This window comes from Silene latifolia, chromosome Y (assembly GCF_048544455.1).
Source record: "Silene latifolia isolate original U9 population chromosome Y, ASM4854445v1, whole genome shotgun sequence".
Lineage (NCBI taxonomy): Eukaryota > Viridiplantae > Streptophyta > Magnoliopsida > Caryophyllales > Caryophyllaceae > Silene > Silene latifolia.
Window position 1 is genome coordinate 298,850,705 of NC_133538.1, and position 72,089 is coordinate 298,922,793.

Below are 72,089 nucleotides of genomic sequence, written 5' to 3' on the forward strand. Positions count from 1 at the left end.
GGGCATGACACAGAAAACTGTTATAAGTTGAATAATGATATTCAGGACATGATCAAAGACGGACACTTGCCTATCCCTCCCGCAAGTAAGCCTAACAACACAAAGAATCCTCTTGGAATTCTGATGCTCTCAGATGAGGAATCCACCTTGGATTGTTCACACCTTATCTCTCCAGTCGAAGATGAGATCAACATGGTTGACCATGGAGAAATCTACTCTACCATCGCACCTACTATTGCAGATTTTGTCGCATGGGCAAAGTGTGTGAGTAGACAAGTTGTTGAACTAGAGGTTGTCGTGTCGTCCCTACGCAATTCCAATGTCTCAGCTCAAGAACAGGAAGCCACGCAGATGGTCATTACTCTATTCCACGAATCTATAATGCAAGAAGTCATCATGGTAGTTGACAATTTGGTTCAACAGATCATCGATCTAAAGGCCAAAATTCTGCGCTTGAGAGAGCTCCATGCTATTAATGACGTTTGGAAAAACGACGATGAAGATGTTTACCTCAAAGAACACCCTATAGTCAAAACCTTAGAAGATATTGACCTAGACCATCTTACTCGATCAGGTCGCCTATATCAAAATGTCACCCCGGGACAGAGAACTAATTCAGCTACCAATGGGAATGTCGCATCTCCAACAGATAGTAATGAGGATTCCGCCACTGAGCACCTAATGAAATAACTACAGAAGACAAAGGCTAATCTTTCAGTCTGGTAGCTAGTGGCTAGTTCATTTCCACATCGCCAACCTTTACTAGAAGCACTAGTTTTATACCCGTACAAAAAATGTACGGGTCGTAATAGGAGATGCAATCATTAGATACATGTGCATATAATTGAGCGTGATTAACTTTTCATTGTCGCGACAATATAAATAGTCAAATTTGGAGATTCAAATATTTGATAAATATTAGATTTGAATATAAGATAATATGCATCCGTATTTTATTAGAATTATATTTCAGGTATTTGACATGTTAGACCCGTTGAATGTATGTAAATTGCAACATTTTATGTAAATTGTGACATTTTAACTTATATTTTAACATAAGTAGTTAAAATAGGAATAGGAGGAATTGGGTTGGGGAGAGAGGGTAATTAAATAGAGTAGAAAACATGGGGGACCCACATGTTAAAACTCAACAACCAATGAGAACTCTTTAAAAAAACTCAGCTTTTATACGTAGATTGGCTAAACTCAACGTGGCACAAGACTCTATAGTCTTCCAAGACTCAACCAAGCTAAATAACCCAGTTACTTTCTCAGATGAGGACTTGCCATCTTTTGGCGTCACTCACAATCTAGCATTGTACATCACTGTCAGATATCTTAAGAAGAATGTACCCATGACAATAGTGGATGACGGCCTGAACCCGCGTGTCAGTCGATCGACTGACCTTGTTGGTCGATCGACTGACCTTGTAAGGTTATCCCTCGTTTTAATTGTCTTTAATCTTGTATTTAACAAATCGAATGCATGCGACCAATTAGATACCTATTTTGTGACCGACCCATTAGACCGAAAGGTAGGGTAGGTTATTTGACCGTCAATTAATTCGACTAAACTGTGCTAAGATCGAAAGATAGGTATAGTTTAGACCATTAGTCACTTTTCAGGACGAAAGTTAGTATTAGTGACATTAGGGACCTATAGCGAGATCGAGAGATGCTATTTGTTAGGAGTGGACCGAGAGGACCTCTTATTTCCCGCCTTACCGTGTTTAATTCAGATCGACTTAGTTTTTTGCCCGAAGCTATAATGACCCGGTCATCCTAGTACCTTTCTTTTATCTGTTTAAATCATATCTTTAGTTTATTTTCCTCTTATTGTTATTAGTTATAGACCAATTCAAATCAACCCCCATAATAGTTACCTCGGACTGATCATAAAACAACTAGAATTTACAACCGCCTCCTTGTGGTTCGACCCTGTTACCACTAGCCTAGGTTAGTCTTAATAGGAGATTATAAATTTTATCTTTGGTACTCACAGCGACGGGTATCAATGACCATTTCAACCCTACAGCGCTCATCACAGGTGCAGATCCAGCCAATCAACAGAAAGGGTGGAGGAAGTCGATCAAATGGTCCAATAATCAAGTATGGCCTTTAAGCTCACAACTAAAGAAGGAGAGATGTTTAAAAGAGAACCATAAGACGACCACTTGGAGTCTAAGTGAGAGTCAGAGTCGGAACCTGAGTCTAAGTCTAGAGAAGTTGTTAAAGAGTCTCCTCTTGTTATCACTTCCCATTCCATCATTTCTCCTAGCATAGCACCGTCTAGTGACAGTAACCTGGGAAATGTCCCACCAACTGTCCCTCTGCCGTCACTGACTATTGTTCAGATGACCTCTTTGTTTCAACTATTTTCAAACATTAATATGACTAAATATGATTCTGCTTACTCCTTGTGTTATTTTGATTGTAATTCTGTTTATGATGATACTGAGGATGATCCTTACCCTGACTCAATCGAACTACCTCCCTATATAATTAAAGAAATACTAGAAGAAGGAGAAGGGGCACCAGTTATAGAAAACACTGAACCTATGATCGTAGGGACAGACTTAGAACCCCAAGAACTTAGGATATGGACGACCCTCGACCCAATTGAAAGGGCTCGCTTCATCAACATTATTCACGAGTTCAAAGACGTCTTCGCTTGGTCCTACAAGGATATGCTAGGGATAGACAAGGACATTACAGAACACCGAATCCCAATCGAACCAGGTTTCAAACCTGTAAAGCAGAAGCTTCGCCGAATGAGAACAAAATGGGCTCTCAAAATTAAGGAAGAGGTAGACAAACAATTTAATGCCGTATTCATCAAAGTTTCCAATTACTCAGACTGGGTGGCTAACATAGTTCCCGTACTTAAAACGAACGGGCAAATATGGGTTTGTGTTGATTTCAGGGATCTGAACAGGGCCAGTCCGAAAGACGACTTCCCACTGCCACACATCGATATATTAGTAGATAATACAGCAGATCACGCGCTCCTTTCTTTCAGGGATGGGTTTGCAGGATATAAACAGATCAAAATGGCTGAAGAGGATATGCATAAAACAACGTTCATCACACAATGGGGTACCTATTGCTACACCGTTTTGCCATTCGGGTTAATCAATGTTGGAGCAACATATAAATGCACCACAACTACCCTGTTGCATGATATGAAGCACAAATATGTAGAGGTATATGTAGATGACATAATCTTTAAATCTAAGGATAGGCAAGGTGACATCGCCAACCTTTCCAAGTTCTTTCTCAGATTGCGCAACTACAACATGAGACTTAATCCTCAAAAGTGCGCATTCGGGGTAACACCTGACAATCTATTGGGATATGTAGTCAGTCAAAGAGGGATAAAGATTGATCCAACCAAGATCAAGGCTCTAATCGAGATGCCACAGTCGCAGACAGAAAAGGAAGTGCGAGGTTTCTTAGGCAAGGTGCAATATATAAGTCGCTTTATTTCAAAGCTCACTATGAGCTGCGAATCCATATTCCATAAGCTTAAGAAGACAGAACACACTATGTGGGACGATGATTCGCAAAAGGCATTTGACAGAATCAAGGAGATCTTGGCCAAGCCTCCTATTTTGATGTCACCGCAAAAAGACAAGCCTTTATCTCTGTACCTCACAGTCACGGAAACAGCCATGAGGGATATGCTCGCGTAGACCTTCGGGAAAGAAGAAAGAGTTATCAACTACCTTATCAAGAAGTTCTTAGAATATGAGACTAAATATACACCTCTTGAAAAGACATGCCTCGCTCTTGTGTGGGCAACCAATAAGCTACGTCATTATATGCTTTGATATTCTGTCAGGTGTACTCGAAGATGGACCCTATCAAGTACATTTTTGAAAAACCCGTCCTAAAAGGGCATTTAGCAAGATGGAATTTGATGCTCTCAGAGTTCGATCTCAAATATGTACCTTTGAAGGTCATTAAAGGACGAGTGGTAGCCGAATTCTTCGCAAACAATCCAATCCATGGTATCCAAGTAATAGATACATGGTCGTTTCTAGATGAAGACATTCTACACGCCAATGTGGAATCATGGGATCTCTATTTTGATGGGGCTTTCAATCTCGGAGGGTACGGTATAGGAGTGTTGCTCATTTCTTCTGAAGGTGAGCATACACCAATTTCTATTAAAATCGACTTCGAGTTGACTAATAACGCGGTAGAATATGAAGCCTGCCTTATTGGTTTACAAATAGCGGTCAGTTTAGGCATCAAGAGACTTCGAGTTCATGGCGACGTCCTTAATAATCAATCAAATAACTTGATATTGTAAAATACGGAGTAAAAGCCTTGCACCATATCAAGCCAGGATGGATCAAGTGGCTTAATTCTTCGACCAAGTCGTCTATTTGCATCTACCTTGAGAAGAAAATCAGTTTGCAGACGCTTTTGCGAAACTTGCATCCTTAATCAACATGCCCGATAATATGATGGAAATGCCATTGTACATCGAGCAACGATCCGAACCAGCTTATGTCCACTTTCTTACCGATGAAAATGAAAGTCAAGAGGAGCGTTGTTACCAAGCCATTTTGAATTACAAGCTCAACGGCGAATAACCGCCAGATATGGACAAGAGGGGACAACGAGCAATACGTTTACTAACATCTCAATATGTCCTGAATCAAGGGGAGTTATACAAGAGAACGCCACAAGGCGTCATTTTTCTTTGCCTTGATCATTCAAAAGCAAAGAAATTTATCGAAGAGGTCCGTGATGGAGAATGCGGTCCTCATATGAGTGGACTAATGATGGCAAAGAAAATCATGCGTCTAGGCTATCACTGGACGACGATGGAAACAGATTGCATCAAATACGTAAGACATTGCCATAATTGCCAGATCTTCGGGAATGTGCAACACGTCCCATCATCTCTATTATATATGATGACATCTCCTTGGCCATTTTAAACTTGGGGAATCGACATCATCGAGAAGATCACCCCAACTGGAACGGGAGGTCATTATTTCATTTTTGTGGCCATCGATTACTTCACAAAATGGGTAGAAGCAGCGTCCTGCACTGCTCTAATATCCAAGCAAGTGGCTAAGTTCATACAAACAAGTATCATCTGTCGATATGGGTGCCCACATGAGATAATCAGTGACAATGGGTCCTATTTCAAAGCTGAAACTGAACAGTTACTGGCCAAGTATAAAATTAAGCATCATCACTCTTCACCCTATCGACCTTAGACTAACGGTGCGGAGGAAGCAGCCAACAAAAATGTCGTCATGATCCTCAAGAAAATGATCGACAACAATCGTGACTGGCCTAACAAGATACCCTTTGCATTATAGGAATATTGTACCTCGGTCAGGACATTCACTGGGGCTACTCCTTTCTACTTAACATATGGTATCGAGGCCGTACAACCAGTAGAACTATAAATCCCGTCTATGCGCATCCTACTCGAAAGTCAAATCCCGGAAGCAGAATGGAATAGGGATAAATATGAAAAACTCGTCCTCTTGGACGAACGAAGATTACGTGCCTTGCATAATGTCCAGACATATCAAGCGCGAATTAGAAGAGCCTTCAACAAGAAAGTTAAACCCCGAAACATCAAAGAGGGAGACCTAGTGCTTAAATCAGTCTGAGCTCTTCTGCTAGTTAACCCAAGGGGGAAATTCAAGCCTAATTGGGTCGGGACTTACCTAGTCAAATTTATACTTTCAGGAGGTGCGGTAAGAATTACATACCTAGATGAGAATGAGTTTTGAAATCCGACTAAACTAGACCAACTTAAGAGATATTACCCTTAGAATAGGCTTTAAAAACGCGCCACACATGATCCTCTTGCCGCTTCTGCGACACATTTTACACGGCCCTGGTCGGCCTCAAAATGCGTGTCACCTCGCTCTTGCGTTTTGACATTTTTGCTTCGTTCTCAGTATTATCGAATAGCTTAATTGCATTTTTTAGGAGTAAGTAAAGCACCATGCTTATTCTCTACGTTCATTTAACGCTCTTGCTTCGAACGTTTATTCCTTTACATTTTCTATTTCGAACTACGTTCTGGGTTTGATTTCATTTTCAATGAATACGTAGGCAATCCTTCACAGGATACAACCCAATTTATTTTTAATCCAAGAAATGTAAATAGAAGGACATTTGCTTTAGCACTTGAAATTCGAAAGGATAAATAGTTCCTAACTAAATAACCAGTTTATTCATTTATTATAATAAAACGCCAAATAATACATCAAATAATAAATGCTGAAATAAATGCTAGGCTAAGATTATAAAGTCCCCGCCGTTTATTACAAACAACGATAGTAATAAATACTAATAAGACTTAGGCTGTTTTTAGTCTTCCATTTTCCCCTTGCCTTTGTCATTTTTGTTATATTTCTCGTCTCGACCTCGAGGGGGACGCTCTTGCGCTATCTCAAACCTAATCACTAACGGTCTTTCTCGAGGCCTAGTCTATCCATTCCGATCCACGACCATCCTCTTAACAGGAGCATTATTTGGCTTCTTCTTCGGGCGGACAACTCGGAATCCAGCCTCTTCTTCCTCTTCGGTCAAGAATTTTTGGTTCTCATTCAGTACCTCGCGGATCTTGTAGTCGATCGGCTCATGCTTCCTTAGCTTCTCACACTCTTCCAAGGTGCCAGTCTTCGTCCACTACAATTAAGAATACGACACCCACAACGAACCAATTAGAACGGGTATATACCACATGTTTCATTGGGCCCAACAAAGCGCCCATTCGCGATAAGCCTCGAAGGAATGCGCCATTGCTACTTGTGGTACGGTATCAAGCTTCATAATTTTCTGCTTCATGCCCACTTGCCTCATCAACCTCCCCGGTTATATGCTAACCATGAACTCCAAGCCCGGAACACGAATAGATCGAGTAGGGTCAAGGGATGATACTCCTATCAATTCTCTAAGATGCCACCAAGGGACGATCCATCTAAACAAGGGACGACCGCCTTCGCTCTTCAGCTTGTTCTCCCAATAGTTGCACACTCGAGTGAAGTCCACCATTTATAGACTTGTCCTCATCACGATCGATCGTGATCGATATTCAAGCATGTCAATTGGGGGCTCGATCAATCGCAGTCTCTCCATCAACCAGATCTACAAAAGGGAAAAGCATTATTACCTATCCGACCTATGTGACCACGGCAAAAAAAAACTTGTAACACCCCAACAGTATAAGAGGGAAGATGTCCCACACCGGGAAAATATGAGCTTGTTATAAGGGCTTCCACTCATCATTTAGTGACAAGGCCTCGTGCTTTTGGGCTCAAGTGAGGACAAATAATGGCCCAAATGTACACATCCCATCTTATTGGGTTTATGTTACGACGGTGGTAGGTAGGGTAGTTATAAATGGTATCAGAGCAACCCTGCCACCGTGTGGTGAGCCTGTGGTCAGGAGTACCCGGGTCACCCACCTAGCCAGGGAGGATTCTGGGCTTGGCTACAGTTAGCCTCCGGGTACAACGAGGACGTTTTTTTATTTAAGTGGGGGAGTTTGTAACACCCCAAGAGTATAAGCGGGAAGTTGTCCCACATCAGGAAAATATGGAGCTTGTGATATGTTTATAAGGGCTTCCATCCACCACTTAGTAACAAGGCCTTTTGATTTTGGGCTTAAGTGAGGACAAATAATGGCTCAAATGTACACATCCCATCTTATTGGGTTCGTGTTACGACGGTGGTGGGTCGGGTTGTTATAAAATGAAAAAAGATGAAAAAAAAAAACGAAAAAAAAGAGAAGAAAAGCTGGGTCGTTTTTTACCTGTAAGATGATAGGACTTCCTAGATAGGGAAGCTCACGGTTCGTATTTCGGTTATCTAACCCTAAGATTGCCTCTCCTAATACCAAGCAAGCTGGGCTCTTACGCAGTTCCATTTGCTCGTTAATACTCAAGAATTGCGGGTCACCTCTCATTTCCGTATCAAGATGGCCTTTTAAAACAAAGCAGTGAAGAAGGGAAAATCCAAAGGCTCTATGCCTCGCCGCATAAAAAATGGTAGGGTCTTCCTTATCTATGAAACAGTCTACAAGATCGAATATTCTTACACTCTTACAGGTCATAAGTCGATCCACCTCAGATTTGGTCAATCCTAAGAGGTCCCTAAATTTATTCTTATATCCTTGGGAGCTAGATGGTAAGGCCAGAATATTTTCTACATCCCACCCTCCAACAGCTGCAAATTCCTTGTGAAAAGGACAGATTTCGCCTCCAGAAAAGGCAAATACATGAAAATCGGGGTCCCAATATTCAAGACAAGCATCAAGGAACGGACTTACCGCTTTTTCTTGCTTGAAACTAATGATCGATCCAAAGTTAAAAACACCCATGTCATGCTTCTCCACGTTTGAAAACTCGTTCGTCCATTCTTTGAGTCGGGATTCATAGGCATCCATTTTTTTAAATATATTTTGTTAGAGAGATTTTATGTATTTAATGAGCTACGGACTAATTATAGGGAGAATTGTGAGAATAGAAGCTAACCCCAAGGCCTCTATTTATACTATTCGGCCTTTCCTAATTCTGCTCAGGAAGAGCCAAGCCCAAGAGACGATGCAACAACTACTGCGCCCTTTGGAAGTGTCGCAGCTCATGCTGCGTATCTTCCCCAGCTTTGCTTTCTGCTAATTTCCGCGGAGGATCTTTCATATTCCCGGTTTAGTTAATATTTCCTATTCATATAGGAATTTATTTGGTAAATTCGGAAATTTTTTTTCCTTGACCAAATTTCTACTCCTTTTTCGCCGCGGAATCCTATTCCAACACGCATTTGCTTTTCGAGGTGTCATTGTCATTTCACATTTCGTGACACAAACACACTCACTCATTTCATTTCGTTTTTATTTTTATTTTTGGGGAATCTTTTCACTTCCTCCTCTCGCCAAGTTTTCATTCATTTTTTATTTCATTTTTTACACTTACACATTTCATTTTATTTTCTTTTTTAGAGGGAAGCACTCCCGTCGTCCGTCGAGTCATTTTTGCCCATTGTAGGGCATTTGTTTTTCATTTTTTACTACTATTTCTACATTTTCGACTTGGTTAATTTGCATTTTATGCCGTTTAGGCCAATTTTTAATTTGCTACATGTGTTTTTCTTACAATTTCTACGTGAATTTCATCAGCATAACGGCATAAACCGTCAATATGCCAAACCTGTTTACAAGCTAACCTGCAGGTACGATAGAGTTTACACCCAGCAGCAGCAAAAGGCTTGCAGGCCATCATATATACACAGCAAAATATAAAAATATGTACACCAAAATTTGAGCTCTTGCCCAAAAGCAAAGTGCAAATGTACAAAGTCTAGCTCTGACGATCAACCAAACGACCCCTTAATTCTGCCACTATCGCCTCAAGAATGGTGATATCAGCATCCCGAATCTCAAGCTACCTCGACAGGCAGGCCGTCTCCTCTGGCAACTGCTCATGCTCGCATTCCAGCTTACGCTCCGTCTGAAAGAAAGAGAGTTGGTAAATAACAGAATATAGAAAGGCAAGTACCTCAAGACGCTCATATATATCAGGAAAGGAAGAAAGGAACATTCATATTTGCCATCCAGGGCCACCTAAAAGTGCCTCAGCAACCATCGCTCACAGTCGGACCATCCTCCACAACTCTACGTGCCTCGATGGTGCCACCTGCATTTTTCATTTTCAAACAAGGTTTATTATCGTGTTCTTACACGATCATCAAAAAAGGTAAGACAGCCTAAACTAGGGGCTTACCCACCTCACGACATGCTGCCACTCATCAAGTCCAGCCTCTTTTACCGCCTCGGAGAAGGACAGAATCTCCATAGACAAGTAGATACCCAGTATCCGCATCTCCCAAAAACCACCCGATGATTATCGGACTATAACGTGTTTTTGATATGCGTGCTTGGATTGGCTATACATGATACAGTTTAATGCATAAATCGGATATGAAAAATTATTTCAAAAATGGTTTTCTAAGTTCATTTGCATTAAAATAACACTATTTAGAGTTAAAGCTGTCTTCGGACCCAAAACCGACTCAGAAACCTGAAACTCGAGTCAATCTGAGTCAACCCAAGTCTCGAATTTCGAAAGTAATGCCATAAGTGGTTTTATCTTGCCATTTCATTAAAATGACAATAATTAGAGTCAAAACCGACACCGAGCCAAAAACCGACTCGAAATTCAAATCCTGACTCACATGGGTCAAACCCTAGTCAAGCACACAAAATACCTACCTCAAGTAACACCCAAAATCATCTTATTAGGTGCCCATATTGTTACACGACATCCTATTTGATTACCACCAAATCAAACCAACCAAACAATGGATAGGGGAAAGGCCATGTCCAAATTGAAAAGGACAGGGCACCCTATTGCGTAGCAGGGTAGCTCGCGCCTCAATGGGCGTCCTCCTTAGCCTCCAAGCAAACTCAACCGACCTACCACCCCACATTTCTCTATAAATACCAACCTTCACACACCATAATACTTACGCGAGCGTTCACCCCCTAACATCCCCCTTAAACTTCTATAGCCGACTTCTTAAGTAAAAAAACTAGACACGTGTTTTCGACCTACCGATCGAAAACACAAGCCTTACACATTTTGTTTGGTACCGTCGTCGTGCATTCAACCGACCCATTCGACCAACTCAATATTACTCAACATGTTTTTCAACAACATATTTTCAACTCATTTTTAAAACAAAATCCTTTATTAAGGCACTCTTTTAAATTTCTTTGATCGCGAGTAGTCACAACGAGAAAACCGTCTCTAAAGTCGTCTACCTCGCAAACATCAATACACGTAAGAATGAGGTTGTAACCAACTCACTTATTTCACGTTTTTACTGTTTTTATGAGTTTATAAGCATGAACAATGCATAACACAATTCAAATATAGGTTAGATGAGCCAAAACCGAATTTTGGCCTGAGACAGAAGCTCTTTGCTATGCAAAGAGGCTGGCGCCTCTTCTGGCTTCTCGGGTCATACTCAAACGTGTTTGAGTTCATCTTCCTTCAACACTTTCTTTTATTTTTACTTCTTTTCCATTACGCTTTTTACCATTTTAATTCATTTTTATGACAAATATTTTGACCATTACAAAAATCATCCTTGGTTCCTTATACTATGACGGTTTATTCCGTGACTCGATGATATTATTGGTTAATTACAAATTAATGGGTATTTTAACGCCCTTTTCTTTTAATTAACATTTTTCCTTACTTATTCACACTTGCAAACATATTAGTCATAATTCATAATCATCCTCGATTATTTATACCATATCGGTTTAATCCGAGTACGATGACAAACTTGACTAATTACAAATAAATGAACTTAACATAATTAGTTCAAACCAAACATTTTACTTTCACTTTTATTTCATTTTATTTTTATCCTTATCTTGACCATATCATATGTCACCCTTGGTTAGAATAAATACCATGTCGATTTAATTCGAGTACGGTGATAAAACGGTTAAGCACACACATTTTACAGTTTTATTTGTAAACTATGCTTTTCAAACTTGCAAATCTGACAACGAATATTACGAAGATAATAGTAATTATTCCGAGTCATGCAAATCATTTAATCACAAATACGTATTTAAACAACCTTTTTAACAACCAGGAGACGCCCCTTGGGTCGTCGTCTGACTCGCGCCCCAATAGGCCGTCTTTTTTATATTTCAAAATCTGGGCAGGCCTTGTTCCATCGCCTATTGGCTCGCACCCCAATGGGAGTGCCTGGCACTGTTCTGATTCGTTTTTGTCACTTGTCTAGGACGATCCCGATTACGCTTAACTCGAATCTACATGGATCAAATTGACGAGTTAACACTTGTGGAGTTTTTGTCCTCAACAATAGTGCGTGATTATGTTATTAAATCTCATTAAGGAATATGCATGGGATATTTATTGGCAATACTTGTCAGATGATCAACGTATATCGGTAACGGTTGGCCAACTAGGGTTTGACGTTACTGTCGTGAGACGACGGTGTTCAGCTGATTCCTTTCAGTCACACCTAAAGGAATGAGCCCCAACACGAAAGCTAATTAATTGTATGAGATACAGTTTAATTAGTCCCTTGGTAAATTGACTAACAAGTTAGTCGATTAAATTGATTTATAGAGATATCGAGTTGTGAACTCGAGGCGCGGAAATTATTATTTAATTATGCGATAATTGAATAATAAATTATTTGAGACGAGAATTAATGATTAAACAGTTAATTGTTAAATTTGTACAAATTGACTAAAGTGATTAGTATTGGTACATAAAATATATGTGTAGCTGTACACGTATATTTACGTAGTGTTTTAGACGAATTTAATTGGGAAACATTTAAACATAAATCGATGTTTAAATAAAATTTACGAGTATTTGTGCGACAAATATAAGAACCAATATGGACCCGTAAATGGGTCATGGAAATCGTGTTAATAGGATTGTGTGTTGCTTTAGACACAATCATTTCCTTACACTTTTTACTTTCCAATTCTTACTTTTGTTCTACCCCAAGTTGAGAGCTATTGGGTGTTAGAAATCTATATCTCTATACTCAACATATTCATAATGTTATAATTTTAATTTAGTCATAAAATTAAAAGATGATCTTATGCATGCAAACTATAAGTAAAATAAGGAAGAAATCTTCATTCTTACATTGATATTTCGGATCAAAGGGCACAAGAGAGTTCTCCTACTCTCTTGTTCTTGAGCTCTCCTTAATTGGATGAACAAGGATTCAAGAAGAGAATCCCTCCCAAGGTTTTATACCCAAGATAACAAGTTAATAAAATTAATATTATTATTACTAGAACAATATTAATTTTGTGTAGTGTATATTAGGTAAAAATGAGGAGAAAAACACATGGTTTTCTCCTCTCAAAAACCGGGTGGAATGGGAAAGGAAAGAGGGCCAATGAATGCACAAGGTGGTCTTCACAAGAGCAAGTAGGGTTGCATGGCTAGGTCTAGAAGGAAATGATTATGTTTACCACTAACATAATCAACACAATATGTTCGTAATACTCCCCTTAATTTCGGTTTACATGGATAAAATGGACTCCATTTTATCTTTGTCAAATTGTCAATTTGCCATATGTCACATGTCACATGTCACATGTCACATAAAATTGTTATGTATTTTTAACATATTAAAAATCAACGCATTAATAAATATACGTCATATACAAAAATCGACTTAGTAATTCATAATTACTTGTACCAAAATATTTTACCAATTATAAATCGCAACATCTTGTATTTATAATTAATTTATTCATTCAAATGCAATTTTTTCCTTAAACAATAATTTCATCTAAGTAATTAAAACAATTCGATTAATTAGACCGTATCTCATTAAATCAAATTTCAATGAGACGCGTAAATATTACTTCCAAAATCGTCCGTCAATTTTAAGTAATTTAATTAACCCGTATCGTCATACGATCAATTAAATGATCAATTAAGAGTGTTACCCTTTAGGTATGACCTAAGGGGATCAACTGATCACCACCGTCGCACGACAGTAATGTCAAACTCTAGTCAGCCAATCATTACCGATATGTGTAGACCAGTTGACAGTAAAATATTACTTCCCAATTGTATTCTTTAAAATGAGACTTAAACATGTGATCATCATGATCAACATTTGTGATCGCATTATTGTCGGAGGACACATATTCCAACAATCTCCCACTTGTTCTCGACAAGTGTGCGTCACCAATTCTCTTGTCCTATTAATATCTCCCACTCAATGCAAGGTGTCTTTCAGGTCATACTTGCAAGTGATCATATCGAGAGTGGTTTCCTCGATCTGGAGAATAACTGATTGACCGGATTTATCTACCATAGATATCTTCCGAGCGTGGCCACGCATTTCCAGTTCATTACTCCTCGAGTGGCCTTGAGATATTGTTATAACCCTGACTAGGGGTGGACAATTCCTATCGCACTCATTCCCTTCGACTAGCCACAGCCATCATAACCCAAAATATGCCCATTTGACCCCATTTACGAAGGTCGTAGTAGTAACACAAATCAAAGCTAATCTAAAACGGTGCCATCTTAGGTGAACAGTCATTAGTCAAAAGAATCGACTCATTAGTCAAAAGAATCGACTCATTAGAATACTATAGTAGCTCTCGCCACGACCAGGCTATATAAATTTGCCAGAACTCTATAAGGGGTCATAAGGCCCAACAAAGTGTTCCTAACAGTCTGCCTATGTGATCGACTAGTCATTCTCATATGACTCTATGACACTTGAACTTGCCATCAATCGCATCACATTCTAGTCACTTCGAGACGTCACCTCATGTAAGTAACTATGGGTGAATACAATGCTAATCCGTGTTCACTTTAACGGGGTTCAACTATCTCTACAACCCGTTTGGATATAACAAAGTATAAGGTGAGTTAATAATAACTCAAACGACAAATGTCAACATCACATTCAGGTGGTCAATACGTATTACAACCTTGTGATGCATATCGTAAGTGTATTAACACTAGTTAATTGCAATAGAAGTTTAACATACCATGTGTCCATGTGTTCAAAACTTCTTAATCGCATTTTCCTTTACATTCATGTTATCTCTCATAGCATGAACCTTACCAAGTACACACATAGGTTCCCAACTTGGGTTTGGGTTCTTTATCTTGAAAGAACTTTCTGGCTGTTTATCACATAACCAACGAATTTGTGGTGAATGATATAACTTGTACTGATCAAGTACTCCACCCACACACAATGTACTAGGTATATGTTTTGTAGAGTCTTGCAACAATTGTCAAGATGATTAGCCTAGTAATTCTCACAAATCCTAGCATTTTAGAAAATATTTGTTTTAAGTAATTTCTTATTCAACTAAGTACTTTTCCAAACTTCTTATTTCTCTTTTTAGCTTGAAAGGCATAGGATTTTCATAAATCTTTACGTGTTGTTCGAATTTTAATATGTAAAATCTCTTGACACATAATAGAGTATTCTGTCAAACACTGAAATCGCTCATCGGATTCTCCTCGAGAATTCATGACGTTTCTTGTATGGCTTGCCAATGAATCATCATGCTCTTATGCATATGATTCATTATTGGACATGTGCATGATTATTCTAATGGCAGAAACATTAGTAACTAATAATCATGAGATCAACCATTCTTAGGTTCAATGAACGACCATGACTGCTAATGGCAATTCCATTTTCATTTACATGAATAACCTACATTTCTCGTTGATTCGATGTGTATATCTCAATACTTATCCAAAATCTCTTGATGTAATGGGATTCATCATAGTCCATTTTCATCCAGAATTGAAAAACTCAAATACTTCTTTGTGAAAGAAAGTATTAGCTCGTAATTCTCAATGACTAGTGAGTTGTAAATTTTTACAAGATGATTGCTCCCACTAAATTCCATGTCTTCACATGATCATTTCCAAACTCCCACTTAATTCCACATGTTTCGAAATTGACTACTCAATCAAAACATTTCAAGAATTGAAATATATATTGCTTCGCAAAGTTATTAAGATAAAACTATATATGTTCCCATCATATCCTTTCAAAATACCTATTTTGAAAAGGTTTCAATCTCAACCTTATGGAAAGAGATTTTAATCTCCAACTCATTGATTTTATAATGATGCGTGGCAATGTCATTATTTAAATATGAATAATATCTAATACACGTCCTTCAAAATACTCCTTTCGGAAGGAGGTTTAAACATTTCATTTTCATATTGAGGTTAAGTAATGACATTAGCGTGGTTAATACTTAGCAATTGAAGATATCGGTATATCAATCCTTGCAACTTTGATTCATTTAGGCTCTTAAGTAAATATCAATGTTAAAACTATTGGTCAAAGTTTATCATAAACTAGTCAAAAACTCTTGTTAAGACTTTATATTAGTCATTCTTATTCCAAAACTTTCTTTTGGTCTCCTCGTGTAGTTATCTTGAGAACATATTCTTTTGATTATTTCACTTGGTCTCTATTGTCATGTAGATCTATTCGAGACCATAGATCTCATCTATTCGTGTATACCATATAAATAGGTATACCTTCATTCAAATCATTCTCCCTTATGTAGATCTCATTTACACAAGTACACAAATTTATCTTGGTGTTCAGTCTGTCCTCATTTTTCTCCCACTCTATCTTTAGAATGAATACACTAGAGATTTAAAGATAGCTTATGAGACACAAATAATGATTTTTGAAGTATAAGGAGTACTATCTCATAGGCTGACTAATTGTTTTAGATTTTTGTAAGTGTACTTGGTGATTAACATTCCTTTTAAGAGAGTTCGTTAACTCAATATAGCTTTATAAATGATCGTACAGAAGCCTTAAGCTTGTGGACATATAATGAATCCCATCATTATAGTTGTCTATTGGATCACTTTAAGTGAATGATCATATGTTTCTATGAGCAAGCGGATAAAGACGTATTTTAGAACAAGGGTAAAAACGATAAAACGGGTGACTTGGGTTGCAAACCAAGCCACCATTATCCAAAATACAACAATTATCCAAAATACATTTCCATGTCGAACACGGAAATCAAAAGGTTCTAAAATCCGAAACATAATTAAAATAAAACAATAAAAAGCGAAGCTTCATGGAAGCTATTCCTAGCTTCTCGATGGTTTCTTAAGCTTGCTTTTCTTTTCCTTTGTCCTTGCTTGGTGGAGGCCCTATTTACAATAAAAAGGGGATACATTATCACAACTTTGTATCACAATACCATAGTTGAAATAGAAACATAAAAGAAAGGATAGTCATTTACCTACTGGAGTGATCTTTCCAGCCTTAATATCACCAAGGTATTTGGAACAATTTCTTTTCCAATGTCCAACACCATTACAATAATGGCATTTGTCAAGAGGACCCTTCTTGATCTTGGAGGTGCTAGCTTCATAAGTCTTAGCTTTGGTGAAAGTGGGAGCTTGCTTCTTACTCTTCTTCCCATTCCTTTTGAACTTCCCCTTGCTTTTGGTGCTTATGTTAAGCACATCCTTAGGTGGGTTAACATTTAACCCCATGTCTCTTTCGGCTTGCACAAGTAGCTTGTGCAACTCTTCAAGAGACACGTCCTTGTCTTGCATGTTAAAATTCACCCGGAATTGAACATACGCTTTGACCTTGGATAAGGAGTGTAGAATCCTATCTACAACAAGTTCTTTGGGGATTTCAACTTTTTGAATCTTCAAGGTCTCGACTAGCTCCATTAATTTGAGCACATGAGGGCTAACCTTTTGGCCCTCTTTGAAGTCGAGATCAAAGAATGCCGCGGCCGCCTCATATTGGACGATCCGCGGCGTTTGTGAAAACATTGTCACAAGCTTGGAGTAGATTTCATTAGCGGTGCCCATTTTAAAGGCTCTCCTTTGGAGATCCGCCTCCATCGCAAAGATCAACACATTTTTCATTGCGGCGGACTCCTTATGGTAAGCCTCATATGCTTCCCTAGTGGCGGCGGTCGACCTAGTGTTAGGTTCGGGTGGAGAGGCCTCTGTGAGGTAACGAAGCTTGTCGTCACCTTAGGTGGCTAATTTGAGTTGGGCATCTCAATCGGAGAAATTTGACCTATTCTTTTCAAATTTACATCGATCCATGAAGAATCGGAGCCATGAAGTATTAGTGAGAGGCGTGGCGTTGGTGTTTGGATTTGCCATTTGTTATGAGAAATAAGAGTGGTCTACAAAACAAAATATAGAAGGAATAAAATCATATGTCATTTTCAAAATAATACTAGTAAAAATAATTTAAACAAGTTTTATGGCATTTATCTAGTGACCTCTACCCAACTTAGATAAATGATTCCAAGACCTAAATTCATATCAACTTAGGCACGGGATAGCCGATGAAACCCTTATTAATATAACTCGGTGGATTAACTTTTAATCGATTCTACTTTTAGAACTCTTGGACGATAAAATTACTCTAATGTTTATCTATAGCCCGGAACACATGCGACTACGGACACGAATACATCCGTTGAGGTCAATCCAAATATCGAATAAATGTGTCCATGATGCAAATTCACATTAACTTGGGCACGGGATGGCCGATGAAACCCTCATCAACACGAATTCGGTGGATAGACATTTATCACCCACTTCCCCTACGTAACAAGGTTTGTACCCCGGGATAGCCGAGTGCACTTCCTCGCGAAATAGGTTTTCATGGTTTCTACTTTTGGTAAGGCTATGTCTTAATTGTTTATTTTTAGCGAGAGGTCATGTCAATTTATTATCTATCACGTTTTATGTGAACTAAAGAGGTGAACTACGATAATTCTAATTGACACGGTCGATATACTCGATTAAATGGTAATGCATGTTTTAGTTATGGCGATTTAGCGATGCATGCAACATATAAATAAAATGCAAAACATAAAAAAATCCTAATATGGCCTTCCTAAAATAGAAAATCTAATTAACTATTACATATTCGGAAACCAACTCCATTGGTCCCTTGAACTTCGGTTCTTGGCATGCATCTCGAGGTAACACCGTCTTTATGTATCGCCTTCTTGAATGACACCGTCTTCAAGGAACTCCGGAATAATTAAATTACATAACAAATTACATAACTTCCTATTATACATGTGTAATTAAAATAAAATAAATCTATTAAATTACAAAACGGTGAAACGAGATCACAATAAATTACAACCGAATTGATATTCCCATACATTTCGGGTAATACCAATTAAAAAACTAAGGCCATACTAAGTAAAATTACATAAAATAAAATTACATAAAATAAAATTATGACAATCATAATAAAAATGCAGCATTATAATATGTATGAACATGCCCAATTTTATGCTAAATCGCCTTTAAGTAGCCAATATCGTATATTAAACGGTTTTTACGGATTTGCGTGATTCAACCTTTTAAAATCACAATAAAATACATAAATTCATATTTATGCACAAGTTAATTACCCTAACCTTCTTAGGACTCAAAATTAGTCTCCACTAACTATTTGACCATAATTAACTCATATTTCTTAAAATTGTTCATTAATGGACCCAAAATTACAATAAAATGCTATAAACTTCAAATAAATCACAAAAATTCCAAATAAATTCAAAATTTGAAATTTAAACTTATGAACATTCTGGAAAAATACCATGACACTCATAATGTTCAAAAACTTAGGTTAAAATTTCGTAAAATTATCGGAAAAACTATGTTGCGGTTTATCGGATTTATCAATAATAATCATAAAAACATGAGAAAAATTATATTCATCAACTTTTCAATTTTAGATCTGAAAAAGATAATAAAATGCAACATGTGACGTTTTTCCTTAGTCATGGAGTATGTTTTAGCAATTATTCACTAATTAAGCCACTATTTATGTTATTTTTCATCAAAAAATCATAAATCATGCATAAAGACTTCAATATAGCCTATTATTTTACACACATCTTCTAAAATTGCATGTGACAACATACTAAATTTCTATCACCAGATTCGAAATTTATCTCATATTAACCTATTTTTCTTCTAAAATCGATTTTTGTCATGAAAAATCCATATTTCGAGCTTAAAAAATCCAAATATTCTGAAAATTTACAGGTCATCTAAAGATAAAACATGTGATAACATATCCAAAAATCACTGGAAATTACGAAGTTTAGCTAATTTTAGTCTGAAAATGACATTTTAATCATAAAATCATATTTTTAATGCCATTATTATATAAGATGAAAAATAAAAATCTATAAATTAACCAAAATATCCTAAAAACATTTTAGGACCAGAAACTTTCACATGCATAAATTTATTTCGTGATATATCATAATAACACAAATTTACAAGTTTTATATGTTAATCGTATAACTCGGAAAAACTATAACCGATTTTCATGCAAACAACCAAGGCTCTGATACCAATTGTTAGAAATCTATATCTCTTTACTCAACATATTCATAATGTTATAATTTTAATTTAGTCATAAAATTAAAAGATGATCTTATGCATGCAAACTATAAGTAAAATAAGGAAGAAATCTTCATTCTTACATTAATATTTCGGATCAAAGGGCACAAGAGAGTTCTCCTACTCTCTTGTTCTTGAGCTCTCCTTAATTGGATGAACAAGAATTCAAGAAGAGAATCCCTCCCAAGGTTTTATACCCAAGATAACAACTTAATAAAATTAATATTATTATTACTAGAACAATATTAATTTTGTGTAAAAATTTGACCCAAAATCTTATTTGATCTCTTTATTATTTTGGTTAAAAGAGAGGGAGGAGAAGGAATATTTTATCTTTCTAAAATTCTTATTTTTAGATGAATGAATGAATAATACACTAAGAAGTTTTAGGTATTGTATATTAGGTAAAAATGAGGAGAAAAACCCATGGTTTTCTCCTCTCAAAAACCGGGTGGAATGGGGAAGGAAAGAGGGCCAATGCATGCACAAGGTGGTCTTCACAAGAGCAAGTAGGGTTTCATGGCTAGGTCTAGAAGGAAATGATTATGTTTACCACTAACATAATCAACACAATATGTTCCTAATACTCCCCTTAATTTCGGTTTACATGGAGAAAATGGACTCCATTTTATCTTTGTCAATTTGTCAATTTGTCATATGTGACATGTCACATGTCACATAAAATTGTTATGTATTTTTAACATATTAAAAATCAACGCATTAATAAAAATACGTCATATACAAAACTCGACTTAGTAATTCATAATTACTTGTACCAAAATATTTTACCAATTATAAATCGCAACATCTTGTATTTATAATTAATTTATTCATTCAAATTCAATTGTTTCCTTAAACAATAATTTCATCTAAGTAATTAAAACAATTCGATTACTTAGACCGTATCTCATTTAATCAAATTTCAATGAGACACGTAAATATTACTTCCAAAATCGTCCGTCAATTTTAACTAATTTAATTAACCCGTATCGTCATACGATCAATTAAATGATCAATTAAGAGTGTTACCCTTTAGGTATGACCAAAGGGGATCAACTGATCACCACCGTCGCACGACAGTAATGTCAAACTTTAGTCAGCCAATCATTACCGATATGTGTGGACCAGTTGACAGTAAAATATTACTTCCCAATTGTATTCTTTAAAATGAGACTTAAACATGTGATCATCATGATCAACAGTTGTGATCGCATTATTGTCGGAGGACACATATTCGAACAATGGGTGGACAAAAAGGCAAAAAGAAAATACTCCCCCAAGCCCTATAGGGCATCCGGCCAAAACAACAACAATATGGAGTTTGTTGTTCAATTTTCTTTTCTTCTTCTTCTCACTTTTCCATGTGAAAGAAAAACACAAACTTATCTCTCTAAATCTAATAATAAGAATACTAAAATGTTAGTAATCTAAAGGAAAATATTACTAAGTGAGTTAGTAATATTGAAAATAATATTCAAGGGTTATATGGTTAATTTCTAGTTAAAATTAATCATATGAGTTGGGGGTTTGTTCTTGGGTGCAACTCAAAGGAGTTCTTCTAATTTGAAGAATGGATCTTGGATGATCTTGCCATTCTTAATAGCTCAAGAATAATCAAGATAGGAGATCTTGCCATTCTTAATAGCTCAAGAATAATCAAGATAGGAGATCTTGATTGTGCCCAAAATACTACCATTATACTCAATGTAAGAAAAAAAATTAATTTTCCTCTTCTTTTATATTTTTTAAAGCTTAAATATTACATGCATACTACATAGATCCATTGATTTCTAAAATAAAGATTTTTGATAACCTAATTAGAAGTTGGAGCTTGTGTCCTCCACAAATTAGTGTGATAACATTTGTAAATCTCTTACAGGTTCACAAGGGTATACTTCGTATTTTAATCAGTTGATTAACGATTACCTAATAACGGTTGGCTTGCTAGAAAGTTTGACGTTAATATCATACAGATGGCGGTGATCAACTGGTCCCTAAAGGTCACACCTATAGGATGTGTTTGAGAGATGTGGTTATAGAAATATAATCACATTGATGCCTTATATGACTAAACAGTTAGTCAATGTGTTGATGAGATAATTATTTAATGAAAATTAAATAATATTAGTTGAGACGAATTAACTGTCAATTCGTAAATTGAATATAATCAGTTATATTTAATTAAATGTATGTAATGTTAGCTTGGACGAATTAATATGTTAATTCGTAGTTAAATGTAATCGGTTATATTTAATATCAACAAGATGAATGTGTCATAGTGGTAATAGTGAGGGTACTCAAACCAAGAGGTCATGGGTTCGATCCTCACTAGATGACAATTTATATTTAACACATTTATACATTTTTACCATAAATAAGGAAATTATACTCCTTATTATTTCGGGATGTGGGCTGAAAATAAGAAGAAAAGAAAACCTATTCCTCTTCTTTGGTTTTCACGGTTTAAGAGGGGAATTAGGTTAATTTTCTAACCTAATTTTTCCATCTCATTCTTGCCTCCATCCCATCAAAACAAAAACACAAAACCTAAATTTTACAGAAAGTTTGAGGGATCGATTCTAGCAAAATCAAAGAGCATTTCTCATATCGTCTTGGGTGCCACTGATAGGAGAATATCATTGCGATATTGTTCATAGGCCATAAAAGCTAGGACCGAAGGTTATTTCTTAATCCTTTACGTTTTGTTTATGCAATTTAATTTTATGACTCGTAATCATCACTTTATAATTCGTTATAGTCCTTAAAATTAAAGGGTGCATACAGATAAATCCCACAAGTGGTATCAGAGTCAAGGCCATGAATTTTAATTTTGATGATTTTCATAAAATTATTTGTAAACAATAATTAGGATTTGTGAAAAAAAATATAATCGGCTGGAATTATTTTTTTTTAGCCGTGGATTTTTTTTTCCCTTCCGTTTTTGTTACTGTTCACGGATGAACATTATTATTAAAAAAAATATATTTTCTGTTTTTTTTCCCCTTTCGGTTTTTCCTTAAAAACCGATTAAAGTTTTTTTGCGGCTGTTTTTGTTTATGCCGATTTGAAAAGCATCCGATAAAAGTAAGAATTTTTTTTTTCCTGTTACTGTTCACGTCACATTACTGTTCACAGAGGACTTTTAAAAAAAAAAAATTTTTTTGTCTTGTTTCGGTTTTTACAGATAAAACCGTGTACAATATAAGAAACGGGCTGTTTTTTTTGTTTTTGCTGTTATTGCCGAAAAAAAAAGGCTTGTTTTATTTTTCCTTGGTTTAGCCGAGACATATAAAAAAAAGATTTTGTTTTTGTTTGTTTTGGCCAATATTAATTATACATTACCTTTACAATGTATGATTAATTGTTGTGAAACGGTTCACAATTTTGATATACCTAATTATTTTAAAGCAGTTTAAAATATTGATGGATTAAATTCATATTACAAGTTTAATATGAATTAAGATTGAAATTAATGTGATTAATTGAGGAATTGTCACTTAATTTGTTTTTAAATAGGTGGTTTGGAAAATTAATCTACATAATTAAAGAATTATGTCTTGTATGTTTAATTTATTTTAGTTGATGCATTTTATTAGTTGAATGAATCGTTTGAATGGTTTAATTTACGTATTTTTGCAATCGGTTGTAATTTGTAATACTTAGTGTGGCCTTAGTTAATTATGTTTTCGTAATGAAGGAAACATAATTTTTATGTAATTATGAGATCTCGAATCTCCTTTATTTTTTCCTTTAGTTTTGGGTTTTAAAATTAGAATGTAATAAATAGGTTTATTATGTAAATTTATTTATTGTAATTTTCAAAGAAGATTAAAGATGGAGATTGGAGCTCACTCCCGCTACATGGATCAAGATGGAACATCAAGACAAGCTTCTCGGGTCCAAGGATGGATTCCAAACTTGTATTTATGTTCATTTTGATAGGATAGGCCACACTAGGACTTTTTATTGTTTTTACGTTTTCATTCTTATTGCTTTTCATTCACATGATAGTTATGCATCATTTTTCTGCCTAAAACCAAACCACCTACTACTAAAATGCATGAAAATTGACTCATATAGAATGTTTGTTAGTTTTCATGGACATACAGATGTCATATACTCATTAAGCCATCACCTTAGTTTATTCATTCTCGCATGCTAGATATTAGTTCACTTAAAATGAATTAAAATAACGTTGATGGGATCTTCCTCTAAAACGGAAATTGAGATTAGTCTTTATAAGGGCAAACAACTATGAATCCCTTCTTCGTCGGTAGGCATAATATGACCCCTTCTACGTTGGGTAAGTAGTTTGTGTTGACTTAGTTTACCTCAACATCATAGTCCGAAGAGTTTCTCGTGATTATGATGGGCTAAAGATAGAATTTGCAGAAATTTATCAACCAAGAATTCTAAAGGTAGAATTAGTTAAAAGGTTAGCTTATCAATTTGCAGATAATTGAGTCTTGGGATAATTTATATAATTCTTGAGGGAGGTCAATTGTATAAATGTTTTGAGTCTTCGCGTTATGACAGTAGTTCATTAGACTTAAAAATATAAACGATGCACATGCTTATTATTTTTATTCTTCTTCTCATGATGTAGAACACGTATATTTTGATAATACTTTGTTACAACTAAATGGCCGGAAATAACGCAATCCCAATGCCTAGTGCCACACTTGATCGCGAGTCCTGGCTGAAAGCTTTCATGGACCACATGAATCAGTCCACGCGACTGAAGAATGATGGGTCCAACTTTGCGGACTGGGAGGCGGCACTACGGAATGCTGCCATTGCTGACGGTAAGCTCAAGTACTTAACACTTAACTGAGCCAATACCAGTCAACCCAGGCCCCAATGCAGAAGTCAACGAGTCAATTGCTTATAGTGACTTCGTTATGGAAGCGGGTGCGATAAAGAACGTACTCATCTTTGCAATGGAAATCAATTTGCAGAGACGCTTCATTGCTTAAGGTGCAAACAAGATTTTTACCACGCTCACTAACGAGTTCTGAAAGGCACCGAGAATCGTTACTTATGAGCATACCTGTCGCTTCTTTGATGCGAAACTCTAGAAGGGCCAACCGATTAGCCCACACATTCTTCACATGATTGAGAATGTCGAGAAGCTGGAGGCACTTGATTGCAAAATCAGTGAGAGCATTGTCATTGACCAAATGCTTCATTCTCTTCACGATGATTTTGCCCTTTTCAGGGCGAACTACTACATGAATGACTTGAAAAAGAGTCCTCATGAGCTATACTCCCTTCTCGTACAGACCGAGAAGGATATGAAATTGAGTGGGAGCATGAAGCAGGATGTTCTCACGATTTACAACAAGGGTAAAGGTAAGGGCAAGGCTCATGGCGACCTAGCTGTAGGTAAGCCAAAGTTTAAAAAGCCAGGAAACGGTAAGAGTGCGCCTGGTGAGACTAGTGGCTCACAGGGCAAGGCAAAGAGCAAGGACGGTGACATTGAGTGCCACCATTGTCACAAGATTGGACATTGGAGGAGGAACTGTCCTGTGTACCGTGAGGACATCAAAGCAGGGCCGCATCGTTCCTGTTGGTATGTCTTCTTATATTCATATGATTGAGATTAACCATGCAAGTTTCGGAACTTGGGTACTAGATACTGGTTGTGGTTCTCATCTGTGTAATCATTTGCAGGGCCTAAAGAACATCATACCTCTCGAAAAAGGTGATGTGGACCTGCGAGCCGGGAATGGAGCATGTGTTGCTGCTGTCTCGAAGGGAACATACATAATCCAACTCCTTAATGGTTTTGAGTTATTTTTATATAACTGTTACTATGTACCCAGTTTGTCTAAGAACATTATTTCAATTTCCGTACTTGCTAAAGACGGTTTTGCATTTTCAATAAAGGATAATAGCTGTATTCTCTCTTTCAATGAAATGATTTATGGCAAAGCAGTTTCCATGAATGGAATTTACATCTTATACCAAACCACGGAAGTATTACACATGAATAATAAGAAAATAAAGGTTGGTGACAAAGATCAAACCTATCTATGGCATTGTCGAATGGGACACATAAATGAGAAACGCGTGAAGAAACTCGTCGATAATGGGACTATTCCCGCATTCGATTTTTCTACATATGGCACGTGTGAATCATGTCTCATTGGCAAGATGACTCGAATTTCCTTCAAAGGTGTTGGAATGCACGCTAGTGACCTATTAGGACTCATACATACTGACGTATGTGGGCCTATGTCAATTACCGCTAGAGATGGCTATAGATATTTTATCACTTTCACGGACGATTTAACTAGATACGGATATGTCTACTTAATGAAGCATAAAAGTGAGTCCTTTGAGAAATTCAAGGAATACCAGAACAGGGTATAAAACCAATTGGGTAGAAAGGTTAAAGCACTCCGTTCAGATCGGGGTGGCGAATATCTTTCAAATGAGTTTGATCAACACCTGAAAGACCGTGGAATCGTTTTACAGTTAACTCCACCAGGAACACCTCAATTAAATGGTGTGTCCGAACGGAGAAATCGAAAATTACTTGATATGGTTCGATCCATGATGAGTCACACGGTAGTGCCTGATTCATTATGGGGTTTTGCTCTTTTGTCAGCTGCTCTTATACTTAACCGAAGTCCGACTAAAGTTGTCGACAAGACTCCATATGAAATGTGGAAGGGAACGGTCCCTGACTTGTCCTTTATTCGGGTTTAGGGCTGTGAGGCTTATGTCAAGTGGAGACACGAGGATAAGCTCGGCCTGCGATCGGTCAAGACATACTTTATAGGTTATCCAAAAGGAACATTTGGTCATTACTTCTATTCGTCTACCGAACATCGAGTTTTTGTTGCGGCTAGTGCGACGTTCTTAGAGAAAGAATTTCTCGAGAACAAGACGAGTAATAGAACCTTCGAGCTGTCGGAGATTCCAGAACCAACAACTGAGGAACGGATGGAGGAAGATGTTCCTCCAACTGATGACACGGTTAATATTCCTAAGGAACCCAGGAGGTCGGGTAGAGTCTCTAATCCTCCGGACAGATACATTGGTATAGTCGAGGAGAATGATGTTTTACTTCTAGAAAGTAATGAACCCGCTACCTATAAAGGTGTTATGGCCTGTTCCGACTCAAAGCTATGGCTCGAAGCCATGCAATCCGAGATGGACTCCATGTATGAGAATAACGTATGGGATCTAGTTAATTTACCTAATAAGGTAAAACCTCTACCGTGTAAATGGCTTTACAAAATAAAGCATTCTGTAGACGCGCAACCAGATACCTATAAGGCACGACTTGTGGCAAAAGGTTTCACTCAAGTGCACGGATTGCATTATGATGAAATTTTTGCACCTGTAGTCATGTTATGTTCCATTCGGATAATCTTAGCGATTGCTGCTTTTCATGATTATGAAATTTGGCAAATGGATGTGAAAACCGCCTTCTTAAACAGTTATTTGGAGGAAGAGTTGTACATGGTGCAACCCGAAGGTTTCATAGATCCTGAACATCCTAAGAAAGTATGCAAGCTTAAGCGTTCCATTTATGGACTTAAGCAAGCTTCTCGGAGTTGGAATCATCGTTTCGAACAAGTGATAAAAGAGTATGGTTTCTCTCGATCGGTCGAGGAACCATGCTTATATATCAAGTCGAGTGGGAGCAAGATTGTATTCTTAATATTGTATGTCGATGACAAACTCTTGATTGGGAATGACATTCCTCTCCTATCTTCGGTTAAAGGATGGTTGAAGAACCATTTCCAGATGAAAGATCTGGGTGAGGCACAACGCATTTTGGGAATCCGTATCTACCGAGTTAGATCACGAATGGACGTTATCACTTAGTCAGGAGTCTTATTTGGATAAGATTCTTGAGAGGTTCAGCATGACGAACTCCAAGAAGGGGAACCTTCCAATGACGTCTGGGATGCAGTTGAGCAAGCCTCAGTCACCCACGACGCCTGAAGGGGTTGAACGCATGAGTCGTATTCCTTATGAATCTGCAATAGGATCGATCATGTATGCCATAATATGCACACGTCCAGACGTGGCATATGCATTGAGTATGACGAGTCGGTACCAAGGTAATCCAGGTGAAACATACTGGATAGCTGTTAAGAATATCCTCAAGTACCTACGGAGGACTAAGGATTGGGTATTGACTTATGGAGGAGATACTAAGCTATGCGCAATCGGTTACGCAGATGCTAGCTTCCAAACGGATCGAGATGATTCTAAATCTCAGTCCGGGTTCGTCTTCACTCTTAATGGTGCTACAGTCAGCTGGAAGAGTTCCAAACAGAGTGTTGTAGTAGATTCTACTACTGAATCCGAGTACTATGCCGCTTCGGAGGCAGCTAAGGAAGCGATATGGATGCGTCAATTCTTACAAGGACTTACGATAGTTCCGAGTTCGAATGATCCGATCACCATCTATTGCGACAATAGAGGTGCCATCTTCCAGGCTAAGGAGCCAAAGTCTAGCAACAAGTCTAGACATGTACATCGGAAAGCTCCCCTGATCCGTGATTATGTGGAGCAAGAGGAGATAGTGATAGACAAGATTGCGACGGATAATAACATCGCGGATCCTCTCACTAAACCGTTGAATTATGATAAGCATGTAGGGCACGTTATTTCCATGGGAATTAAACGTGTTCCTGAGTTGTAATAATTAATTATGAATTTGATACATAATCGTTTCATATACTATTTATAACTTCATCGTTTTTTTATATATAATATTTTGTTTTTCATGTGGATTGTACTGACAACATTGAACGCCACAAAGTGAACTGAATTACATTATATTTGTTTGGTCCGTAATCGCCCATGTGAGCTGATAACTCCGGCTATTATATTGTGCAGTCGATTGATGGTGGGTTCAACGAGCCATAAGTCAAACGGTTGACTGATCGTTCACAAATACGAGATTATAACGATACCTCGTAGGACAAATTTTTGTGACAACGTAATGGAGTCCTAAATGTTTAAAAACATTCGGTGTCGGGTCGTGGATTGGACGCCCATTGTGTTCCTAGAGTCGATTCTTTTGACTATCGACTGTCTCTTGAGATTAAGGCAGTTTTTGGGTGACTTTGGTTTGTTTCTCACGGTCTGCCGTAAATGGAGGCTAAGTAGATTTTTTCTGGGTCATTTCATACTATGCTTACATCTGCAGGATTCGAGTTGAGGAAAATATTCAACCTTTATCAGGTATAGTTATTTCTCACGGCCACTCAAGAAGTTGTAACTGAAATGCATGGCCATGCTCGAATGTTGATTCGTTTATCAGTTAAGTTACTCTCTAGTCGGGGAAACCACTCTTGATACAGATCACTTGTAAAATACGACCTTTGTGAATATGGAATTTGCAAATTGTTTTACATTGAGTGGGAGAAATTTTAGGATATGAGAATCGGTTATCGCACATACACTTGTGAGAACAAGTGGGAGTTTGTTGGAGCTTGTGTCCTCCACAAATTAGTGTGATAACATTTGTAAATCTCTTACAGGTTCACAAGGGTATACTTCGTATTTTAATCAGTTGATTAACGATTACCTAATAGCGGTTGGCTTGCTAGAAAGTTTGACGTTATTATCATACAGATGGCGGTGATCAACTGGTCCCTAAAGGTCACACCTATAGGATGTGTTTGAGAGATGTGGTTATAGAAATATAATCACATTGATACCTTATATGACTAAACAGTTAGTCAATGTGTTGATGAGACAATTATTTAATGAAGATTAAATAATATTAGTTGAGACGAATTAACTGTCAATTCGTAAATTGAATATAATAAGTTATATTTAATTAAATGTATGTAATGTTAGCTTGGACGAATTAATATGTTAATTCGTAATTAAATGTAATCGGTTATATTTAATATCAACAAGATGAATGTGTCATAGTGGTAATAGTGAGGATACTCAAACCAAGAGGTCATGAGTTCGATCCTCACTAGATGACAATTTATATTTAACACATTTATACATTTTTACCATAACCGAAAATAAGGAAATTATACTCCTTATTATTTCGGGATGTGGGCCGAAAATAAGAAGAAAAGAAAACCTATTTCTCTTCTTTGGTTTTCACGGTTTAAGAGGGGAATTAGGTTAATTTTCTAACCTAATTTTTCCATCTCATTCTTGCCTCCAACTCATCAGAACAAAAACACAAAACCTAAATTTTACAGAAAGTTTGAGGGATCGATTCTAGCAAAATCAAAGGGCATTTCTCATATCGTCTTGGGTGCAACTGATAGGAGAATATCATTGCGATATTGTTCATAGGCCATAAAAGCTAGGACCGAAGGTTATTTCTTAATCCTTTACGTTTTGTTTATGCAATTTAATTTTATGACTCGTAAACATCACTTTATAATTCGTTATAGTCATTAAAATTAAAGGGTGCATACAGATAAATCCCACATTAGAGAGGTCTAATTTGGGGTTATGGTCTTTCAAGTGGTATCCGAGCTTTGGCTTGTATTATGCATGTTAATTTTAAGCATTTTAATCTAATTATGAGATAATTTTAAAATCAAAATGGTGCTAAAATGAGAAATTTTGCACGAAAATTTTTGCATGCATACCTTCTGATCTCAAATGATTTGTGGTCAATTTTGGCGAGTTGTGGAATTATTTTACAGTTTTTAATCGTTTTTATGGAATACCAAGTCGAAAATTATCTCTTTATAACTACTGAGCCTCAATAAAGAACGTCTTCTTGTATTGTACTCAGTTTGTGGGTCTTGGACTTCCGTAAGTTCAAAATTTCTCCCACTCTGTCTTTCAGAAAACGAAAATTTTTCTAGAAAGACAGCATTACGAGCCACAAACTCTTTGTTCTCGTTTTGGAGGAGTAAAAACGAAGTGGTTCAATTTTGGATAACCCTCACATCTACATAAATTGGTTCTGAACATAAGCATTTATGGTCCCAAATGTATAAAAATGACAAGTTAGGGATCCTCCCTATCCATATCTCATATGGAGTCATTTGGGCTATTATAGTCGGGTTTTAAACTTTTAGTGAGAAAATAGCTTATAAAATTGCGAAAAACCTCAAACTATACCTCATAAAGTTCGATTTATCTTCTTGACTACACCATACTCTATGGTGTCCCTAGGAGAAGGTATATGTGAACTGGTTCACAATCTTTTTAGTGATTATCAAGGTCATTACTTGATATTAACCATTTGACCTTCAAAGTCATTACTTTGAAATTTCCGATCAATATTTTGATCTTGTCGTGCTTTTGGTTTACTACTTCATTTTGAAAATATTCCATGTTTTAAAAATTACTTTTATGTCTTATTAAATAGATGCAAAGTTTTCATATCTACTTAACATTACGGTAAAAGTAACGAAATATATATATAACCAACTATAGGCCTTACATATCTGTATGTATATGGTCAATCACCTCACTATTAATGTTTGTTTTCTGCAAAAGAAAACATAATTTATGCACACACCCCATAAGATTCTCAATCAAATAGTTGTTCGATGTGCTTATAGTTTACACGTTAAACGAATTTACTTGAGATTTGATCAATTGGGTTCACCGGATTAGAGACTTTAAAATCTACAAGATAGTATAATATTTAGTTTTCGTGAAGAATGTAAAATACCTCTAACTTGAGTGGTCTAAACCAACCACCAAGTTATCATAGGAGTAGGTACAACCTTTTGTTTTAAATCACATAAGTGATGCCTTCCATGTATAAACATAGATGATTACATTCTTTTAAAACCAAACTTAGGTACATTTGTCCCTATCAAAATCGTTGCTACTCTAGCTTTATTTCGATACAAAAATGTCCTATGCTAGACGTCTTAGGTTTAATCAATTCATGTAAACTTCTATACAAAGAAATGACCCGTACTTGGTATCTCATACCAAGATAGTGGAACTACCCTATCCTTTGAGTAGATGTCTCCTTCAACTTTGTCTTATCGCGTACATCTAGGGTTGTTTCTTCTTAACTCCCACTCACTTTCACATTCCTCTTTGCTTCAACAAGCAAAAAAGAACCTCAGGAAGACCTCTTTTCATGTCATTCGTGATATTTTATACACTTAGTAAGAGTAAATTACTATAAAGTGAGTGCAACATGTGGCAAAATCTCAACTTCTTGCGAAATTGGACTACCTAACCGTTCAATTGTCATCATATGCCTAAACTCTTTAGCACATAATCAATCGATTTGGCCTTTCTCGAAGTGAGCCATTTGACGGTGTCATATTGGAGCATTCTATGTGTTTTTGAAAACTCCTTTCGCAAACTTTTGAATTACTCTTGAGTAATTAAAACTAATATGTCATCTTAATGACGGAGGTGTCACTTTCGAAATCAAGACATTCTTGATAAAATGTGACTCCTATTCTAAACTCGTAATAAGAGTTTGCAACATGAAACCCCTTTTTAATATGCATAGACGTTAAGTTGTAAAATAATCACAAGAATCGTTGTAAGCTTATGTAGGTGATTTGGTAAATCATGTTTCCAATCATTGCTACCAAATTCCTTCAAAGAAACCGCTTTATATGAAAGAACGAAACGAATAATAATAAATAGAGGATGAAAGGAGGATAAAATGCGCGATGTCATAGAAAATACATATATGAATATGAACGAAAAATAGGAAAAATTAACATTCAATGTTATAAAAACTTGATAAACATTTTTAACAAGTCCATTTATATATAATGACCTCTCACCAAATTATATAAGTTATTCCAAGATCCGTTTTTAGACAAAAATAGGCATCGCTTGGGCGAAACATCCCATAATTATCTAAATTCGGTAAGTCAACGCTTCACTAATTCTATCATTAGAACTCTTGGTCGACGGATCTCAACAAATCCATCTACTAGCCCCGGAATACAAGACCGTCTTATACCCCGTTGAGTCCAACCAATTTTGGCGCGTGATAACCCTTATCACCCTACTTACCTGAGGTAAAAAGAGAACACCCCGTTTAGGCGAGCGTGGCTCTAATGAACAAGGAATTCATAGGTGTTAATAATTGGTAGGCTAATCTCAATTTTAAATTAAAAGTGTAACACCCACGAATTTTCCGTGTTGGCATTTATAATTTAATTAGCCATTTTATTATTTTATTTGTATTTTAAAACCGTTTTTATAAAAATGCGGCTTTACATGTAAAATAATATTAATGTTAATAAAAAAATTATCCGTCTTAAGTTTGTAGTACGTCCGGGTTGTATTTTAGGGTAAAATCGACATAAAATGATAGTTCGAGCCTAAGATAACTTTGGGCCTTCATCCTACTCTTTTCCCTCCACCCATATAAGAGCTTAAACCCTATCTTCTCCCTCCACCATTCATTTTTCAGCAACAAACACACAACTACAACACCATTGTTACACAACTTCCACCTCCTTCACTAAAATGACCATAAAACCTTCGTTTCTTATCGGTTTTCAATGATTTTCGCGCCTATCTCTTCCTCTCCTTGCCCTCCATCTTCCTAGGTAAGAAAGATCTTGACTTTCCCTCACCCTTGCTGCTGGTCGTGACTTTTGTGGCACGATTTTCGAGGTATTACTTGGGAACTCGGTTCTTGAGCTTCCTTTTGGGCAACCGACATGGTTTTGAGTCGGAATCTTGCATTTTGAAGAAATAACGAGGTAACAGTGATGGGTTACTCGGTATTATGTCATTTGTATGTTTATATGTTATGTTTTGTTGTTATAAGCTAGTAATTGTGATTCTTATGAGATTATATGTGTAGTTGTTTAAGATGGATTTATACAAGGTTTTACTTGCTTAAATTGAGTAAAGATGGTATCTTTGGCTTTCTTATGAGACGGGTAATTAGATGTGGTTGTTGTTATATGTCACTAGTATCATTACTTGCTTAAAGTTTCAGTTTTGAGACGGTTCCATTTAGCTTGCTAAAGTTGCATTTTTGAGACTATTTTGGGTGACCCGTGTTGGCCTGGAACCCGTCGTATCTGACCGGTGCCACTTCCAATGCCACTGAAAATATGACAGATGGACCGGCGTCGAAAAATTAGGTGGTTTAGGCACTTGAATCACTCGATTCGGAGTCCGTATGAGTAAATGGCGCCCGTTTTACCGTTTCAAGTTCTATAAATATATATATCCTTTGTGTATGATGGTTGTTTATGCTTTTTATTCGTATCATGACCAAAGTTTTCCCTTGTTGACTCGTATATGCTTATGGGTGGTTCGGATTTTGGTTTGTTTACGTTTTGCCTCATGTTCCGTATTAGTTAATTCATTTGTTATCGGTTGTTTATACTTTGTTCAAGTAACATGTAAATGAGAAATAAAACGTTTATTCATTACCGCTCATTATATTTTATAGATTGGGTTCACTATATTTTATATGGGTAATTTACATACTTCCTTCTTTTGAGCTTGTTATGTTTTAAATGTTGGACTTCACATGATTACATGGTTGGACTTTGCATGATTAACTTGATGGATTTCCTATGACTTCAAGTATTGGGTTTTTATGACTTGTTTGATGGGCTCATAAATGAGTCGCTTGAGTTGGTCACATTTATCCTGTAGATTTCACATAACGTAAATTAGTCATTATCGCTTATTATATTGTATTTAACCAGCATGTTAAATTATAAAATGAAATATTTTTTAACATAATGTAAGTATGAGATATTTATTATAAATAGTTACTTGTAGTGAGTCGTATTCTTTATAATGTCTAGTATTTTTCGGTTGTGTGAGTCTTGGTCCTATCGGATACTAGGGGTGAGCCATATGCCCTCTCATTACGATATGATCGTCGGGATTGATGTTCCCATCCATACTTATGGTGAGACGCAAGCCATAAGTATGAATGTGACATTAATAATACCATCTCTGAGTCTTGGTCCTATCGGATACTAGAGGTGAGCTATAAGCCCTCAAGTTGCAATATGATCGTCGTCCTACCAGGAGGTTGGAGTCTAGGATGTAGTCTTGTGTGTGGTATCTCAGACATGCTTTCAAGGTAGCCTCTGAGTCGGATACTCCATCTACACTTATTGTTGGTCTTACACTTGTGAGTCGTATTCTTGTAGAAATGCCATAATACCATCGTATGTGCTTGACATGCATTTACGCCCTACTTGTGCTGTTCTGGCAAGTACGGGTTTGGCCTACTTGTGCTGTTCTGGCAAGTGTGGTTTTGGTTTACTTGTGCTGCGCTGGCAAGTGAGTCTTATCTTAGTATTTCCGCCACTTTCGTGCTGTTCTGGCGATTGGGGTACTCGGTCTCCATGAGTAGTCGACTCTTGGGTGCATGCCGTGCTGGCGCACGTCGAATCGGGATTTACACCCGAGAATCTGCAGATTTAGACTAGGACCGTATCATTATCGTAGTCCTACCCAGAGAAATTATAGTCTAAGCGTAGTAAATGTCTTGCATTATTTGGATGGTTACTTTGGTCATATCTCCTTGAAATACGTGCCCGTGGCTAAGTGGTCGTGTCTGTTTCCTTGTCTTTCTTCTCCATTTATTTTATTGTTGCTTATGCCTTACTGACTTGTTTATTCCATCATTTCTTTTATCCTTGTTGGTTTAAACACGTATGATCCCATGTTTAGTTATAAGTCAATTCACTCATAACTTATCTAATATGATTATTTGTTCATGTTCTTTGTTATGTTCGTTTTGACATAATGTGGTTGGGAGAACCCTGAGTTACTCCCCACTGACTGTGGCTTTCATGTTTACGTGAATGACAGGTTTGTGATGATGCATTTGTGGGGTTTAGACGTATGAGCTAGCGAGCACCTTGGACTAGTAGTCGGTTTAGTAGAATTCCTTATACACCCCTTTTATCATTTGTCATTCGAGGGTTATATTTTCCCTCACCTTGACTACCACGTTTGTATAAATTAAATATTTATTTTCGCATTCTCTAGTTATATTTTAGGTTTTAATGAACCCGCGCTTTAAACTTTAAAAGTTTCAAAAAAATTCCTAATTTCCGCTTGAATTTATAAGTTATATTTTCCGCGTTATAGCGGGGGTTCACAGTTGGTATCAGAGCCTTTGTTGCTCCCGACGCACACACGTGTACCCCGAATTTAAACTTGAATTTGACCTTGAATAATGAATGAGAGATGGGTAGACTTAAGGACCAAAGGTGGTAGTCTTTAGTGTGTTTGCTCTTTGTTAGGTTCTAACATGTTTGTTCATTGTCATTTAATAATTGTTGTGCCCTCTGATCAATGACCGTAAACTTACCTATGTGGAGATCAAGACTTGGTGCCTAATGCCGGAAACTGAAGGTTTGTTCAACCTTTGAAGAATGCTTCTTCTTTCTCGAAGATACTCCTCCTTCTTTGTGTTCCTTGCCTTATTCTTTACCTCTTGGTGCCTATCTTTCTTCTAAACTCTTTTTTTTCCCCTTGGAAGCTACTCATATACCCTCCTAACTTGTCCTTTGTTCCTTGCTTGTCCTCCCTTGACGCTTTTTAGATAGTTCTCTTTCTTTTGTGGGATGTTAATCTTGGTTGGATACTTTGGCTTTGTGGAGTTTGTTTGTATTTGACCCATAACCTTGGTTTAGGGGTTGTGATTTTAGGACTTAGCTAGTATGATGCAACATACTTAGTGATTCTTATACCTAGTTCCTTGATAAAGTGAGTTTAATTGATTGGTGGATTCTGTGTGTTATGTGCGAGTTGCCTATGATACTAAGGTTATAGAACTTGGCTTTGTTGTTTATGTTTGAGATTTTAAAGCTTAGTAGGTTGAGCGTTGATACGTGCATTTTATATAGTCTTTTTAGTCTATTCTTGCACGCATCTTTATGCTATTTTAGTAGTTATTTGCTACGAATATGCCCCGAATTGCATACTTTGGAAGTTCTTGTATTAATTGCAGGAATGAGCTTAGAGATGCGGAATCAAGCCTAAAACATGTCCCTACGCATGCATTTAGGAGATGAGTTGAGTCGGAGCTTGGAAAGTGCTACTTTGAGATGCGCATTGGAGTAAGGAAGTTAGGCGAGCCAAGATAGTGCTTCAATTTGCTAGTTCCTGCTTGTAAGAGCCATATCTCGAGTTCTACAACAGTTATTAAGGTGATTTTAATTGGAGATGAAAGTTTGTCCTTTTAGCTTTCCAATGCCACCGGAATCACCCTGTTTGACCAAGTAACGAAGAAATGGCAGCCGTTTGAAATTCAGTGCGCGAAGCAGGAATTACGCGCTGAGAAGTGCTCGATCGAGAACTATTTCTATTCGATCGAGAGCCCATTTGCTCGATCGAGAGCTACTTCTTCTCGATCGAGTGATTAAAGGGAAAGAAGTCTTCGATCGAGAGGAATTGTTCTCGATCGAGAGGAATGCTAAGGAATAATACTCGATCGAGAGCCTTAAGTGCTCGATCGAGCAACAATCTTTGACGGGCTTGGACTTTTTAGTTAATTTCCGTCAATTAGGTTTAGCTAATCCTATTTTCTTATAAATAGGAAGTCGGTATGTCATTGTAAACTCTCTCACACACTTTACTTCGTTCCTTTTCTCCGGTTCGGAATCATTGCTCTTTGTTACTTTGGTTCCTCATTTTAGGATCATTTATTTCAGTAATCCTTTCTTCCCTTTTTTCTCTTTAATTTAATTTAATGTTTATTATTCTTATTTTCTTTATGCTTGTTTCCCTTATTTCCATGTCTAGCTAAATCCCCCTAGTATGTTAGGATTAGGGAAGCCGTGGTAGCGATGTTTTAACTGACTTGAATAGGTTAGACTTGCGATAGGAATTGTATTAGGCAATTTAACTGTTATCCGGTCGAATGAATGCATGCAGGAGACCATAAATCTAGTTAACCACGACCTAGATCGAAAGATTGGAAGGGAAGGCTTGCTTAATTACAATAGGGTATTGCAGTGAGGGCGAAAGTTAAGTTGTTTACGCTCTAGGGCGGTTTAAGGACCGAAAGGTGACGACCATAGCTCTTCTTATCAATAGTTTAATCGCCTCAGTATTCCCAATAGTATAAGATTTGATAGCTGCCACGGTAGACCGACTCCTAGCATACTCCCTTTCTCTTATTGCTAATTCCCTTTATCCTTTTCCTCTTGCCTTTAGCCTTAGTAGTTTAGTTAAAATCAATTCAACCCCATCGTGACATCGACAGATAAATAGACAAATAGATAGTACACCGCCTCCCTGTGGAGATCGACCCTACTTGCCGCCGACTTCATTAGCGAGTAATCTAGGTATTTTATTTTTGGTACGAAACGACGAGTATCAAATTTTGGCGCCGTTTCGGGGAGGCAATCTATTTATTTATTTGTTTAATTTTATCTTTTTTTAGCCTCAAGGGATTTTTCCCTTGAGGCCGTTTTAATCTTTTTCCTTGAGTCTTTGTTTTGATAGGCCTTACAGTACTACCTAGACAGTTCTAGGTGAAAGACGATCAAAGGAAGGCTTGAGTACCTTTGACCCATCACCGATGTCCCATTATATGGAACAGTAGGTGATCCTACTGGGAGATGTGGTTCACGAGCACAATGCAGCTGTAGTTGTGCCGCCACATCTACCCTATCAATGGCCGCCGCAACAAGATCCCCCTGATATACAAGAAGAAGACATTGCGGAGCTGAAATCCTTGATGGAGACTCTTGCATTCCAAGCACAAGAATATGTCTCGCGAGTTGATAAGCTCGAGTCTGTAGTTGCTCGGCCTAGCGGTGAGATGGAAGAAGAAGAGATCGCGGAGTCGACATATTCAATGGTAACGCTTGTATCACAAATGCAAGAGAGTAATAAAAATATGGACGCTCGATTCCATGAGCTTGAATCAGTAGTTGCTCGGATAGCGGTGAGATGCAAGAAGAAGAAGTATACCTTCTTGAGAGAGCGGTTCTTCCCCGAGGATACCGTGTTACCCAATCCGAGGAAGACTTCTATGACTCGGATGACGAGTTTCTATCATATTTCACTGCCCCACACGAGGATTTCAGCACAGATACGGGAGGAATCACTCGATCGAGTGACAATTATTGGTCGATCGAGTGATTTTCCAGGAGAGACTGCTCGATCGAGTGAACATTCTACTCGATCGAGTGGAAATCAGGAGGAGACTGCTCGATCGAATGAAGATTCTACTCGATCGAGTAGTTTGGCCATTGGGAGCTTTGGTTCGTCATTTGGGTTTGATTTTGATGACGATTTCGATGACGATAATGGATACGGTGAATCTTCCCTATTCAAAGCCGAGTTGGATGCACTTGAGGCTGCGATTTACGGGACGAATTCCACTAAGAAGGGTGTCAAAGAGGCGGTGAGTCGGTAATTGCTCCTAGCACGGAAGAGGTAATATCTTCCTTTGTCGATGATTCCGTCATTGAGAGTGACCGACACGAGGTAGTAAACGATAATTTATTTATTGTTTGTTTTAATAGTAAATTGCCTCGATTGACTTTTTTTTGCGCATCCCAATGCTTTACCCCTTCCCGAGAGGGTCGTATAATTTAACAATTTTTCACCGTCCTTATCATTTTAATTTCGTTAATCTGAAATGGAGCCCTACTTTATTGACAATTGCTCCCGCGCTCCTATATTTTGTGGATAAATTTAGGAGCGCCCATAGGAAATTTGTTAGACTTAAATGTTTACATATCTTTATTTCCTACTTTGCTATTCCACTTTGGTGCTACTTACTCTTCCGTGTAGCACATGCGCAGCCTATTTGTGAGTTCTTTGCGTGCTTTGAGCTGTTTTGATTGTATTTGATTAGATAGGCTTGAAGAAAAAGAAGGTCGAGTGGGACCGATCGAAGCTAGCGCTACCGGGAGGCAACCCGGCGATTTTATTCTGCTTTTTATTCAATTTCAGTTGTAATAAATGGTTCTTATACCATAGACGGTCTCAGTTAAGCTTGTTTTGGTTAGTTGCGGGCTATTTTTATTGCGTTTTGCAGGAATTACACCGAGGATCACTCGATCGAGTAGTCATTCTACTCGATCGAGCACTTTTGCTGATGAATTCTCTCGATCGAGTGGCAATTGTACTCAATCGACCACCTGCAGATTAGAGAACCACTCGATCGACCACTATTCCAGTCGATCGAGCAGTTTTTGCATGCCCATTCACTCGTTTGACTTGGATTAGCTTCCTGAGACGGTTTTCCGGGCCCTTGGCAACCTCCCATTTCATGGTCGGTTTGGGGAGGTCCCTTATTTCGTATCTTGTGAGTTTTCCGTATTTACTCTCTTTCTCCTTCAGTTTGCATTTCCTTTCCATGTTTGGGTACAATGGGGGCATTGTACAGTTTGGTTTGGGGAGGTTATGCATCCATATCTGTGTCTGCATATTGTTTTTATTGCATTTCAGTTATCACATTTAATTTATGTTTGCATTGTTGTTTATTTTCGTTAAAATTCAAAAAAAAAAAATTCAATAAAAATCAGAAAATTGTTAAAAATTCAAAAACTTTTCATGTTTATTTTTGCATATATGTTGAGTCGGAACGGTAGATTTCCGTGATGAAATTGCACTTTAACTTGTCTTTCTTACTTGAGCCTTGCACTTTATTGACAGTTATTAGCTGAGTCTTGCGCATATCTACGAGTTTTTGTTCAAATATAGCTGACCGTGTAGACTTGACCTGATAAATTGGCAACCTACTCTACAATTTCTGAGTTTTAGAGCCCATAACTGGTGGCATTCATGACCAGTTCATTAGGAATTTTGAGTAGTACTCCTTGCATAGCATGTTCGTCTCTTTTGCACATCTATGACATTCAATTTCTCGTCAAAATGCACATATTCGGGTTCGTGGTTGGTGTCACATGCAGGGAGGGCCTTGCAAATTTTCCTTTCCTTATATTTTTCACCCATTTAGCTCCACATTAGCCAAATTTGCCTTTTGACCCATTAGCTACATCCCAAACTAAGCCTGCCTAGTCAAGCTAGTTAGTATGTTCTTTTGTGGTATGAGTTTTCGTCTGCAGTTTGGCCGTATCTCTTTTGTATGGAGTTGTTGGAAATAAAGGAAGGAGGAAAGAAGAAAAAAAAAAGAAATGAAAAAATTGAAAAAGAAAGAAAAAGAAAAACGTGAAGAATAAAAAAAAAAAAAAAAAAAAAAAAATCAAAAAATCACGTATACAGGAAGAAACCAGAGGAGGAAAAGTTTGGAAATTTTTGAGCTGGTTTGATTTTTGAGTCCGTCTGTGCCTATTTCTATCTTCTGACGGTCTCACTCCTCCGTTTTATTCATATCATTTTGAGGAGATTGTGCATTGGGTAGTGAGTTTTGTGCCAAGGAAGGGCACTTGTGCTTATTTTGCAGTCAGTTGAGATTCGGACGGTCTTATATGGTCCTGTTTAGGAACTAGCTTGACGCTTTACCTTCACATTTCCATAATTTGTTTTGCCTTTTCTCACCTGAACCTCACCTTCCCATATCATTTGTAAGCCCTCAGCTGTGACGGACATTATTGGTTGGAGTATGTGCATTAGTACTTGAATTGTCTTTCATTTTTGTTGCATGCATGCTATGTAGGTCGTAATTAGGTGAGTGACTGTCTTTCCTTCTCTCTTTTACATATAAATATTCACCCTTTGCTTCATGAGAGAAGAGTGACCACGAGAGAGTCCGATTTTGTTGGTCTTGCAAGGTCGATAGGTTGGCTATATTTCTGAACACTTATAATTCGTTTGCGTTTTGAACGCTTAGCTTAAAACTGTTAATCTTTGTTGCATTAAATTGGTTCAAGTAGACAAGTTAAGCTAGCTCTGAGTTATTTTTCCGTTCCATTAGCGTATAGTTTTGAGTTTACTCGAGGACGAGTAAAGGTTTGGTTTGGGGAGATTTGATACGTGCATTTTATATAGTCTTTTTAGTCTATTCTTGCACGCATCTTTATGCTATTTTAGTAGTTATTTGCTACGAATATGCCCCGAATTGCATACTTTGGAAGTTCTTGTATTAATTGCAGGAATGAGCTTAGAGATGCGGAATCAAGCCTAAAACATGTCCCTACGCATGCATTTAGGAGATGAGTTGAGTCGGAGCTTGGAAAGTACCATTTTGAGATGCGCATTGGAGTAAGGAAGTTAGGCGAGCCAAGAGAGTGCTTCAATTTGCTAGTTCCTGCTTTTAAGAGCCATATCTCGAGTTCTACAATAGATATTCAGGTGATTCCAATTGGATATGAAATTTTGTCCTTTTAGCTTTCCAATGCCACCGAAATCACCCTGTTTGACCAAGTAACGAAGAAATGGCAGCCGTTTGAAGTTCAGTGCGCGAAGCAGGAATTACGCGCTGAGAAGTGCTCGATCGAGAATTATTTCTATTCGATCGAGAGCCCATTTGCTCGATCGAGAGCTACTTCTTCTCGATCGAGTGATTAAAGGGAAAGAAGTCTTCGATCGAGAGGAATTGTTCTCGATCGAGAGGAATGCTAAGGAATAATACTCGATCGAGAGCCTTAAGTGCTCGATCGAGCAACAATCTTTGACGGGCTTGGACTTTTTAGTTAATTTCCGTCAATTAGGTTTAGCTAATCCTATTTTCTTATAAATAGGAAGTCGGTATGTCATTGTAAACTCTCTCACACACTTTACTTCGTTCCTTTTCTCTCTGGTTCGGAATCATTGCTACTGTTACTTTGGTTCCTCATTTTCCGGATCATTTATTTCAGTAATCCTTTCTTCCCTTTTTTCTCTTTAATTTAATTTAATGTTTATTATTCTTATTTTCTTTATGCTTGTTTCCCTTATTTCCATGTCTAGCTAAATCCCCCTAGTATGTTAGGATTAGGGAAGCCGTGGTAGCGATGTTTTAACTGACTTGAATAGGTTAGACTTGCGATAGGAATTGTATTAGGCAATTTAACTGTTATCCGGTCGAATGAATGCATGCAGGAGACCATAAATCTAGTTAACCCCGACCTAGATCGAAAGATTGGAAGGGAAGGCTTGCTTAATTACAATAGGGTATTGCAGTGAGGGCGAAAGTTAAGCTGTTTACGCTCTAGGGCGGTTTAAGGACCGAAAGGTGACGACCATAGCTCTTCTTATCAATAGTTTAATCGCCTCAGTATTCCCAATAGTATAAGATTTGATAGCTGCCACGGTAGACCGACTCCTAGCATACTCCCTTTCTCTTATTGCTAATTCCCTTTATCCTTTTCCTCTTGCCTTTAGCCTTAGTAGTTTAGTTAAAATCAATTCAACCCCCATCGTGACATCAGACAGATAAATAGACAAATAGATAGTACACCGCCTCCCTGTGGAGATCGACCCTACTTGCCGCTGACTTCTGTTAGCAGTAATCTAGGTATTTTATTTTTGGTACGAAACGACAGTATCAAGCGTTGTTACCTTAGGAGTAAACATGGAGTAATGTTTATGATTTGAGTTTGGAAAAAGATACCTTTAGGATGTTGATAGCCATACATAGATTATTGTTGCCTTTTGACGTTTGTCGGGTATGAGTATAGCCTTGTTAATAGTTTTGACCTTGTTTTGTGGAAGTCGTTGTGAATGTTTAGTGATTGGGAATTGTTGAATCACAAGTGTGGTAAAGTACTTTGTTTCATAGATTAGCTTAGACGTAAAGTAGCGTAAGTTATCTTGAGGAATCCTTGTAGGTAATGTGGTTGTAAGATTGATTTTATTAAGAAGTTTTAGAAACCGTTTAGGATGATGTTGTTATTTGAGTTTTGAGCATCCGACGTTTCCTTGTTGTCTAATTTCCCTTTTTCTTTGACCATAAGTGTTACCGTTCATACCTGTCTTCCTCACTTCGTCGTGCTTCTTCTTTAAATTTGATGATGGTAACCTATAAAACTCTATCTATGACATCGTTGTTGGCCTTACCTCGACTCTCGCCCCTTGTTAATGACTCTTGTATCTTTCCTTCCAACTTAGCATTTGTATCTCCCCCTCTTATAATACCCTTTTGAAGGCACTTCCCTTTTTCCTTTGTGAGATGTTCACCTTGGTCGAGTTTTGTTTTGAGGAAAACGTTTTGTTTTGAACCCAACCCCTGTGATGAGCGGTTAACTTCTTGCAAAGTGAGTTGGCGTACTTGGGTATTTTAGAGTTTAGATGCTTAATTTGAAATAAGTGTGATTTAACTAAACAATCGATTGCGTAAAGTTTGAGTTATATGTGAGACTAGAGCTTTTAAGTTGTGGTTGACGTTATGGAACATACATGGATTTGAGAGTGTAATTGGGAGAGAACTACCTTGTGAGTAATTCCCTATCTTCTAAAATAATAGACTAGCAAACTAAGTTTTCCCAACAAAATTACATCTTTTTAAATAAGAAAATTATTGACACTTAAGTGTGTTAACTATATAAGAAATTGGTAATTATAATGTATTTTGGTATATTTTATCTTTACATTAAAGTTTTCGTTTTCATCAAAATAAATCTTTTTATCAAGTTGTATAATTTCCAATTACCTCTAAATTATAATATTTTGATTATAATACAAATAATATGAATGAAATTTTATTGGTAAAACTTTTGTTGATACCATTATTAGGAAATGACTTTACTCATACTACTTGTAAACAAAACTATAAATCGTTTATATTATGAAGGACTTTCATGAGCATGAGCCACCTTAATTGAGTACCGTAGAGCCTCTTCTAGCGACTTAGAGGAGTTGTTGGATTATTCGTCGGTGTAAGTGAGTAAATTTGAATACTACTCAAGGTATGAGATGAGAGTGAGACTAAGTTGCGTTATTGGAGAGTCTTAGCGCTTGTTTTGGAAGTCATAAGAGGTAATGGTATAGTTGACACCAATTGTTAAGTGGTTAATATGGTTTCACCTTGTGGTATTAGAGTATAGAGATATGAAGTGATGATGAAGTGTTGTTACAACTAAAGCCTTGAATTCTTGAGAGCTTGATGGTAAGTAATGTCCTAAGATGTGGAACTTGAAATAAACACTTTGGGGAATGTTGATAACCATAAATAGTTTGAGGATAAGACCTGATTTGGGTATGCCTTATGCCACAGCCTTGGAAAGGCTAATCTCCCAAGGAAAGCTCAAACCGATTGGTCCAACTCCAGAACCTCCACCGAACAAGCAAGGACATAGGTGGGACGGAAAAATATTTTGTCAATATCACTAAGGTCGCGGACATGATACAGAAATGTGTGTCCCCCTAAAATGTGTCATCAATGATATGATGGAAAAGGGCAAATTACCACAACCTCCCTCTGCAAACAACGAGAATAACCCTCCCGAACACTCTATCGAACACACTGAGGAACCCTCCTTGGATTGCTCTCATCTCATCCCTCCCGACGATGAGAAAGTTCGTGCAATTGATGAAGATGGACTACAAAGCGGTATACCCATGATCTCCGTCTCCATCAACAACATATTCGCAAAGCTGCGAGTGGCTATCGATGATTTGAACACTCAGGTAACTAATTTGGGGAAAAGGATTGGTAATGCCGAAAATGAACCTGGCCACTAAGGAGAAGACCAACACCAAATTCCCCAACAACCAAATGCTCAAAATGACGAACCGTCTAGTGGTTCCCACATCCACGAACCCACCAACAAAGAATATGAAATTGCCTCCCCAAAATACCCTTCAAAATACCAACCAACATCCCCAAAACTTTCCATAAACAATAACCAAACCTTGTTTCCGCCCGGGGTTAACAAAGACAATACTCACAAAAACTTCCCCAAAAATAACAATGTTGGAACTCTGGGAAAACATCAAAGGGAATTCACAGATGTGGGAATAACATATGGCACCGCTCTAGGGATACTTTCTTCAGAAGGATTACTGCAACCCATCGATCCAACTCCGGACCCACATGAAGATAAGAAAACCCGATTCTGGGATGGTAAGGCATACTGGATATACCACCAAGGCCAAGGTCATGACAGAGAGACTTGTTTTGCTTTGAAACAAGTTATTCAAGATATGATTGAAGTTAGTACAATCTTAATTGCACCTCGCAACCAAGGCAATCCTATTAGGTGTCTCATGCCAAACAACAACGTGGAACGTCCTCAAAGGATATTCACTAATCTCGGCACAACTTATGCCGCAGCTCTTCGAGGGCTTATGACTAAAGGGAAGCTAAAACCTATTGGTCCCACTCCGGATCCAGAACCAGAAAACATAACCCAATTTTGGAATGGCTACGCATATTGTCGATACCACAGTGGCAAGGGGGCATAACAGTGAAGCATGCTACGAGCTCAAGCACGCCATACAAGATGGAATTGAAGATGGCAGGTTTTCCACCTTACTCCCAACCACTCCAGACAAAGAAACTGGGTGGCCTTATAGGAAGTTCATCGATTTGGGTGATCGAGAAGATGAGTACTCTACCAATCATTTGCTAAAAAGGCGAAAGGTAGTCTCAACACCATCCTATCAGCCAGGAGATGGGGCTTTAGTTAAACATGTCATTAACTGCCTTCAGCCAAATTATGCATCCCGTTTGAAGGTTTGTAACTTCAAAAGCGTCGAGGACCTATCATTAAAGGAGGTTCAACATCTGCGACCCCTCCTGAAAGCAAGCCTTCCGCATTACCGAAGTGAAATTTGTGGAGCCTTCGCCAGAAATAGCCACACACCCGCAAAGACCATTTTTAGACTTGGGCATGCCTTATGCCATTGCTTTTAGAGTACTTGTCTCTGAACGACTAATCCAACCGATTGGCCCCACTCCTGATCGTGCACCCAAGAAAAGAGGTAGCTTTTATGACCTTTCCCAATATTGCCTATTCCATAGGGGTAATGGGCACGACATAGAGATGTGCTGGAAGCTCAAACATATCATCCAAAACATGCTCGATTGTGGCAGTTGTCTTTATCAACCCTATATCATTTAATGGAAAAGAATGGACCCCATGGGCGTCTTACTCTTCGAAAACAGGATAACCTTCTAGGATCTTATCCTTCTAGCGTCCCAAACAACGACAATGAAGCGCTCAAGGGGGTAAATGCTCAAGACCAAACATTCAAGACGATGGATGCTGCGAAGGAGGCCTTCGACGAGGAAAATGATGATTAGGAGTCTGTATCTACGATTGAGTCTAAGTCCTAGTCCGAGTCTTAGGCTTTCTCATATCCATCCTAGTGTCTGTCCTTTTATTCCTAAGTGACAAACTGGGGGCTGTCCCCATGGGTCACACGTATTCCTCGAGTCTGTGCTAATCTCTTATTTATCTAAATAAAAGCATAATTTCCGACTATTATATATTCTCCCCTTTACCATTTCCCGTTAATGAGAATTGATTTGAGAATTGATTTAAAATAAAATATGTTCCAATTCAATGTGAGTACGCTCGAGTGACGTTCCGTACCGAGTAAGCAAAGGACCCGAAACTCCGTGTTCATCTCTTTATCTATTCCATGTCTGGCAATATAAACCTTTCATTACCACCCTACTTCGAACGAGCTTCTATCAAAGGGATTTTAGGACGAACCCAGATAACAAACCATAACATCTCCTTGTTCATGATCTATGACGGAAGGCAAAAAAACATCCTATCACCAAGTACCAACCTCTTACCGCTGGGTACATCCCCACTTGCATCTTCACCACCCTCCAACAAAGGACAGGAAAGTTCGAATAGATAAAAGCCGCACAATCTCCAAACACAAAGCCAAAGCCAGAGCCAAAGCAAAAACGCAAGACAATAGCCATTCACCCAAAGCCAAAGCCAGAGCCAAAGCAAAAACCCAATCCAATAGCCATTCATCCAAAGCGAAGTCGAAAGGCGAAAATCAAAGGCCCAAGCCAAAATTCATCCACCCAAGGCCAAAACAAAAGGCCCAAGCCAAAAGTGATTCACCCAAAGGCCAAAACACAAGCCAAGGCCAAAAGCCATTCACCCAGGGCCAAAACAAAAGGCCCAAGCCAAAAGTCATTTACCCAAAGCCAAAGCAAAAGGCCAAAATAAAAGGCCCAAGCCAAAAGTCATTCACCCAAAGCCAAAGTAAAACCAAAACCAAAAGGCCAAAAGCCATTCGCTCGAAGCCAAAGCAAAAACAAAATCAAAACCCATAGCCAGAAGCTACTCATCTGAAGGCCAAGACCCGAGCCAAAATCAAAACAAAACAAGATTGAAACCCTTTTTTTTAAAAAAAAGGGGCCGAAATCCAAAGGAAGCATCCAACACACAAAATCCCGGACCAGTAAGTCCAAAACACCAAGTCCAGGACCAATGTCCAAAACACCAAGTCCGAGACCAATAAGCCCAAAACACCGAAACAGAAAAACACCAAAGCCTGACATCAAATAGCTGAAATAAGAGTTCAAGAGTGGACAACTACAACACAACCAACATTTCTTCCCTCCAAACCCCGGGACCAACAAGTACAAAACACAAAAACACCAAAACCTGATGTCAAAGAGCTAAAATAAGAGCTCAAGACTCGTCAACTAACAACAAACCCAACTTTGCTTCCCCCCCAAGTCCATATGGAGACTATTACAGGGAGACCTATCTAGGATCCTGGGGATTCCCCTCAATGTCATAACCAACAATGCTTCACCACTAAGTCCTTCTAGAGACTGTTATAGGGATAACTATCTAGGCTTCTGAGGATTCCCCTCAAGCTCGTAACATGACACCTTAACCTTTAATGTCCAGACATGGTATTCTGATCCCACATTTATTTACAAACCATTTCGTGCTCAGGCCACATCAAGCCTGAGACCCCATTCCACGCCATATAACAAGCCGTAACCCATCGGCCTATACACCACAAAATAGAAGCTCCAGATTTTTATATGTCAAACAAACCTATCATTGCCAAGCTCCACATTCCATAAAGTCGAAGCCATTTTCACCTTGACCCAGATACGGAGTCCTCGAATGCTCTGCTACCGAAAACGGGACATACCTAGTCTACCATTAGGGTCCACTTTTTAGTGTGCTCACATGATAAGGAACATTTTCAGAAATTACACCTCTTCGATTCATGATCAAGGAGGAATTCTCTCAAATCAATTTTTCGAGTCACCAAACGGAATCTGCCGTCGTGACCCTCACACTTTCTGGTCCTAACAACTCGCTTAGGCACACGCACGCAGAACTATGGCCTGGTTTGATTTCACACCACGTGAATACGTAGGCAGTCCTTCATGGATGCAACCATACACCTCAAAATCAATTATCAACACACGCTCAGAACTACGGTCTGGTTTGATATCGCACACACGCGAATACGTAGGCAATTCAAATATAAGGACACAACCACACCCCCACACACATTCAATTTTCACACCTTCAATTTGCGACCCATTTCGCACACAATAGAACTACGATCTCGTTTGATTTCGCAAACACGCGAATACGTAGGCAGTCCCCTAACAAGGACACAACCGCATACCCCTTTCAATCTCAGCCATCAGCATCAATCCTCAAAAACAGCCGACCCAACTGCAAAAATTAATTTTATACCTCTTTAATGGGGGCTTCTTCCTTAAGACGTCGCCCATTCCACCTTTTGCCAAACTCCCATCTTCCCATTCCGGGGGCTTCTCTTTCGAGATGCCACCCGTCCTTTTTCGTCAAACACCTGTTGAATCTCAACTACAGTCTAAATTAAAACCGCATGTGGTCTAGTGCTCGGTTCGGACGATGACAAGGTCTTGGTTCCGCTCTCCGAATCATCAAAACTCGAGAAGGGATCTCAAGCGAGCAAATGGTGGCAAAGATGTATGAAGAAGATAATGAATTGATGTTCCCCAGCCGAGCGGACCTTCTACTCTAAGGATCTGATGCGCGTTGTCATCCTTTCTTGGCTCGGAGTTGCACTTACATGTGCAAAGTCTGTTAGAGTCACCCTGAGTCGTGTCGATACTGAGTTTGCATCAAGTTCACGACCGTCTGTTTGTCAGTCTGTCAGTATGCGTCCGTGTGAGTCAATATCACAACGGTCACGTGTCTCCAATCTATCAAATCATGGATCTATGAGCAACAAGACTCAATATTAAGCTTCACAACTTTCAAAACTCCTATCTCTCATCACGTGAGATATTACAAGCTAATTGCCTATATGCTAATTGCTCACATGCTTATATGCTTGCATGCCTACGTGCTTGTCTATGCGAATGCGGATTTGTTTGGTCATTAACCATGCATATAATCTTGAGAAGAAAAACCCACTCCAATAGAGTATTGGGTTCTTCCCAACAAATGATGACCCGTCAATTCCAAGGGCTTTAAGCGCGTCGATTACATGGCATACGCTGCCTCTTAAAGAGCGAAAACTCATATCCCCGACGAGTCCTGAGAAGTTTCTAACTCCCTAGCAAGTGCCGATTTTCAAATAGAAGTCACATAGGTCTTTTAAAGATCCTCGCAACATCATTCATGATCCCGACGCAGCGCCCACCCTAAATGGTTTTCTAGAGAGCCTTGGTTAGATTATTTATCCCCACGGAGTTGATTCAGGACCCCCCGACAAGTTGGAGTTCGTTGCTCCCTAGCCGAACCTATCAACGTCAACCTGGCTGGAAGTCATTACAAGACAATATCTTGAAATAAGCCCGATGTTTCAGGCTATTTCCCACAGACGATCTTTCGACCATCGATGGCTGTCAAGCCTCATAACGCACCTTCAACATGACTGGAGAACCTCTACGCACCGTCAACATGGCTGGCGAGCCTCAAAACGCACCCGCAACATGGCTGGCGAGCCTTTACTATTGGATTATGTGTCCTCCGACAATAATGCGATCACAACTGTCGATCATGATGATCACATGTTTAAATCTCATTTTAAGAATACATGTGGGATGTAACATTTTACAATCAACTGGTCCACACATATCGGTAATGATTGGCTGACTAGTGTTTGACATTACTGTCGTGCGACGGTGGTGATCAGTTGATCCCCTTAGGTCATACCTAAAGGATAACACTCTTAATTGATTATTTAATTGATCGTATGTCGATACGGGTTAATTAAATTGCTTAAAATTGACGGACGATTTTGTGAGTATTATTGACGTATCTTATTGTAATTCGATTAAATAAGATACGATCTAAGTAATCAAATTGTATTATTACTTAGATGAAATTATTGTTTATGGAAACAATTGAAACGGAATGAATAAATTATTATAAATACAGAATGTTGTAATATATGATTCGGAAACCCATTACGGTACAAGTAATTATGAATTACTAGGTTAATTTTATAAGTGACATATTTTATTAATATGTTGATTTTTAATTGTTAAAAATACATTTTATACATACTGTCATGGAACATGTTACATGTGACAAATTTACAAATAAATTGTAAAATGGACTTTCCATTTTACAATATATGTACCAAAAATATATGGGGAGGGTTGGGGTTTGTATTATGTTTTATATTATATAAGAAGCATAATCATTAAACCTAATTGATAGGCATGCACACCTAGTTGCTTTTGTGAAGAGTATCTCAGCCATGCATTGGCCCTTGCCACCCCCATGCCCAGTTTTCCCTAGAGAAAAGGCCAATGTTTTTTACAATTTATATTGATACATACACTAAGATATTCACTAGTCTATTATTCATTCTTTTACTCAACCAAAACTTAGATAAGTTTAGAGAGAAATATACTCATATATTTCCTTCCTCTTGGCCGAAATTACAAGAGACAAAAACAAATATTTTGGGTCAATTTTAGTAAGATTAATATTATTCTAGTTCTAATAATATTAGTCTTTTAAGAGGTTGTCTTGGGTATTCATCTTTGGGAGGGATTCTAAACTTGAATCTTTGTTCATCCATATAAGGAAAGCTCAAGAACAAGTAAGAAGGAGATCTTACTTGTGCCCTTTAATCCGAAATTCCATAGTAAGAAAGACGATTTCTTCTCTATTCTTATTTAAGTTTGCATGCATAAGATCAACTATTTATTTTATGAATAAATAAATTAATTCATATATGAATATGTAAATTAATGAGATTAATATTCTCAACAAGCGGTATAAAGAGCCTTAGGTTGTTTGCATGCAAATCGGTTTATAGTTTTTCCAAGTTATATGATTAACATACAAAACTAATTAATTTGGTTTTATGAAGAAAAACCTTAAAATAAATTTGCATGTTAAACGTTTCTGGTCCTAAATGAATTTTAGGATATTTTGGTTAATTTATGGTTTTATTGTTCATTTTATATAATAATGGCATTAAAATGTGATTTTTATGATAAAAAATGTCATTTTTGGACTAAAAATAGCTAAACTTCGATTTTTTTAGGGGTTATTGGATATGTTTTCACATATATTATCTTATGATGACCTGAAAATATTCATAATAAAATGAGTTGGATTTCTCAAAATATGGATTTTTCAAGTTAAAATCATATTTAAATGAGTAAATAGGTTAATATGAGTTATATTTCGAATCTAGTCATGGAAATTTAGTATGTTGTCACATCAAATTTTAAAAGATGTGTGTAAAATATTTGGCTATAATAAAGTCTTTATGCATGATTTATGAATTTTTGATGAAAAATCACATAAATAGTAACTAAAATTAGTAATAATGCTAAAACATACTTCATGACTTAAGTAAAAACGTCACATGTTGCATTTTATCAATATTTCATATCTAAAAGTCAAAAGTTGATGAATATAATTTTTCTCATATTTTTATGGTCATAATTGTTAAAACCGATAAACCGCAACATTGTTTTTCTCGATAAATTTTCGAAATTTTTAACCTAATTTTTGAATATTATGAGTGTCATGGTATTTTTCCAGAATGTTCATGAGTTTAAATTTCAAATTTTGAAATTTTTTGAAATTTTTATGATTTAATTTGAGGTTTATAGCATGAATTTTGTATTTTTGGGTCCATTTATGAACCATATTAAGAAATCAAGTTTAATTAGTGTCAAATGTTAGTGGAGACTACTTTTGAGTCCTAAGATGGTTAGGGTAATTAACTTGTACATAAATATGAATTTATGTAATTATTATGATTTTAATAAGTTAAATCACGCAAATCCGTAAAAAGCGATTAATATACGATATTGGCTCTTAAAGGCGATTTAGCATAAAATTTGGCATGCTCATACATATTATAATACTGCATTTTATTTATGATTGTCATATTTTAATTTTATGTAATTTTTGAATTATGTAATTTTACTTAGTATGGCCTTAGTTTTAATTGATATTACCCGAAATGTATGGGAATATCGCTTCGGTTGTAATTATTGTGATCTCGTATCACCGTTTTGTAATTTAATAGATTTATTTTATTTTATTACAAATGTATAATAGGATATTATGTAATTCATTTTGTAATTTAATTATTCCGGAGTTCCTTGAAGACGGTGCCATTCGAGAAGGCGGTCCATCAAAGAAAGTGTTGCCTTGAAATGCGTGCCAAGACCGAAGTTCAAGGGACCAAGGGAGTTGGTTTCCGAATTTGTAATAGTTTATTAGATTTACTATTTTAGGAAGGCCATACTAGGATTTTATTTTTATGCTATGCATTTTATTTATATGTTGCATGCATCGCTAAATCGCCATAACTAAACATGCTTTTTATTAAATCGAGTAAATCGACCGTGTCAATTATAATTATCGTAGTTCACCGCTTTAGTTCACTTAAAACGTGATAGATAATAAATTGACATGACCTCTCGCTAAATAAACAATTGAGACTTAGCCTTACCAAAAATTAGAAACCATGAAAACCTATTTCGTGAGGGAGTGCACTCGGCCTTACCGGGGTACAAACCTTTCTACGTAGGGGAAGTGGGTGATAAATGTCTACCCACCGAATTTATAAAGATAAGGATTGTATTCGGCTTTACCGATGCCCAAGTTGATGTAAATTTGGATCATGGACACATTTATTCGAAATTTGGGTTGAACTCAACGAAAGTATTCTTGACGGTTGTCGAATGTGTTTCGGGCTAAAGATAAATATTAATGTAATTTTATCGACCAAGAGTTCTAAAAGTAGAATCGATTAAATAGTTAATCCACCGAGTTATATTGATGAAGGTTGTATTCGGCTTTACCGATGCCCAAGTTAATATGAATTTGGATCTTGGAATCATTTATCATAGTTGGGTAGAGGTCACTATGTAAATGCTTTACTTGTTATTTACAAGTCCTAATAAAACGATAAATGTTAAGTTTTCCACTATTCCGTTATCATATTGTTCTATTTCTTTACCACAATTCATATACGATATCATTTCGGTTTTTGATTCAAATCTACATTAAAACATCGTAACTAAAGACAAATATGAATTTGCTTCTAAAACCTCATATGAACCATTGCTAAGGATCACTTGTAAAGAGTATAGATAAAAGTTATTCGTGATCAAAGGGTTTTTGATTCTTGACTAACATATCTACTTACAATGAATTGTTTCTCATATGCTTAATTGAGTTAAGTACTTTGAAATGTTAAATCATTTTGGTGACTAGATTTGTTAGAAATCGTAATTGACCAAAATACCGCAACCACTTCAATGAAAGTTTTAACACTAAACGAACGAATGAAGAGTAGTCTTCATGATTTTCATTTTTGCTTCTCTTAGCAAAGACTCATTGAAATAAGTGGGAGCATTCTCTTAATCGTTAAGAAAGGACGAGGTTTAGGAAGTAAAGATTGGAAAGGAATTGACAAGATAAAGGCAAAAGTAAAGTTATTGGGAATAACATTATTAAACCTATCAATTTCGACTGATAAAAGTTCCCATTTTGGAAGTGTTGGACGCTAGAAAGGAAACTACCCCAAATTATTGAAGAATCAACAAGTTAGTTGTGGGACATCTAATGGGACCTTCTTCTTTAAATGTTTATTCGATTAACATAAATTTTGCTAGTACTACATCATCAATATTAGAAACCGATGGTGGTTTTCATCATTGTATTTGATACATAGGATGATTAGAATAAGACGACTAGCAACAATGATGTTGAGAGATAGAGTCATTGTGTACTCAATCTAGTTTTTGGGTTTAAAGTTGTACTTAATTGTGACTGTTAAGTGCATAAGCTCTAAATAAGAATATAAACTTATTAAGATACAAAAGAGGTTTCACTTTTGTGACCCTATACACCATGATTTGATGTATGGCTAGCCCATTATCAAGGTGATTATATTCTAAACCAAACTAGAATGACATATCATGTAGATGATACAAGACTCAAATTGGTAACCCAAGATTAAACCTTAAATTCTGGAATGATGAAACGCAAAGAGTTATCGAGTACTCTTGGAACCATGTGATTGTTAATCTTATGGTATATGCGTATCTTGTATTCAAAGCAAGATGTCTCGTGCTTTTGGTTGAAAAGGAGATCGAAGTTGTAAATCATTGATCCAAAATAGGTTGATTATTTTCTTTTACCAACGATTTAAGTTGACACTAATGTGTTCAATTAATAAGGTAAATAGAGAAATCTTTGAAGAAGTTCAAAGAGTTCCAGGAATCACGATTTAGTCGTGATGGCACTATCAAAGTGAAGACTTTGATATAAGCCAAAGGAAATGTGATATAGTATCACAATTTAATCTCTCTTAGCACGCATTATGGGATAATGTGTGGTTGGATAAGAAATCAAACGCTATTCGATATGGTTTGGACTTCAATCAAGTTACTTTGAGTTACTTGATCCTTTTGGGGATTTTGTCTAAATTATTTTTCCACTAAATCTAAAACGAATCATATGAGATATGAAATGGTAGGGTACCATGTTTGTAAGTTTTCAAAAGAAACAAATGCTCATTTTTCTTATTATAATCACGAGTACACCGGGTTTATGGCTCGTGAAGCTGTCTTTCTAAAATACAAGTTTATTTCTAGAAGACAGAGTGGGAGAAATTAAACAAGAGCCACAAAGAATGTTATGTCGCAGTCGCAAGAAACTGGTCTTTCTTGGCAACATGAGACGTTTTGTGTAACACGTTGTTTCTTCAAAACCTAGGAGATTAAAGTCATCACTTGTTAAAGATGATGAATTAGTGTTACTTTTTGAAAGTAAATAGCTTATAACTTACAAAGAAATTGTTTAATTCGAGTTGATTACTTCTGGAAAGTAATGAACATATGACTTACATGAGAGTGTTTAAGTCACAACTCAATACAAGGCTTAGAGCCATGAAAATCCGAAATAAATTCCAAGTGAATTGTGATATATCAAAGCTTGATTGGTTGCAAAGGGTTTTTGCACTAGTTGAAACGCTTAAGTGTATTTGGATCTTCTTAAGGATTGTGTTTCATTATGATGATATACATATAGCAAGTGAATCTAAAACCCACTTCTTCAATTAGAAGGAATGTATTCAATACATGTCTTGAGTTTTGTAGATTCTTGCCATCCTAAGATAATGTGAAACTTAAGAGAGAGTCTTAAGTAGGACATCAATGAGTTGGAATCAATGTTTTTGATCATGTTATAAAATGTTTCTCGATAAGTCGAGAAGTTGTGTTTATACATGGAGTTTAGTGGGAGTTACGGTAATTAGTCTTATATGTGGATGACATATTGATCATTGGGAATGATTTAAGACTTTTGGAGTATTATAATACATCTTTAATATCCGGATTTATGGAGATAAATCTACATGATATTAGCGTCAAATAAGAAGTCTTATGTTGATAAGATTTATGACTAGTTCAATCAAGTTGAACATATTTGATTGATTCCATTTGCTTCCGCTGCCGAATCAATTAAATAGGAAATGATGTATAACACTTCATATATTTTGCGTATGATGAATTGTTTCAAATCGAATTTAAGTAATAGTTACCAAGTAAGCCATAAAGATTACCCTTAAGTGCTTGCAGAAGCATTAAGGATGTAAAACAAAGTGTTTTTTATGCAATTTTGTGTAAGAGTGTTACATAAATGACAATTGACAATTGAGATTGCGCATGGTTTCCGACAAAACCATAATCAAAACACATTAGGATGGTTAAGATACTATTGTGGCTATGTTATTTAAGAAATAGATTTTCTAGAATCGTTCTAGGCAATCAAGAACAATGAGAAATATTTACAACGGAAATTGAGTACACTTGAAATCATGGGATGTGCAAGAGGGATGAGTCCCGCACACTGTGAAAACAATGGGATCTATTTTAAGGCAAGAAAGTCTATGTCTAGATTGGATCTAGACACGTACTCAGAAAGTTTTGTAATGCAAATGTATACATTATGAAAGGAAAACAAGTATGTAGCAAGGTTGAGCAGGGAGTTGCTAAGACCTACTTACAATACCTATTCATAGGCTTAACATGATGAGTCATGTCATTTCAATTGGATTGAGATGAACAACTACATACAAGATCAAATTAGATTATAGAATATGAAATAAAAATCAGGCATTGACTATTCATATGTGATAATCGCATTTGTCGTTCGAGTTTTACTTTAAAACTCTTTTATTATACTTTGTTACATCCAAACGGGTTGTATGACTATATTGAACCCCGTTAAAGTGAACCCAGATTAACATAGTATTCGCCCATAGTCACTTGTATAAGGTGACGTCTCGAAGTGACTAGAGTGTGATGCGATTGACGGCAAGTTCAGTACCATACAGTCATGTGAGATGACTAGTCGATCACATAGGCAGACTGTTAGGAACACTTTGTCGGGCAGTGACCGCTTATAAAGTTCTGGCAAATTTATATAGCCTGGTCGTGGCGAGAGCTACTATAGTATTCTAATGAGTCGATTTTTTTGACTAAAGACTGTTCGCCTAAGATGGCACAGTTTCAGATTAGCTTTGATTTATGTTACTACGACCTTCGTAAATGGGGTCAAATGGGTATATTTTGGGTAATGATGGCTGTGGCTAGTCGAAGGGAATAAGTGCGATAGGAATTGTCCACCCCTTGTCAGGGTTATAACAATATCTCAGGGCCACTCGAGGAGTAATGAACTGGAAATGCGTGGCCACGCTTGGAAGGTATCTATGGTAGATAATTCCGGTCAATCAGTTATTCTCCAGATCGAGGAAACCACTCTCGATATGATCACTTGCAATTACGACCTGAAAGACACCTTGCATTGAGTGGGAGATAGTAATAGGACAAGAGAATTGGTGACGCACACTTCTCGAGGACAAGTGGGAGATTGTTGGTGATACTTGTCGATGTGAGTATCAAAAATAATATTTATAATTTCCAAACTACTACTATAGATAGCGGCAGTCAGGGTCGAACCACAGGGAGGTACGGAATTATTAGTTGCCTTTATCTAGTCTATAAGTGACGGGGGGTGTTTGAATTGTATTAAATCTAATAACATAAGATAAATAAGCAAATAATGAAAGAAATGCAAATGATAATTAAAAGAAGGCTAAGACGGTCGGTTCACTATAGCTGCGATGGCACATAATCCTAGGTAAGTTCGAAATACAGTCGTGTAGGATGGGTAAAACATGTCCTCTCGGTCCAAGTTAGCTAGTTGCTCCTTTCGGCCTATGCTACCAGTCCCTAGGTCTATCTAATACTAGCTCTCGCCATGAAAAGTGATTCCTAGAGCCTAAATTACTTATCTCTCGATCTCCGCAATTTAGTCGTCTTAATTCGTTAATTAATGCCCTTCTCTATCTCTCGATCTATGGGTTGGTCAAAACTAAGCATCTAACAAGTCTCCTCTCGGTCTCATTGTTAAATATTGCGCTTAACGAATCGAACGGTGCTAATCAGACATGAAGTCGGTCGATCGACCAGCTACCCCAGTCGATCGACTAACCGGCTCAGTCGATCGACTAGATAAGGCAGTCGATCGACCAAGCCGTAATTTGGGGTCACCTATTCTAATGCCATCTACGCTATAGTTCCCCTACATCTTAGCACGGGGTATTTAGCTACACATATTAATGAAGATAACAACAACTAATTCGATAAATACGATGAACGAATGCCTAATTGAAATTGAAAGATTAAAAGCAATAATAAACTAAAGGTTTCGGGATTTTTCTAACAATTCTAACTACTGCCAGAATAACTAAGACAAACTGGAATTATGAAGAAGGAATACAGTAACAAGGCAGGAACAAGAGAATCCGAAAGCGAAATAACGAATTTTATTGAGAGTAAAAATTAAAGTAATTGAATGTAAACCGTATGCTAAATTCTAAACTAATGTCTCCGTCCGTGCCCCCCATGCTAATCTGATAGCAGTCGAGTTATATAGGAATAATACAACTTCTTATTTTCTAAAACCTAATTGCGTTGGGCTTCTAACTTCTCGTTCTTAATTTGCGTCAGATTCGAAGCTTGGTCGATCAACCAATGAGTCCAGTCGATTGAGCAAGTTATCTGGCACATCAGCTTCTGGAATCGCGCTCTGGTCGATCGACCATGTAGGCCAGTCGATCGACCAAGGGTGTTGTACAGTAATGCATTCTGACGAATTCTGCAGCGCGCAACGATCATAAAAGAGCTGCCATTTCTTCGTTACTTGGTCAAATCAGGCGTTCTACACGGCGTTGGAAAGCTAAGAGGATAAGCTTTCACCTCCGATTCGAATCACTCGATTATCGGCAATAGAACTCGAGATATTGCCATCTGAAGCAGGCTGCAATATCGGGAAGTGCTTCTTTGCTTGTTAAACTCGTATGCACCCATTTTTTTTCTATCTTTAGGCCTTGAAACGCGCACCAAGCTCATTCCTCGAGTCACTACTTCATGTCAGGTCCTATGATAAATACTCGGGGATGGATTTGGCTCATTTTCCGCTGAATTCTTCACATTTCTGCAATATTACACAAAAACACGAAAGTAGAGGGAAAAAGGGAAATAATGGCATATATTATACAATTGAGCTCTGAAATGCGTGTAGAATAAAGTGTGAAACATCATATTTTAGACACGCATCAAATCTCCCCAAACCAAACTTGCTTGTCCCCAAGGAAGAACTAGACTCGATCCTAAAACCTATTGGAACGAGTTCAATCTCAGAGCGAAATGCAACCATAAAGCCTAAACCAATTTAATGCAACAACCAACAATCAATTAGCGATGCGAATCATGCTAACGAGTTATGAAGACGTTAAAACTGCTGAACCATCAACTATAGAGACTTATCATTATGGACTCTCACGGGTCGCTCATATCACACATAAGCACAGGTGAATATATGTAAAAGATAGAAAGAATTCATTTTGTACTGACACTCACCTAACTACAACCTATAAGAACATGCCTGCAATCTAATATGAAAATAATCTCTACAACTGTACATGTGCATTCCAACCAACAAATGACCATGACACATGCAGAGGTAAAAATGGATATGTGAGGTAATGGGTAAGAAGAGGCTAAAATGAATTTGGAATAGAGGAGTTAAAGCCAAGCTAGTAACTACAGGAACCAAATTATAACAACATCCAACTTCTTGCTCAAGATTAATCAATACAAAACGGTGCTAATGATTAGCACTAATCTCACAATCTCCAATAATAATCAACTCCCCATATGATAATAATAAAGCATGGGAGCAAAAATCGCCATTTTAACAAAGACTTTGAATTATGCGATTTTGATTTTTTTCTTTTCTTTTCTTCTTTTCTACTTGCTTTTCATCATTTTTTTTCTTCATTTTTTTTTCAATTCTCTTCTTTTTTTTCTTTTCTTTCCTCCTTTCCCACATTTCACCAACCTTCTCATAAAGAGCAATACAACCAAAAAGCAATAAACACATTCCCAAAACTACCAATACTAGCTCGGATAGGGTAGGCTAAATAATGGTATGTAGCTTATGGGACAAAAGGCAATTTGGCTATGTGAGGCTTATGGGTAAAATGAGAAAAGGAAACCTCTACCACATGTGTCAACAAACCACAAACCGAATGCATACGGGTATTAAGTAGATTAAGTTCATATTTATGCAAATTAATGTAACATGTCTCATAAGGAGTACTACTCACATTCCTAGATAAACTGGTCATGGATGACACCAGTTATAAGCTCTAATCCTCAGAAAATGATATAGTTTGCCAAGATTTAAGTCAAGTTTAAAGTTCAGCAAGATATTTAACGAAAACTCGTAGATATGCATATGTGATTCTACTAATAACATGTCAATTAAGCACCGCTTAGGCATAAACAGATGAAAATGCAATGTCATCATTGAAATACTACCGTTCCGACTCGACCTACATGCTAAAATAAACACGCATTTTTTTGGATTTTTTTGAAATTTTTTCAATTTTCTGAATTTTGATTTTTGTATATATAGGAGATAAAATAAACAATGCAAACTGAAATGCAATAAACGTGAAATAGAACTGCAATAAAACATGTGAATGCAATGCAAAAACCCTTCCCCAAACCAAATCACACAATGTCCCCATTGTGCAAAATCATGTAATGAAATAAAAGGGAAATGGGAATTTGCGATAAATTAAATAAATAAGACATGAAAAGGACTCGGAAACTCACAAGACTTTAAGCGCAGCAAAAGGAAACCTCCCTAAACCAGCTTGAGCTAGGAGGTTTCAGTAGCCAGCAGTTCTACCATAAGTACCTGAAAAGACAGAATATACCGCGCATTATCCGAGAAAACAAAAATGAAGCGGAAATTACGTGCAAAGAATTTAAAATTAGAGAAAGAACAACTCAGCATCGGGCCTTGGTCGATCGACCAATATAGCTAGTCGATCGACCATGGGAATTGAAACAGTAGCTTTTGTGCTGAATAAGGCAGTCGATCGACCACTATGGGCAGTCGATCGACTGTCATACCTGGCGTAACAGTGCTGTTCTTCGACATAACTCAAGAAATTGAGTTAACGTGGTCTTTATACTTGCAATTGCACATAATAACGCGCCCAAAATTTGCGCTAAACCCAAAATTATAGTCTATAGTCTATTAAAATCCTAAGCAAACGAATATAAAACGCGAAGTCTCGCGCAAACGAAAAACAGTAAATAGTCTAAAACATAAATACAATGGTCCAAAAGTTCAATAACTATCAAATCTGTCAATCCATGCCGCCATATAGCTCAGAATACGGCTTCTGGCTATAAGAAACTCCTTCAGCAATACTAATCTCGGCAGCTAACCTCCACCTATCTCCATCATCTAGGCAACTCAATGGATCATCAGCAGCTCTGGCCTCCCATGCTCTAGTATCGTCTGGCTAATCGAACTCCAAGTCATACTCCGTGACTCGCGCTGCCTTCTTCTTTCATGGGCTCTTCTCGAGCTCCTCATCTGATCCATAGCTTAAACATCCCAGTCCACCTTTCTGAATAATTGGTTCCTTCACAGCTGGAGCAATATGCGGTAGTTCCTTCCCCAAAGCAGACCCTGAAACAAGTAACACACGAGATTTTTCCTCCAATTCGCTCCCAATCTGGGGCGGAGGTGTTAAAGCAGGAATAAGGGTAGGAATAAAAGGCGAGACATCATCAATAATCACATAAGTATTAGCTGTCTTAGCATTGCACTGAACCATCATAGGATCCCTACGAATGGGAGACTGAGCAAATGAAATTCTTTCCTTCCCCACCTTAAAAGTCAATGTCCTAAGGCCAACATCAATAACTGCACCAGCAGTGTGCATAAATGATCTACCCAAAATAATCGGGGTGTGACGATCCTCGGGTATATCTAGGACAACAAATCTATAGGAAAGAAGAATTTCTCGATTTGCACAGGAATATCCTCTAACACTCCTATAGCCTAGACCGTAGAACGGTCGGCCATCTGAACTGTCATACTCGTGCAAGAAAACTCAGTTAAACCAAGTCTTTTAGCTAGACTTAATGGAATAACACTCACGCTAGCGCCTAAATCACATAAAGCTTTATCGAGACTAAAGGTGCCTATTTGACACGGGATAGAGAAACTATCCGGGTCAGCTAATTTCTGTGGAGCAGTATGAATTAAGTAAGAAATAGACTCAGCAGTTAATGCAACAGACTCGACTCTATCAAGTTTCCGCTTTTTAGTCAAAAGTTGCTTCATAAATTTCATATAAGCAGGAACTTGATTTACCAACTCAAGAAAAGGTATTTGAACATTTAAACTATGAATAACAGATTTAAATTTCTCGAAAGATACCTCATCCTTCGTCGGCACCAGTCTTTCCGGATAAGGGGCAGTGAGAAGTAATTTAGTACGCTCCTCTAAATCTCTCATACCAGCATCTGAAAACTTGGGCTGAAAATCGACCATCTTCTCTTTGTTGTAGCTATAAGCCTCTTCAGTCCGTCGCATGAACGAACCATTGACAGTAGTGGGGTCATACCTGGGTACTGGAACTGACCCATCAACATTTGGGTCTTGCCTAAATATTTTCGGAGTTGTCGAACCCCGAAACAAATGGTCTCTCAAGTCATCAGGCATTCGAGGACGAATCGCACGTGCACTTCAAATGACTTCCTCGGTCGATCGACTAGGTTGGTCGATCGATCGACCGAGGTCTTCAGTCTGGCAAGACCTTTGGAAGGTCGGGGGTGGTCGATCGACCATGATAGGCAATCGATCATTGCCTATCTTTGCTAGTCGTCTTTATTTTGCCACTGTTCACAGACGCCCTTTCTTTCTTCTTTTCAGACCCATCTTTCGCCACAGTGGGTCCAGCAATAGTAGACCCGCTCCCTAGTGTTATGGCATTCAAAGTCTCTTTTCGCTCAGTCTCGTCTTTTGATTTCTGGAGCCGCTCAGGAAATGAAAGCTTTATCGACAACTTGGCTTGCTCTTCTACTTCCTTCTTTGAAACATCCTTTGAATTAAGGACCTTATCCTTATCAACACCTGGAAATAACTTCATGGCTCTTGAAATGAACGACCCGTCAAGAATTCGGGTCGAATTATCAACAATATCAGCAGTAGGCGAGGTCGATCGACCATGGGAGCTGGGTTCCAAAAGCTTCTGATTGTCAGAAAGAGAAGCATTAACAGAGGTCTTGGTCGATCAACCAGAGTGGTTGGTCGATCGACTTTCAAATGCTGCAATTCTACTCTTAACGCTATTCTTCTGTTCTGACAGTTCAGCCTCTTCTCTTCCCGATTCATCTTCATTAATTTCCCGGCTTACCCTTTTCATAGCAGGCCCTTCAGGGGTTGACCCACTACGGACGCGCATAACATGCACGGTCTCCATGTGTTGAAGAGAAGAAAGGTCGACCATTCATGACTGAGTTGATTTAAACCATGCTGCATGTTCTTCACGACGTTTGGCAGTTTTGGTTGCAATCTCTTGTATCATAGCTTTGATATCCGCCATCTCGTTAGAGGGAAGAGGGATTTGCGGAGGTGGTGCAAAAGAATATGAAGGCTCTTGGAAGCCTTGTTGATAGTACGGATGTCGCGACGTATAATGACCTTGTTTATATTGCCTGTAAGCATAGACTTGGTCCATATCTGCTCGGCACATAGCGGAATCATGCCCCTCAGCACCACACCTCCCACAAAATTCCACCTGCTGCTCCCAAGAACGGAACATGGTGAATCCTTCTGAAGTACTGCTAATAGGACCTGTAGGACCTATCGAAACAACACTAAAGAAGAGGATAAGAACTGCCTCAAGGTACTCAGTCTTCCCTTGAGGTCAACGGCGCCAAAATTTGATACCTGTCGATGTGAGTATCAAAAATAATATTTATAATTTCCAAACTACTACTATAGATAGCGGCAGTCAGGGTCAAACCACAGGGAGATAGGGAATTATTCGTTACCTTTATCTAGTCTATAAGTGACGGGGGGTGTTTGAATTGGATTAAATCTAATAACATAAGATAAATAAGCAAATAATGAAAGAAATGCAAATGATAATTAAAAGAAGGCTAAGAGGGTAGGTTCACTATAGCTGCGATGGCACATAATCCTAGGTAAGTCTGAAATACAGTCATGAAGGATAGGTAAAACGTGTCCTCTCGGTCCAAGTTAGCTAGTAGCTCCTTTCGGCCTATGCTACCAGTCCCTAGGTCTCTCTAATACTATCTCTCGCCCCGAAAAGTGATTCCTAAAGCCTAAATTACTTATCTCTCGATCTCAGCAATTTAGTCAATTTAATTCGTTTATTAATGCCCTTCCCTATCTCTCGATCTATGGGTTGGTCAAAACTAAGCATCTAACAAGTCTCCTCTCGGTCTCATTGTTAAATATTGCACTTAGCGAATCAAACGGTGCTAATCAGACACGAAATCAGTCGATCGACCAGCTACCCCAGTCGATCGACTAACAGGCTCAGTCGATCGACTAGATAAGCCAGTCGATCGACCAAGCCCTAATTCGGGGTCACCTATTCTAATGTCATCTACGCTATAGTTGCCCTACATCCTAGCACGGGGTATTTAGCTACATATATTAATGAAGATTGATACCGTCGTTTTGTATCAAAATTAAATTTATAATTCCAAACTAAAACTATAGCTAGTGATAGTAAGGGTCGAACCACAGAGAGACAAGATCAATTCTATTTGCTTATTTCAGTCTATAAAAGTAACAATTAATGGGGGGTTTGAAATTGGTTGACAAATTTGACTAGTTTCTAAAATAAGAATTTCTCAACAAGATAAAACAGAAGATCGGGAACTTCGGTTCACCATGGCTAAGGTCAGGTCAATAAGGTAGCAAAGGTCTTATAAAATGGTCTCAGGGAATATGAACAAGCCTTTCGATCTATGCTCAAATTAACCTTACGGTCTACTAACTCCCAAAAATTTCTCAAAGCCTTCGCTCAAAGGAAATTCAAATCTAATGATAATTTTAAAATACTAATCTTTCAATCTAGTAAAAGGGTTTATCAAAAGACAACAAGATCGATATGGAAGAATTCATGCTAACCAAATAATCCTAATTTACGCCATGGCTCACCTCGTTCCCAATCAATAAAATTAGCTACACATGATTACAACTACGACAATTGCTAAATTAAAGACAAAGAACAAGACCGACATAATTGAAATTGAATAAAAGACAAAAGACAAGAGATGAATTGCTGGAATTAAGTTGGTAAAACAAGAATTGAAATAACAAGAATTAAAAGAAGAAGGAATTTGCATAAAACTTACTAAATGAAATGATGAACAACGTAATCAAATTCGAGGTTTTCCGTTTCCAAAACTAGATCTAAAAACTGAGTTCTTCAGTAATGAAAAAGCATAACCTAATAATTGCTGCGTTCTACTGATAAAAGATGCCAAAAGTTAATTACAAATTGGGCTTTTAAAAGTCTAATACGAAAAATCAATATCATTTCAGAGATGGTCGATCGGCCAGTCAGCATGGTCGATCGATCGATCACTTGAGCATAGAGCTTTGTGCTGACTTCAATGGTCGATCGACTGTGCCGCATGGTCGATCGACTGGCTGGGCTGTGTAGAAACACCTTCTTTTCCTCAAAAACAGCTCTTCACTCCAATGCACGCATCCCAAGGTGGGTGAATCCGAACTCCCTTCTTCCAAGCTTCCCTGAAGCTGCCTCTGGAGGACGATTCAGGCTTGATTTAGCTTACTTCCACTCATTCATACAATAAATCATAGAAAATGCAAAGTAAACCGTTTTGGGAGAAATAATACCTTAAAGCTAACAAATACGCATGGAAATACGTGCCAAAACCGCAGATAAAGTGTATAGAATATGCACGTATCAAATCTCCCCAAACCAAACCTTTCTTGTCCCCAAGCAAGCATTATGACCCATATAAAAACCTAATGGAAAGGAGTATATCTCAAAGCTAACTACAAGTCAATGCCAAACCGTTTAATGCACATAGTCAACTACCGCAAAGCTCAAATCAAGTGAACAAATTTATACATATCATGGAATTAAATCGGGCGTTCGACCTTGGAAGACTCATAAATTCGGACTCTCCCGGGTCACTCTTCCCTCAGCAAAGCAAATGGTAAGAATATATGTAAAAGGGAGGGAAGAAAATACAGACTCTCACCTAGACTGCGACCGACAAAACATGTATGCTTGACTAGTATGAATAATGATTCTAGCTACCGTACACACGTATAACCACCGTCAAGGACTATTACATGCCGAACTATTGCAAGATTTGGATATGTGAGGCCAAGTGGGAAAGAAAGGGCAAAACAAGTATGGAAATGTGAAGGTAAGAGCCAAGCTAGTACCTAACAAACAATCAGAAACCGTATCCCGTTCCTCCAACTCGAAAAATAAACCATGCCTTTAAAAGACTAAGCAACACAATATCCCAAAACAACCACCTCCAATTCACGAAATAAGCACATGAGGCGTGTTCTCAATTCAACCAAATAATTATTATTTTTTTTTTCAAATTTCCTATCTCTCTTTTTTTTCTTTTTTTCATTCTTTTTTTTTTCACTTCTGAGCTGGTGGTCGATCGACCAGTGATGGCAGTCGATCGACCACCCTATGCAATCCAGTGCTCTCTGCCCAGGTAAACATCCCTTTTTTTCATTTTTTCTGAATTTTTCTTTCCTTCTTGTTTTTTTTTTCAGGCTGAAACATCTCCTTCTCTTCTCAAAAATACTCGCTCCAACATTTCAAAAGCGAACCAAAACAGCTTATAATTCGACAAATTCCTCTACTACTTCCTAGCTTGGCACAATGGTAGGCTAAGTATGGGATGTAGTTGAGGGCAACTGACAGTTATGGCTTATAGTGGAGTTAATGGGGTAAAATGAGAAAGGGGAAGATGCAATAGTTCTCAAAACATGCAATACCGACCACAAACCAATGCGTATAGGCAATAAGCAATCAAAACTCATACACGTGCAAAACATAAAATGAAGGGAGTACTACTCTCAATCCTAAATTAACCGGTCATGAATGTCACCCGTCATAGGCTCTATATCTCAGAAAGTATAAGTAGTTTGCCAAAAGTAATGAGTCAAGTCTAATTACCCGAAATGAATTCCATAACAAAATTTAAGAAATCACTTTTAATTCTTACTAAGCAGCTATGAAAAGGCAAGCAATGGCATATTTGACTAATAGTGCAAAATCATCATTAATAACTCCAATCCGACTCAACTATATGCAAAAGTAAACGTGATATTTTTGATTTTTTTATGAATTTTTTCCAATTTTTTCTTTGTTTTTTTTTTTTAACTAAAAAAACAAATGCAAACAGAAATGCACTAAACATGTGACTGAAATGCAATAAAAAACAAATGCAGATGCAAAAGACATATGCAAATACCCTCCCCAAACCAAAACACACAATGCCCTCATTGTGCTCAGCAGCAAATCACCAGCAGAAATAGGGAAGAATAAAAGCATAATAAAATAAAAAGAAAACTAATCAACAAAGTTCGGAAACTCACAAAAAACGACCTCCCCAAACCAGCCAAAAATGGGGAGGTCACCAGCATCTAATAACCACCGTCGTACTCCTCACCACTAGACTCTCCGGACCCTGAGTCGCTCTCCTCCTCCGCAGCAGCAACGGCAGTAGTGGTAGTCATGGGAGGAGGTCCCCGGGCAGGCTGAGGGTAACCGCCCACCGGAGGGACAAAGAACGACGGGTGAGTCCACGCACCCTATGGAAGCATCCCTCCCCGGGCGTACTCCCCGTAAACCGGGTACAGGGCCAAGGCCGTGTCAAGTCTGTGCTGGTCAAAGCTCCTGCACAAGTTAGTCAACACACGTGACATCCCCCTTTGGTCCATGACTGGAGGGATAACAGTAACTGGAGGGGGAAGGAAAGTGACCGGGAAGCCGGTGGGAGCAGGAGTGGAAGAAGAGGGTGCCTGTGAAGAGGAGGCACGGGCCCTCCTCGAAGTGCTAGCAGTAGTGGTGCCCGCCCTAATAGGGAGCCTGTTGCTAGGCAAGGGCGGGCGAGCTGCCCCCAAAACAGTGGTGAGGGGTAGGATAGGAGGGAGGCCAGGCACAGGGATGGGGTCGCAGATGAAAGAATCGATCTTTCACCGACTCCGTCTATCGACCCACTTCACAGACCTCGCGTATGCAAGGTCCATGAAATGTAGGTCAGGGTCAATGGGGGCCTCCTCTCGAGGGAAAAGTAGAACTAGACGGTTGGCGAGACGCGTCACCAACCCGCCACAAGCAATAGTGGCCAAAGTGCCCTCACTAACAGTCTGAAAGTGTGCGGCAGTCAAATAAGCGATGTTATTGATACGGGCTATCCGACTTTCAATGTTCAGATAGCCCGCCAAGATAGACAGTTCGATATTATTCACATTATTCGACTCCTTACGGCCGAAAATGGTATTACTGTACCACCCCCGCACACCAGGATGCCTTACCAAGGACCATTCTAGTGTAAGATGGTGTTACCATCTCGGTTTCCCGAGGGAGTAGATCAAATTAGACAACTAAAGAACAATCATATATTATTAACATGTCCTATAAAATACAACTTACTATAACGTCTTTATAATAAAGGTACAACCATGACACTAATGATACTGCCTCTCTAGAACGGTAGCGTGATGACTCGATCCCTCCAATCCTAGCTGCCACAATCAACAAAACCTGCTAAGCCAACTGCTCACCATCCCCGAATGGATCACCGCAGGTTTCACAAAACAACAACAACGGGGTCAGTACTGACTAATCAAAAGTAAGACAGAATAACAATATAAATAGCTAATCATCCTCTATCCCAGTCTCACAACCACGTACAGTAACTGACTACGCCCCGAAGGGTGTAGCCCTGCCAGATTACCCATCGCAACAGGTAATCCTCGCCGCCAGTGGGTGACCGCAGCCCATCCCACCTAGTCCAGCTCATCAACGAGCGACTAATAATCCCTGTTCGTTAATGTGCACATCCCCTCCCGTGGCGGGTTCCACGGAGGGCGAACTAGGGTGTGAAGTCACTCCCGCAAGTGACTCCACTACCATCACAACACACACAACCTTACCGCTGTCACAACACCACAACAAAACCACCATCACCACTACACCCATACTCCGATGATCAGCAGATGACAATCATACACAATACAATTACAATCTTAAATCAATTAACAGTAAACTGAGTAAGAAACCCTACCTCATCGCAAAGCATGCAAGACTCCCATTTACAGCCACGCACGACTCCAACAAGCGTCCTAACAATGATAACCATCTCCTATTACACAACTATACTCAAAGAATCACTCATAAGAACACAAGGCAGAAACTTACCTACATTACACATCGACGGTGACATAGACGACCACCACTTCCGTCATCCTTTCTCGGCGAATCCCGTCATTCCCATGGTAGGGTTTAGACTAATTTCATTAGAGTGTGAAGATATGGGGTGATAGGGGAGAGAGGTAGACTAGGGTTAGAGAAAGAGGAACTGTCGAAGAAATGAGAAATGAAATGAATCTCGCGAACTTGCGTTTATATTAACGTGTCGACAGCAGCCATACTCGGTCGAGTACAAGAGTACTCGGCCGAGTAGGCTCTACTCGGTCGAGTATCGGGGATACTCGGCCGAGAAGCCTCTGCTAGGTCGAGTAAGCAATCCTGTAAACCTCATGAGACAAGTCTGATCCCTCACCCATTCATCCCTAAGGTCTGTTTGGTCAACATTACCGGTCAACAATGTTCTTAAATATCCTGGGTGTTACAATCTACCCCCTTTAAAAAGAACTTCGTCCCCGAAGTTTAGCCCACACGACCCTCTCCTCAGGTTTACGTACCGTGACATTGACCACCCACACCAAGGTGCACAAATTTACACCGTCCTGGCATCATCATCACACCAACTTACTCAAACAATAATCACCTATCACCAACTTTCACATACTCTTACAGAAATTAATGAACTCACATGCATTCTTTTGCCAAACGCGACACAACTATTATCAACTACACACAGAAACGAAACAATACTCAAAACAGCACTCAACCATACAATCATAGCAATATACAAATGCAAACCATATGCAAATGTGAACTACCACGATCAATTATACAAACCATATACAAATGTGGACTACCACGATCAATTATCATAAAAATTGAGTTGAGACATCCGTGCACAGTATAACCTTCATATTACTTGAATACAACATAGCTACAGCTGCAAGGAAACATGAACATAAATTCCGAATGTTAACGTGCCTAACATACATGTGATTCCAAAATCATAGGTATAACTACATACATATTTCACGTAATTAAATACTTAATTCTCCGCGACATTACTCTTCCCCTCTTAAAGGAACTTCGTTCCCGAAGTTCACCACTTGCCAATTCCGTGCCCAAAGCCAACAAGTACATCATGACGGCACACGCTACTATAAGACAAAGCAAAACACTACACCATAAGACTATACTAATCACGTATAACAGTACCAAAGAGTTATAGCAGTCGTCACAAAAGTCGTTACCCCGACTCAAAATAAAACAACTAACAAAACGAAACACCACCGCGACCATCCCCCTCTTTTAGCACAACTTACTTTATGACATTACACACTTGTGGCTTATAAAGACAAAATGTTTCAGCAACCAAGTAGTATATAACAATTAAAAATATGGAATTAATAAGAAATAGCAGCTTGATGCGTAACCCGTTGAGGCGATTATCACTGTAACCAAATATATAGATATACGTATAAAACTTGTTACAGCTACCCCGCTATATGAGTAGGGTATTATCTTTCATATGCTTTAATGACGCAGTTATCCCCCCCCCCCCCCAAGTAATATAAGATTCTAGTAACGCACCAATGTTATACCACGAAACATCCACTAACTTATAGCCTATTCCAACAATCACGTATCCGTGATACGGTCATAATCCATCTGTGGAACATGTTATAGTATAAAATAGCAAAATAAGGTATTAACAATTCTTTCATACAACTATCACCTAACTTATAGCTATTTCCCTTAATTCTCTGTTTCAGCAATATTCGGCCGAGTAAGAAAGGCTACTCGGTCGAGTAAGTTCTACTCGGTCGAGTATATGTGTATACTCGGCCGAGTAAGCTCTACTCGGTCGAGTAGTATCTATGCTCGGTCGAATTATCGCATCCATAGAGCCTTTGAAGACATTACTTAAAGCATTCACCGTCAACCTGCATCAAATTCTTTACAGCAATATTAAACACAACCAAATCCTAACATACACAACATTCAACATGTTTCCATACGATAATTAAGTAAATAACGGCCTTATGGCGAGTCTGATCATCCAAAGAATGGATAATAAAT